This window comes from Myripristis murdjan, chromosome 17, assembly GCF_902150065.1.
Source record: "Myripristis murdjan chromosome 17, fMyrMur1.1, whole genome shotgun sequence".
Lineage (NCBI taxonomy): Eukaryota > Metazoa > Chordata > Actinopteri > Holocentriformes > Holocentridae > Myripristis > Myripristis murdjan.
Genome location: NC_043996.1, coordinates 34,121,431 through 34,193,519, shown reverse-complemented (window position 1 = coordinate 34,193,519; position 72,089 = coordinate 34,121,431). Strand labels below are relative to the sequence as shown.

The 72,089-nt window shown below is 41.5% G+C and overlaps 2 gene segments (V, D, J or C); both read left to right on the top strand.

Annotated features, from left to right (window-relative positions):
* Positions 1-40,621: 40,621 nt before the first annotated feature.
* Positions 40,622-41,933, top strand: LOC115375401 (T cell receptor beta variable 19-like; the record flags this gene model as incomplete). The annotated part of the segment is given in 3 exon segments: positions 40,622-40,720; positions 40,922-41,211; positions 41,760-41,933. Coding segments are annotated over 3 exon segments (507 nt in total), but the record flags the coding sequence as incomplete, so codon positions are not given.
* A 2,727-nt stretch (positions 41,934-44,660) lies between these two features.
* Positions 44,661-45,229, top strand: LOC115375585 (T cell receptor alpha variable 9-1-like; the record flags this gene model as incomplete). The annotated part of the segment is given in 2 exon segments: positions 44,661-44,711; positions 44,955-45,229. Coding segments are annotated over 2 exon segments (318 nt in total), but the record flags the coding sequence as incomplete, so codon positions are not given.
* Positions 45,230-72,089: the final 26,860 nt, after the last annotated feature.

Sequence of the window (72,089 nt, the reverse complement as noted above, 5' to 3'; positions counted from 1 at the left end):
GGACTATTTGTAGATTCTTGAAGACGTTTGACTTCTCATCCAAGAGGCTTCTTCAGTTCTAACAGACTGGTGGGGAGTCCCAGGTATTTAACCTGTGTGGGGACGTTGTCCAGGTGGTTGAAACTACTGGAGCGTCAGTGCTCCTTCCTGTTGTGATGACTGGTGTTAGTGTTGGTGGAGTCACCTGACTTCAGGAGTGAATGAGGCTGGTTAGGGTCTTCCAGGAGTGAATGGTGGTCGTTGGGATCACAAGAGGTCAAGGGTGTGTGGTTGAACTTCCTGTGAAGGGTGACAGTACAGCGTTGAAGGTTGGAGGCAGATGGTGTCTGAGACCTCCTCCTCTGTTGACAGATGGTTTCTCTATCTTGACAGAGATCGCTTCCTTCTCTCCTCTGTCCAACCATCTGTCCTCTCTATCCAAGATGTGGATGTTGTGGTCCTCCAAGGAGTGTCCCTTTTCTCTCTGTTCACCATTTATGCGCGTCTCCAAACGCAAGTCCTGTTCACATTCACAGACGTGGAAAATCAACACTAAATCAGAATATTCCCTGTACTGGTGAGCTCTTTTAACTTTTGAAAGGATTTTATGACTGAAACAAAAGAGTAAAACTTCAAAGAAAACATCCTTAGAAAAGTCATTAAAAGTTTTGAAACTGTTGATGTCTGAAAGAGACCCACATCTTTTCCCATCTTGTCTCCATGGAAACGGCTTCAGGTCCAGGATGAGTGGATGTGTAGCTCCTCCTACTGACTGCAGAGGAGGCTGCATGGCAGAGAGCTGTTTTATTCCCAGCTGTGAACATCAGACCAACCACAGCTCATAAAAGCAGACACACCTCATTGAACAGAAACATATTCCACATTCTGCTCTCTAACCATGGCAATACACTTTGCACTTTTACTCCTGTCAGCTCTTGTAGGTACGTAAAGGTTTTCACAAGACAAACTGGAACACAACAAGGTCAATTAAAAACTATATTCTGGATTCAGTTTTTCATTTAATCTGGAATTCACTATTCAGTGTCTTTTGTATGTACAAGCTCAAGACAAAGAAATCAGCAGCAAGTCATCAATGAATGATTTTGAAACTAAACTCTCCATGTATGTTTTTCCTTCAACAGGTGACACATTTGCAGATGATATTACTGCCATCAGAACTGAAGTGTATTCATCTCAGGACCGCAGCGTCACTCTATCCTGTAACTATTCAATTAAAGCTAATAATCTCCAGTGGTATCGACAGTATCCTGGATCAGCTCCTCAGTTCCTTCTCCTGATCACAGACACAACAACTCCTAATGTAGTGGAAGCAAAACCTCCAATCCCTCGACTGTCTGTTCAGCTGAACCAGAAGAGAAATCGAGTGGATCTGGAGATCTCCTCTGCTGAAGTGACAGACTCTGCTCTGTACTACTGTGCTGTGCAGCCCACAGTGACAGGAAACACACAGTCTCTGTACAAAAACCTCTGGAGAAGTTTAAAAACGCCCATGACAGCAGCAATGGCATTTGAAGGGGAGGAACCATCAGGAAACACAAGGGGCTGAATAGTGAAAGGAAGCTACAGAAAGACCAGGGAACTAGCAGCTCTTCATTTTACACTTTGTTCTTCTGTCATTCAGCATGTTGTTATTTTACTTTCTGTTGTTCATGTGGATCATTGAAGGTAAGCCGTGTTTTAAATAATTTAGTGTACAAGTAAATGTAGTATGAAAAAAATTCCCATGAATGAACCTCACAGTCTGGTTGTGTTGAAGTCGTTCAACCCAGTGTGTCAAATGTATTCTGGATTATTGTTGAATTCCATTAATGTGAGTCACATCTATGTTGGCAGATGTTCATTGTCAAGATCTCACTCCAATCAAGACTGAAGAGTTCAGTTTGGAAGGCAGCAAAGTTACTCTGTCATACAACTACTCCAAAACTACTGTTGGTGATTACTTCTTCTGGTATCGACAATATCCTGGAAAACCACCAGAATTCCTCCTGATGATCATAGGAACTGAAAAGTCAGCAGTGATTCTCAAATCAGACCCAAGGATTTCTACTAAAATGTCTCAAGACAAGCGTGGTGTGGATCTGGAGATCTCCTCTGCTGCAGTGACACACTCTGCTCTGTACTACTGTGCTGTGAGGCCCACAGTGACAGGAAACACACAGTCTCTGTACAAAAACCTGACAGCCAACAGCAGAAGCTGCACTTCACTGCAAACACAGAGCCCTAGGAGACATTTTCTTGTGTTATCAACTTGTTTCAAAATGCATTCATTCAGGATTCTTGTCTGAGTGAAACCCTCAGTTTTAAAAGGTAATCTTACTTATTTACTGATCAAATCCACCACAGAAAATGACTTGCAGAGGCGTTGCTGCTCCACAAATGAATTCCTCCTCCACTAGAGGGCGACATGACCCAGCAGGCGTTGCTCTGCTGTTGCCCTGTTGGACCATTCTGTCATTAAAAACTGCTGCCATGAAGAGAACAACTCTCACACTGAATGCTGAACATCAGCTAGTTTCTCCTGTTGCTTTAGACCTTGTTGTAGAGATGGAACACTGGCTGTGGATTATTCTTGCTGCACTTCTCTTTGGTATGATAGACAGCATCACACTTTGATCCACCTGTTTCTAGCAATATAGAAAGCTTTCTCCAGCTCATCAAGCTCTATTTGTTGTTGATGTGCAGATTCCACAGGAGCAGAACATGGCATATCTGCTGTCATTTGTTAGCTTGGAGATAACTCCCTGTATGCTACAGGCTGACATCAGACAGCAGGCAGTGAAAAGCCACACTCATCTACATGTCTGTGTCAAGCAGTCATGCACAAACTAGTCATGTTGTGACCTCAGCTCCAGTCAACTCTCTCAACACTTGAGCTGCTGCTGGCCATAGAGGAACACTGGACACTGGACATTTTCCACTGTCTTCTCCTCTCAGCCTCATGGACAATGTTAGTCTAATGGCTTGATTTTCTCCACTTTTTCCAGGGCTAACAGCTGCAGACAACATCTCTCCTGTACAAGATGAAGTCAGTGGGACAGAGGGGCAATCTGTCACCCTCACCTGCACCTATCAAACTAGTGAAGAGAATATACTCCTTCACTGGTACAGCCATCAGTCTGATAAGACTCCTCAGTTTATACTCTGGAAAGGAGCCAAGTCATTGAGTGATTATGAACATATTCCTAATAATCGTTATGGATCCAAAACAAACGACACATCCACTGAACTCACCATAACAGGCTTAACCCTGGCAGACACAGCTCTCTACTACTGTGCTCTACAGACACACAGTGATAGAAAGTCTACAAGAGGCTGTACAAAAACCTGAACACAGATATCTCACTATTCTTCAAAGAGGAGGGAAGTGGAATTCAAACCACAGCTTCATATCAGATGGATTGTGGGAACTCATGCTTTATCAGAGCCACTGTGGTTCCAGCTGCTAATCAAACACTGTGGGAGGACTCACATGCTCAGCAAATAAACAGCAATGACTAATCAGCTGGATGATGGTACAAACACACTCTGCCATCAAAACAAGACGACAGAAGTTAGAGAACGTACAACATCAAGAAACAAATTTTGAAATCAGTGATCAAGTTGAGAGATCAGCTGCCTCACAAAACATTTCACTGAATTTTTGATGGTTTCCTCAACACTTTGAGAAATGTTTCTTCCTATTTCACATTTTCACTGATTATCATGTCTTGTCTAAGGGTCACCTGACTCACGTCTCCATTAGCTCTTGTAGCATCACTGTCATTTCCAAACCTTCCACTGACATAAGCAGCATAAGCAGAGCACAGCCAGAGGAGGTGACACAGAGTTCAATATGGATGAAGGAGCCAAAGTTCACTGAGCATAATTATTACCAGAAGAGATTATTATGGTTTGTATGCTGTCAATATTCATTGTGTTTTACATAAAGTATTGAATAAAAATAGACTTTTATTATGTGACAGATCTAGTTTACGTCTCTTTGGTATTTGAGTGATTGCACATGTCTGCTGTTCCTGTCTGAGAGAAGCTCTGGGGATTGATGTTTTCAATGGAAATACAAGACCTGGATGTTCAGGAAAGTTTGTCAAAAAGTTCAATAAACACAGTGACCCCATGTCTCTTTCCTGGTTCTGTTAGTGCAGAAAAATAAGGAATCAAAAGTGGAAATAACCAATCCTTTCTGTCTGCTTTGGGATTAAGGTTAATCTTGACACTTCAATGGAATATGGAAGGACTCTGATGAAGATGCAGTCGGCATCCAAACGTTTGTCTCCATGTTGCATCTAAACTAAAAAAAAAACTCAATCTGATCGTGTTTCAAGAAAAGACTTTCTTTCATAGAATGATTCATTGAACAAAAGAGTGACCAGATTCTTCTGCTGGATGACATGAAATTCTCACAGAACTCAAGTCAAACGTCCAAGTTCATGTTTAGAAGAAACTAGTTCATCACATGAATGATGAAAAATCTACTTTTTATCCTCTGGTCCAAAGAATCCCATTAAATTAATCAGAATCAGAATTATGTACTTACACAGAGTTAGACATACAAGCACATGAAACAAACATGTGACCGCTATGTACTGATCTAAATTTAAATATATATCTATGCAAGAATAAAAAGGAAACAAAACAACCAAAAAACTGCCAACTAATGAAAAATGTGAAGTAGTAGACAATAATATAATGGAGCAGAGTGCAAAGATGCTGGAGTGAATAGTGGATATATGGATGTATACATGGCTATATGCATGGAGGTGATATGGAGTAAAAAGAATATATACAGTATATACAGAGTGCTAAGGTACGTATTTAAAATGATGATATATTGAGAAACTGTTGAGACTACCAATACAATTAGAATAAATATTATATTGCACGGGGATTGTTCCTGATACTGTGAGTCTGATTAAGTATTTTTCAGAGTGATGGCCTGTGGGTAGAAACTGTTCCTGTGTCTGGAGGTCTTGATGTACAGTGTGCTGTAGCGCCTCCCAGAGGGGAGAAGTTGGAACAGGTTGTTTCCAGGGTGTGACGGGTCTGCAGTGATGTTTCCTGCCCGTTTCCTGGTTCTGGAAATGTTCAAGACTTCGAGTCCTGAGTGGAGGCCAGGTTGGCACCAATGATTTGTAAGGTTAAAAAAAATCACTACAACTGAAAATATCTGCAATTTAACATCAACAAGAATGAAAAAAAAATATCAATCACAATCTGCCACCATCTGGAAGTGAAGAGGTATGAAAATGTGTTTTGTGTCCAACTGCCAACAGTGACACAGGATTGGGAACGAGCCCTGTCAAGCTGAACAGGCTCCTCCTTCAAATCTGCCAACGTCGTGTTGAAGCTGAAGAGAAACCAGTGAGAAGCAGAGCTTCTCTGTAGCTGCTGCAGCTCATAATAACTCAACAGTGCAGCTATGACAGCTCTGCTCATGTCAGTGCTGCTGACTGCCATGTGCTTTGGTATGACTAAACTGTTTTCTTCATATTAATCCAACATTTGCCCTCTGGATTCTTCAACATCACACTGACACTGTTTGTTGTTTCCTACAGAGTGCAGGGCACAAAAAGACAATGTGCTGCAACCAAAAGCAGATGAGACTGCTACTGAAGGAGAGGCAGTGACTCTTGGCTGTGAATATAACACCAGTTCAGCAACTCCATATCTGTACTGGTACAAACAGGACGTCAAGGACAGGCCCAGATTCATCCTGAGTCGCTCCAAGTTTTCCTTGGAGAAAACAGAGGATGGTGTGAAGGACAGATTTAAATCCAGGCTGAATTCAACCTTAAGATCAGTTCCTCTGACCATCGTGGAGCTGCAGCCGTCTGACTCTGCTGTGTACTACTGTGCTCTGCAGCCCACAGTGACAGGAAACACCAAAACTCAGGGCAAAAACCATCACTGTGCATACTCCTCAACATCCACTAGAGGGAGCCAAATACAGTCGTCATTTGTTGAAGCAAAGTAAAAAGCACAAGAAAAATCACAAAAAGATCAAAGACAAAACAAGGAAGAGTGAACACAACACCTCAGCTGTGCAGTGTGTGATGTGTAGGATGTTCACTATGTAGGTGAAGTGTGGCCGCATTAATTAGAGAGGATCACACAGCAGGCTGCATATCGTATAGAACAAGTCCAATCTGAACAGCTGAGAGGCATCCACCAAGGGAGTCCTTTCTCTCCACTGCTGTTTGATCCCTAAAGCTGGAACATGGCTCACACAACCTGGAAACTTTGGCCAACCGAAAGATAAAAAACAAACAAACAAAAAAAACCTGTAATGTTAGCTTACAGTCTTACCTCAATTTCTGGCAAATTGAAGGAGCAGCGGCCAAGGCGGAACCTCCCTGGATGGCGGCAGTGCGGGCGGCACCAGACTGCAGGCCAACCATGAAGTCCTGCAGCGTGGACTCGGGACCGCCGGGCAGCGGCAGCGTGGACTCGGGACTGCCGGGCAGCGGCAGCGTGGACTCGGGACCGCCGGGCAGCGGCGGCACGGACTCGGGACCGCTGGGCAGCGGCGGCACGGACTCGGGACCGCCAGGCCAACCATGAAGTCCTGCAGCGTGGACTCGGGACCGCCGGGCAGCGGCAGCGTGGACGCGGGACCGCCGGGCAGCGGCGGCGTGGACGCGGGACCGCCGGGCAGCGGCGGCGTGGACGCGGGACCGCCGGGCAGCGGCGGCGTGGACTCGGGGCCGCCGGGCAGCGGCAATGTCCACTCGGGGCCGCCGGGCAGCGGCAACGTCCACTCGGGGCCGCCGGGCAGCGGCAACATCCACTCAAGGAACTTTGACAGGGACTGGGGCCGGGGCAACCAGTCGGACTCTGGGAACTGGGGCAGGGACCGGGACAGCCAGTCGGGCACGAGGAACTGGTACGGGAACAGGGACTGGTACCGGGGCAGCCGGTCCGGCTCGGGGAATTGGGACAGGAGCAGCCAGTTGGACTCTGGGAACTGGGACAGGGACTGGGACCGGGTCAGCCAGTCGAACTCGGGGAACTGGGACAGGGACTGGGACCGGGTCAGCCAGTCGAACTCGGGGAACTGGGACAGGGACTGGGACCGGGTCAGCCAGTCGAACACGGGGAACTGGGACAGGGACTGGGACCGGGTCAGCCAGTTGAACACGGGGAACTGGGCTTGATAGACTGCTGGAGTTGGTAGCTGGGCTTGCTAGGCTGCTGAGGCTGGTGGCTGGACTTACTGGGCTGCTGAGACTGGTGGCTGGGCTCGCCGGGCTGCTGGGGCTGGTAGCTGGGACTGCCAGGAAGCTGGGGCTGGTGTCGGGGTTGCGGCTAGCCTGCAAATTGCCGATACACCCGAGAAGTGCACTCGCAGGAGCAGCCGGAGCCCGTGATGCAACCATTGTCCTGACAGAGGAGGTGATCTCCGCGACCTGCTGTGAGATCTGCGCAATTTTATCTATCAGCGTCCGGTTGCAGTCGGCCAGTTCCCCAAGCTTCTGCTTATGAGAGCCCAGAAAAGTGCTTTGACCATTCTGGGCCTGAGGCATCAGATCCGCAGGGTCCAAAGTGCAGCCAGTTAGTCCAAACAAACAATATTGCTCCGCTGGGTCCTTGAGTGGTCGGTTCATTCTGTCACGGGGGAGGAAGGTGGAGGACCCAAAAGCAGGAGCCGCAGGCAAACAAATGCTCAGTGAAAAAAACAAAATTTAATTAATGACCGGGAAGACAAGAAACTCAGGCAGAACGCAGCAGGACAAAAACAAAACAGTACAATGAACCGACAAAGAACAGAACTCAAACAGGACTTAAATAGACAAGAACTAATCATCAAACAAGACACACCTGGGGAAGGGGCTGGAGCACAAGACAGGAGAACACAGAGGATAGGCTGAGGGAAACACTGGGAGGGATCAGAACAATCAGGGATGATTAACAGACACAGGACAGGTGTGGCACAGGGAGGGGCAAACAAGACACAGCTGAAATCACTGAAAGGAACTAGGCAAAAGAAACTCAGGAAACAGATACAAACAAAACCATGACAGAAACACATGAAACAGAACCAAACAAAACACAAGCAACCCAAAACCATGACAAAATGCAACACAAATGCAGTCCACTAAAAAATGTATTTACTTCATGCAGCTGATGATCATTTCACTGGTTTGTATTCCATAAAGCCGCTATTTTTTTTTTTTTTTGGCCCCGCCCGTTCAGGGTTACTTCAGCCAATAGCATTACTGCCCACAGAGCAAACATATTTTACAACTATAACTCCAAGTTGCTGGATTACAAGGGGAGGGGCTGTGCAGCAGAGAGGCTCATGACTTCCATCCTTCTGGCTTTCACACCAAAGACATGTTGCTTTATGTCTGTTTGCTTTCAGCAAACTTTATAGGTGAGTTATACACCTGTCATCAAAGTCTTATTTAACTTACAGTGTATATAGCAGACATTTTGCCTGACTTCAAATCTCTGGTGTGACTGAGATGAATCCCATTGATTTTTCAGCCATGGCTTCAGGGAACAGCATAAACCCAGAAACTCCTGAAGAACATGTTGTAGAGGGAGGAACCATCACCTTCACCTGCAAATATGATGGGAGCATCAACAATATCCAGTGGTACCGTCAATACCCGAGATCCAGACCAGAGTTCCTGCTCTACATCACAGAAGAAAGATATATCCATGAAGCTGTTCCTGGTGTCTCAGCTCACATTGACAAACATGAGAAGCGTGTTAGTATGGAGATCCCTTCCACTGCAGTGACACACTCTGCTCTGTACTACTGTGCTGTGCAGCCCACAGTGACAGGAAACACACAGTCTCTGTACAAAAACCTGACGTGTCCTCACAGAGTATTTACACACTTCAGTTCCTCCTGTTAATGAACAACAGCGCCCTCGAGTGGCGTTATCACATCAGCACACTGACGTGTTGCACTGACAAACTAAGAATGCATCACTCTGATGTGTAGTAATTACCTTGGTGCTCAGTGATAAAATATATAAAATATATATAATTCAGTTTCAACAAGTGTTTAATTATCATTATTTTTCTAGATGTTTAACTTGACAGGGATGTCCTTTATCTCCACGATTACTGAGACTACAGTTGTGGATGTGATCTAGTGGTGGAGCTCATGTCATCTCCAGGATAACTCACAGTCATTTTAATACTTGTGATGTGTCTAATTTTTCCCGTGTCTTTAATAACAAATAAAGGCAGAGGAAAAACTGAATTTTCAAAAAAAGTGTTAATGTAAACATCAGGTAGGCGAAACCTTGCGATCTTAAACAACCTTCAATATTTGGTGGAATTTGTTTTTTTCTGATGAAGTTTCCTTGATTCAAGATTAAATTTGGCAAAGATCGCTGACAGCATCAGCACAGTTTCTCCTTTGAATGAAATTTATGGATCACTTCAATTCAAATCATTCAATCCAATCTATTTCTATAATCTTTACCCTTATGGGAAATTATAGAAGCAAAGATAAAAAATAAATCAATAAACATGAGTGAGTCCATCGATCCTCAGAGAGACATCATCATATCAAGAACTCACTGCCAGATCCCCAAATCTGACAGACCATGTGAAACACGAGGGAACAAAAAACAGTAAAGTCTCCTGTTTATGAAGTTTTAATGAACTGTTAACAGTAATGTCTGTGAACATATAATTAAGGGGATGAATATTCTGATTGAATGAAAATGGCAGAGTAATCTGGTGGAGGTAGCAGTGAAAGAGATTCTCCCATAACTGAAAGGTCAGAGGTTTAAAGCCCTCATGAACTTCTCTGGAGAAGAACCAAGGTGAAATATCCACCCATCCACTTTCAACAGCCACTGATTACAATTTAAACAAGACTTCCTCAACAAATGATGAAGGTGAAGGACCAGTGATGTGAAGGCCCAGATCCATCAGAGCATCAATGCTCTTCCTCTCTCTCCTCCCCTCTCACTGCAGACATGAAACACTGGCTGACAAACATCCTGATTCTGACTCTCTGGAAAGGTAACTTGAAACCTGAGCATTTCTTCTTCTTTCATTATTCATCCTCATTCATTCATTTCTTGCTCTGCATGCTCTGTTCTTCCCCAGAGTGTAAAGGAGAAGACAGAGTGATCCAGCATGGAGGAGATGTTATTGCTACTGAAGGAGAGTCACTTACACTTGATTGTACATTTGAAACCACCAGCAACAGCCCCTATTTGTTCTGGTACAAACAAGAGGTGAATGATTTCCCCAAGTTTATGCTGCAGCGCTACACCTTTGGAGAAGGAAAAAATGCTGCAGAGTTCCCCAAAGAGAAATTTGATGCTCAAATCAACGACACATCAGTTCCTCTGAGGATCCAGAAGCTGCAGCCGTCAGACTCTGCTCTGTACTACTGTGCTGTGCAGCCCACAGTGACAGGAAACACACAGTCTCTGTACAAAAACCTCTGGAGAACTTTAAAAACGCCCATGACAGCAGCAATGGTATTTGAAGGGGAGGAACCATCAGGAAACACAAGGGGCTGAATAGTGACAGGAAGCTACAGAAAGACCAGGGAACTAGCAGATCTTCATTTTTCACTTTGTTCTTCTGTCATTCAACATGTTGTCATTTTACTTTCTGTTGTTCATGTGGATCATTGAAGGTAAGCCGTGTTTCAAATAATTTAGTGTACAAGTAAATGTAGTATCAAAAAAATTCCCATGAATGAACCTCACAGTCTGGTTGTGTAGAATTCGCTCAACCCAGTGTGTCAGATGTATTCTGGATTATTGTTTAAATCCATTAATGTGAGTCACATCTATGTTGGCAGATGTTCACTGTCAAGATCTCACTCCAATCAAGACTGAAGAGTTCAGTTTGGAAGGCAGCAAAGTTACTCTGTCATACAAATCAACTGGTGGTGATTACTTCTTCTGGTATAGACAATATCCAGGAAAACCACCAGAATTCCTCCTGATGATCATAGGGATTGAAAAGTCAGCACAGATCCTCAAATCAGACCCAAGGATTTCTACTAAACTGTATGAAGACAAGCGTGGTGTGGATCTGGAGATCTCCTCTGCTGCAGTGACACACTCTGCTCTGTACTACTGTGCTGTGAAGCCCACAGTGACAGGAAACACACAGTCTCTGTACAAAAACCCGTCGTGTCCTGACAGAGTATTTACACGCTTCAGTTCCTCCTGCTATTGAAACAACAGCGCCACCAAGTGGCGTTATCACATCAGCACAGACATGTTTCACTGACTAATTCAAGGAGTTTTATTCTGATCTAAAGTGATTACACTTCAGTCATTGACTAAACCTCTAAAGAATTATCTGTTCAAAAATATTACATTAAAATTAGTATTAAATGTCAACCTTTGTGAACAACATATAGCGTGGCTTTACAATAACTAGTTTGGTTTGTATTCCACTAATTAGATGGGAAGAGTGAGTCCACACTCCAAAATATTCCAGTGACGATTTGGCTGATAGGTGGGTGTCCTGGAAACTGCCTGAATAACAAGTGGGTATAATCCATATACCTGCATAAACCCTCTACTGCACCACTGTGACAAAGTGTTGAACCTGACCCATGATGTAAAATGCATGAACACCAAAAATCTCCTCTTATTTGATAAAGGTGCTATTCTCCCTATTAAATCATCGGGAAAATATTCATCCAATGATTCTACATAAATGCTCACTGCAATTTGAATAGGAGTTCATGAACAAACAAAAAGAGAAAGGACCAATGACGTGAAGGCCCAGATCCATCAGAGCATCAATGCTCTTCCTCTCTCTCCTCCCCTCTCACTGCAGACATGAAACACTGGCTGACAAACATCCTGATTCTGACTCTCTGGAAAGGTAACTTGAAACCTGAGCATTTCTTCTTCTTTCATTATTCATCCTCATTCATTCATTTCTTGCTCTGCATGCTCTGTTCTTCCCCAGAGTGTAAAGGAGAAGACAGAGTGATCCAGCATGGAGGAGATGTTATTGCTACTGAAGGAGAGTCACTTACACTTGCTTGTACATTTGAAACCAGCAACAACAAAAACGCCTATTTGTTCTGGTACAAACAAGAGGTGAATGATTTCCCCAAGTTTATGCTGCAGCGCAACAGCTATGATTCAGGAAATAATGCTGAAGAGTTCCCCAAAGAGAAATTTGATGCTCAAATCAACGACACATCAGTTCCTCTGAGGATCCAGAAGCTGCAGCCGTCAGACTCTGCTCTGTACTACTGTGCTGTGAGGCCCACAGTGACAGGAAACACACAGTCTCTGTACAAAAACCTCTGGAGAAGTTTAAAAACGCCCATGACAGCAGCAATGGCATTTGAAGGGGAGGAACCATCAGGAAACACAAGGGGCTGAATAGTGACAGGAAACTACAGAAAGACCAGGGAACTAGCAGCTCTTCATTTTACACTTTGTTCTTCTGTCATTCAACATGTTGTCATTTTACTTCCTGTTACTGGTGTGTATTATTAAAGGTAAGACACACTTCATATCACTTGGTAGACAAACAAAATGTCAGATGAAACTAATTCTTCATGAGTCTGGTTTGGTTGCAGCTGATTGACCCAGTATGTCAAATGTAAACTGGTTCATTGATTAAATCCATGACTGTGAGTCATATCTGTCTTTGCAGATGCTGATTGTGGAGATCTCACTCCTGTCAAGGATGAAGAGTTCAGTTTGGAAGGCAGCAACGTTACTCTGTCATACAAATATTCAGAGAAAGCAACTGGTCGTGATTCCTTCTTCTGGTATCGTCAAGATCCAGGAAAACCACCACAGCTGCTCCTCTCTCACTCAGGAACAAGTGCAGAATTATCAAAACCAGATCCAGACTCTGGACTGTCTTTTAAAGTGAATAAAGAGCAAACCCAAATGGATCTGGAGATCTCCTCTGCTGCAGTGACACACTCTGCTCTGTACTACTGTGCTGTGAGGCCCACAGTGACAGGAAACACCAAAGCTCAATACAAAAACCTTTGGTGCAGAAATCCAGAATGCAAAGGCAAACAAATACTCTGCAATAAACACTAGAGGGAGACAAATACAATGGACTTCCAACAGTCTGTTGTCTTACAGTTAATTTTCACAGCAGAAATGTACAGAAAATGTAGCACTTTGTGCTTCATTCTATATATGAAAAGTGATCAATTAATAAAGATTGATTGATTGAAATGACACAAACTCTTAAAATCAGTCAAGTTAAAATAGCAGTGTTGGGTGTACAATTTTATATGAGGAATAAAAAGGTAAAAGGGAAATATCAAATTCGTATAGAAATGTTCTATAGAAATACAGAAATGTTATCATACATATAAACCTTTGAGTACACACCACAAATCGTATGAAATATTATATTCACAAATTCCTTTTCCATATTCACAGTGAAAACGGTGATTGAATGCTTCATGTCTAACATTACTTTATGTAAATGAAATAATCCAGGAGTTTGGGTGGATTTGTTGAAAAACTCAAAACATATTTGAAAAAAGTCAGAAAGACAGGAAGGAAGAAAACATTTTTTCATTATCATCCATGGCTGCCAGTTTACTCGTGTGTATTCTATAAAAATGCTATTTTTTTTTTAGCTCCACCCATTCAGGGTTACCTCAGCCAATAGCATTACTGCCCACAGAGCAAACATATTTTACAACTACAACTCCAAGTTGCTGGATTACAAGGGGAGGGGCTGTGCAGCAGAGAGGCTCATGACTTCCATCCTTCTGGCTTTCACACCAAAGACATGTTGCTTTATGTCTGTTTGCTTTCAGCAAACTTTATAGGTGAGTTATACACCTGTCATCAAAGTCTTATTTAACTTACAGTGGATATAGCAGACATTTTGCCTGACTTCAAATCTCTGGTGTGACTGAGATGAATCCCATTGATTTTTCAGCCATGGCTTCAGGGAACAGCATAAACCCAGAAGCTCCTGAAGAACATGTTGTAGAGGGAGGAAACATCAACTTCACTTGCAAATATGATGGGAGCATCTACAATATCCAGTGGTACCGTCAATACCCGAGATCCAGACCAGAGTTCCTGCTCTACATCACAGAAGGAGAATCTGTCCATGAAGCTGTTCCTGGTTTCTCAGCTCACATTGACAAACATGAGAAGCGTGTTAGTATGGAGATCCCTTCCACTGCAGTGACACACTCTGCTCTGTACTACTGTGCTGTGCAGCCCACAGTGACAGGAAACACACAGTCTCTGTACAAAAACCTCTGGAGAACTTTAAAAACGCCCATGACAGCAGCAATGGCATCTGAAGGGGAGGAACCATCAGGAAACACAAGGGGCTGAATAGTGAGAGGAAGCTACAGAAACACCAGTGAACTAGCAGCTCTTCATTTTACACTTTGTTCTTCTGTCATTCAACATGTTGTCATTTTACTTTCTGTTACTGGTGTGTATTATTAAAGGTAAGACACACTTCAAATCACTTGGTAGACAAACAAAATGTCAGATGAAACTAATTCTTCATGAGTCTGGTTTGGTTGCAGCTGATTAACCCAGTATGTCAAATGTAACCTGGTTCATTGATTAAATCCATGACTGTGAGTCAAATCTGTTTTTGCAGATGCGGATTGTGGAGATCTCACTCCTGTCAAGGATGAAGAGTTCAGTTTGGAAGGCAGCAACGTTACTCTGTCGTACAAATATTCAGAGAAAGCAACTGGTACTGATTACTTCCTGTGGTATCGTCAAGATCCAGGAAAACCACCAGAATTCCTCCTGTCTATTGCAGGATATCAAGATTCAGAAGAGTTTCTCAAATCAGACCCAAGGATTTCTACTAAAATGTCTCAAGACAAGCGTGGTGTGGATCTGGAGATCTCCTCTGCTGCAGTGACAGACTCTGCTCTGTACTACTGTGCTGTGCAGCCCACAGTGACAGGAAACACACAGTCTCTGTACAAAAACCTCTGGAGAAGTTTAAAAACGCCCATGACAGCAGCAATGGCATTTGAAGGGGAGGAACCATCAGGAAACACAAGGGGCTGAATAGTGACAGGAAGCTACAGAAAGACCAGGGAACTAGCAGCTCTTCATTTTACACTTTGTTCTTCTGTCATTCAACATGTTTTCATTTTACTTTCTGTTGTTCATGTGTATCATTGAAGGTAAGCCATGTTTTAAATAATTTGGTGTACTAGTGAATGTAGTATGAAAAAAATTCCCATGAATGAAACTTACAGTCTGGTTGTGTTGAGTTGGTTCAACCCAGTGTGTCAAATGTATTCTTGATTATTGTTTAAATCCATTAAAGTGAGTCACATCTATGTTGGCAGATGTTCACTGTCAAGATCTCACTGCAATCAAGACTGAAGAGTTCAGTTTGGAAGGCAGCAAAATTACTCTGTCATACAACTACTCCAAAACTGCAGCATATGACGATTACTTCTTCTGGTATCGTCAAGATCCAGGAAAACCACCACAGCTGCTCCTCTCTCACTCAGGAACAAGTGCAGTATCATCAGAACCAGATCCAAACTCTGTACTGTCTTTTAAAGTGAATGAAGAGAAAACCCAAATGGATCTGGAGATCTCCTCTGCTGCAGTGACACACTCTGCTCTGTACTACTGTGCTGTGAGGCCCACAGTGACAGGAAACACACAGTCTCTGTACAAAAACCTGACAGCCAACAGCAGAAGATAACACATCTGCACAGCACACAGAGGAGACATTGCTTCTTATCACACAAACACAACCCATTCTTATATCTAACATGGTGTCTGTGCTGTTGGTCCTTTCTGCTCATACAAACGGGCTCAGTGGTCACACACAATCCAAATTTCTCCACAGCGCCATCATGTGTCCACAGAACCCACCACATTACTCCATTTATACACTGTAATTATTTCAAATTACAAAATCATGAAAGAGAGGCCAATGGTTTCGTACATCTCTCTGTGGAATTAATGAAAATTGAGATAATGATTAAAAAAAACAAAAAAAAAAACAGGTTGACGCATAAAACTGTTAAACCTCCCCTGACTTAAATAAAACAGATTCTCCTGAACATTATGGTTTTATTCTCACTGTTAATATTCAAACTCAGCACTTTCTGAATGACTGTTGCTATATCCTAACAAGTTACTTTAAATGGCAGTAACACTATAATGTAATCAGTTACTTTAAAAAGTAACATTTCCCAACACTGCTAGTGTCACATTCCATGATGTCCGAGTGTGAAATTAAAAGTTCAAAAACTCAGTTATCTCACTCTGCCACTTGGGGTCGCCAAAGTGTGAAGTTTCCTTTTGAAGCTGTGACTGCTGTTCGTCCATGAGGAACAAAGACAAGGTACCTCAGAGGAGCTCAACTTCACATTTAACTATTAATGCTGGAAAATCATTTGTTCAAAAGTTTGAGGCTTTTTCTTCATCCTCTTTTCATCCACAAAGAACCTACTCCCCATGCCTGTTCTGTTCAGTGAGCAATATTTCAGGCCAGGGTCCAAAATTTGAAGCATTTACCTGACAAATGTGGGTATATGAATTGGAGTCATCGGCCAGGTGGCTAGAAAGTGATTTGGTGTGACAGCACAGGGTCAGGTTTATATTGCTGTGTTTTTTATGTGTACCAGCTGCCATGAACCCCATACACAACCACTGAAACACCCTTAATCCTTAACAACCTCCCTAGATGACCCCTCACACCCTTTAAGTCCCCATGAAATGACCTCATATGACTTCTGCTTCTTGTAAAACAAGTGACATCATCCTGCACATGTGGGTGTACATTAAAATTTTAAAAACCTCATGAAATATACCATAGGTACGACCTCCTGAAGGATTCCTGGAGCCTCTTCAAAGACCACCACAACATTCCTTGAACACCCCTAAAAACCCTTTGTGTCTCTCCTCAAACCTCTAAGAGGAAACAAACCTGAAGAAACCATGAATCCCAACACAAACATTAAAACACTCTTGAGAGCCCCTGGCACCTAGACACAAGAAACACACAAGAAATCTTAGAGAAAACCCTAAAGAAACATCATTAAGAATCACTTGCACCTTCTCAAACCTCCAGAAATGTCCTCAAGAGCCACTGAGCTCCCTGTATGACCGTTAGCGCCCCTAAAGGAGCACTGGCACCTCCTCATGGACCCCCTGAAACACTCTTTGAATACCCTTACAAATCCTTACTACCATATCAAGCCTCAAGTACTGTCCTTAGAAAAACATGAACACGCTACAAAACAAATACAAAATCCATAAGGAGCGCCACAAACCTCTAGGAAAGTCCTCAAGAATGTCCCTGGATGACCCTTGACCCTTTGAATGTCCTCAAGAACCCCTGTTACTTCCTGAAAGACTCCAGGGGCCACCTCAAAAACACCAAAACACAAAAAAGGAGCCTCCTCCTGGATAAAATACAAAACTCAGAAGCACAGTATGTAAATAATGCATGATGCTGTTTAAAGGTTGGAAACTCATAGTTTTGGTTGGTAAAACTCCTCAGTTTACCGGCCATTAGTAGGTGAGTCAAAAAGTTCATTTTGGATCCTGCTTCAGGAAGTTCACATGAAAGGAAATTCTGTGCCAAAGTAAGTGAACAAAAACCCAAAACCTCACTCTGCTCAGTGCTGTCATGCATATAATGAAAGGAGGTACTTCTTGTACAGCTGGGAGGGGTGAGGCTGTCAGGGTCACAAACACTGCACACTTCAGAAACTTCAGGTTTAAAATCACTCTGGTTTTCCATCAAAGATGCTGCTCTCAGTGTCAGTCTGCTCACTCCTGTTTATACATACATTCACTGGTGAGTCAAAGAGTCAATGATTCTTTTAAACAAATGCCCACTAGACAAATATGATGGTATCTGGAAATGGTATTATTACACCATCTATTGACTGACTGAAACTGCCAATCAACTCTGACTGCATCAAGATAATTGGAAATGTTCTCACTAACTTCTGTATTAAATTATTTTCGTGTAGGTGTCAGCTGTGAAGAGCTCACTGCAGTCAAGAATGAAGAGTTCATTTTAGAAGGTGGCACTGTTATTCTGTCATACAAATACAACAAAACTGCAACTCGCAGTGATCAATTCTACTGGTATCGTCAAGATCCAGGAAAACCACCTAAATTCCTCCTCTTTCACACAGGATCAGTTTCAGAATTAGCGCAACCAATCAAAACAAACTCTGGACTTTCTTTTAAAGTGAATGAAGGCAAAACCCAAATGGATCTGGAGATCTCCTCTGCTGCAGTGACACACTCTGCTCTGTACTACTGTGCTGTGAAGCCCACAGTGACAGGAAACACACAGTCTCTGTACAAAAACCTGACATGTCCTGACAGAGTATTTACACACTTCAGTTCCTCCTGCTATTGAACAACAGCACCACAAAGTGGAGTTATCAAGTCAAGTCAAGTCAAGTCATGTTTATTTCATCCATTAAAATGGAAATTACAGCGCTTATACCCACCGTCATGCCCCCACAAGACCTCAGTTTAAAAGTAAATACTGCGTGCATGCCTATGGTTACAGGCCTAGCTAATACATTAACATCAAATTCGCACACACAAAAGAAAAAAAGAAGATCATAAATTAACATTAAGTACTCTCATAAAACTAAAGAAGTTCTCCAAATGTACGTTTAAAGTACTTGTTGTGCTGCCTAACCGCTTGAGGTATAAAAGAAAGAGCATACCGCTTAGTGTGTGTCACTGGTGGCCTTAACCGGCCACTATCCATAACCTTGCTGCTCAAGCAAGTATGAAGAGGGTGATGAGAGTCCTGCATAATCTTAGATGTCAGTTTTTCCAAGCGGTCATAATACACTCGATGATCGAGTGTATTATGACCGCAGACAACTACAGTGGATCGAGTCTCGATCCACTGTAGTTGTCTGCCCAACCATTCTGCCTGCCCTTTTGTTCAGTTTATCAGTCCTACTCTTGTCAGTGACCCCCACATTCCCACCCCAGCCCACAACACAATAGCTCCACACACTGCATATAACGGACATAAAAAACATTTCCAGTACATCAGGATTTACATGAAAAGACTGTAACTTCCTCATGCAGTAAAGTCGTGGACTCAGTTTGTCCAGCAGTGATGTAATATGGTCAGACCGTGTCAACTTATCATTAAAAATGACTCCCAGGTATTTGTATGTATTCACTCTTTCTACAACAGTGCCTTTAATTTCCACTGCGTCAGTTGCCCTCTTGTTTCTCCTAAAATCAATCACTAGTTCTTTTGTTTTCTTGACATTGAGCTCCAGGAAATGACTTTCACAAGAATCCACAAAACCTTTAATCTCATTTATGTAGTAACTATCATTGTCATCTTCAATTAGACCTAGTAATGCGGTATCATCCGCAAATTTCACTACTTGGCAACCTGCATGCTGTGAGCGGTAATCCGCTGTGTAAATGGTGAATAGGAATGGTGATAGGACTGTACCTTGGGGAGAACCTGTATTTGTAATGATTTTCTCTGACTTAATACTTGAATTTAACCTAACAAATTGGGTCCTATTTTCTAAAAAATTTAAAATAAAATAAATGAACACCCTTGGCACCTTCATATTTAGGAGCTTTTGTACCATAATGTGCGGTTGAATCGTATTAAATGCTGAACTAAAATCATAATATAAAATTCTCACACAGCGCCCACTGGTATCCAGGTGCGCATAAATGCTGTCCAGTTTACAAACAATAGCATCCTCTGCCCCCCTTGCTTTCTGATATGCGAACTGGCAGGGGTCGAGGTATTTCTCCACATGTGGCTTAAGATTATTTAAAAACTATTCTCTCACACACTTTCATTGCGACTGAAGTTAGGGCCACTGGTCTCAGGTCATTCATACACTCAACTGCTTTCTTTTTAGGCACTGGTATGATACAAGATTCCTTCCACAAATCAGGCAAAACATTTGTAGAGTAGCAATAATTAAAAATAGCAGAGAAGATGCTGGCTAACTGGAATGCACAGCTTTTCAACACTTTAGGTGTCAGTCCATCAGGACCTGCTGCTTTGGTGGCCTTCAGCTTTTTAAACATGCAATAAACCTCCTGCTTATTAGTTTGTAGGGTATATTCCCCGTCTTGGGTACTACGTATCTGCTCTCTAAGAGTAATTCTTTCCTCAGAAAAATCATTTTTATCGAATCTGTTGTAAAAAATATTCAGGTCATTAGCATATTTCTTAGTACCATTTAGTTGGTGCCTTTCAGGCTTCCCTTTTCCTACATTTCCACTCATTAGCCTCATTCCTTCCCACACCTTCTTCATATCATTCTCTTTAAAATAGTTTTCTACTTCACATTTATACCTGTATTTCTCCCTGTTAATTTCCTTTCTGAGTTCTTTATGGACTTTTTTCAATGTCTCTTTGTCCCCAATATTAAAGGCTTTTCTCTTTTCCCTTATTAACCTTCTAATTTCATCATTCATCCAGGGTTTACAGTTTGCATACACCTTGACCTGCTTCTCAGAGACAGTCACGTCAGTGCAAAAATTAATGTATCCACAGACAGACTCAGTAAGTTCATTAATGTCTTTAGCAGTGTTTTCAAAAACAGCCCAGTCCGTTTTTTCAAACACGTCCTGCAGTCTCTGAATCGCATCATTTGTCATCTTCTTCACTGTGATCTTTCCCGTTTTCTGTCTCTGTACCAGTGGGATGTATTTAGGGCAGAGCAGTATCAAGTTATGGTCCGCTTTGCCTAAGCTGGGCAACCTTCAGGATGAATACGCATCCTTGACTTTGATGTAGCAGCGGTCGAGGATCGTACCCCCCCTAGTGTTGCATTTGACGTGTTGATAGTAGTGTGTCCCGCTAGCCTTTACTGTGCAGTGATTGAAGTCTCCTGTTATCACAACAAACGCATCAGGCGACGCCGACTCAATCCTGTGCACGGTCCTCTGTATTTCCTCAGCCACTTCTTTAGAAGCATTTCTGTGCGGCACGTAAACTGCCACCACAACCACGTGTGAGAATTCGCGAGGGATATAATATGGGCGGATAGTGACGGTCAGTATTTCGGTATTAGGGGTACATGTATGTGACTTAATAGACATATTGTTTGGATGACAGTATTCCTCATTAACGTAAACCATCAGCCCGCCCCCTGCTTGCTTCCCCGAATCCGCTGTTCTATCCCCCCGAAAGACTTTAAATCCATCAAGCGCCACCAGTTCATCGGTGTGATTTCTCGTCAGCCAGGTTTCAGTAAAGGCCATCAAGCTTATGGATCTGAATTCATGGAGGAACGAGGCATTTGCTCTCAGTTCATCCATCTTGTTCCCGATCGACTGCACATTGCCCATAATCAAAGACGGAATATATGGCCGCCATTTCCGTGATTTGAGTTTCTTTAAAACTCCCCCAGCTTTACCCCTCCTGCGCCTTCTTATCTCTTTCGGGATCTCTTGGAAATCTGCCAACTTGACCGGCGAACTCTTTCCCTGTTCCAGGGTAGCTCCAATCTCTCTTAATTCCGCTGGTGAGTAACACACTCTCAGTGCCGAACACTCACGATTATCCGAAGACTGCAGGAGATATATGCAGAACAGCAGCAACAGGCACTTGTTGATGTCCATTGTCGCGTCTAAAAATAGCACTACAGCGTCTAAAAATAACAGATTAAGAGCATATTTACACGGGGGTTTAGCGTGGTCTGCCACAAGAGCAGCGACCGGAAGCAGCAGCACATATATCAGCACAGACATCAGCACAGACATGTTTCACTGACTAATTGTTTCACTGACTAATTCAAAGACTAATTCAAAGACTTTTATTCTGGTCTACAGTGATTTCACTTTAAGTCCCCCTCCAGTCATTGACTAAACCCCTAACAAATTACTCTGTTCAGTAATATTACATAAACATTAATATTAAATGTCGACCATTGTGAAAAACATAAAGCACTGTTTTATAATAATTGATGTGGTTCATATTCCACTAATTAGATGGGAAGAGTGAGTCCGCACTCCAAAATATTCCAGTGACGATTTGGCTGATAGGTGGGTGTCCTGGAAACTGCCTGAATAAGAAGTGGGTATAATCCATATACCTGCATAAACCCTCTACTGCACCACTGTGACCAAGTGTTGGACCTTCCAGATACCAAAACCTGACCCATCATGTAAAATGCATGATAAAGACAATAATAACGATTTGTGCAATTTCTATTCTGCCTACTCTCTCTCTCAAAGTTCTGGAAAGAGTAGCATACAATAGAATGACTAGCTACCTAGACAAGCTAAATATCATTGTGCCATCCCAGTTCGGTTTCAGGAGAAACAGTACTACCTTTTTGGCAGCAGTTGACCTAACTGAAAAGATCAAAGATGCCATCGATAAAGGCGATTGTGGTATTGGCATTTTCTTGGATTTATCTAAAGCATTTGAGACTATTGATCTTGACATCGTACTCAGTAAGTTGCATCAATGGCATTTGAGGGGCCCAAAAAATAAAGGGACAAAAAAATAAAAATAAATAAACATGAGTGAATCCATCTGTCCTCAGTGACACCAACATATCAAGAACTCACTGCCAGATCCCCAAATCTGACATACCATGTGAAACATGAAGAAAGAAAAAACAGTAAAGTTTCTTGTTTATGAAGTTTTAGTGAAATGTTAACAGCAATGTCAGTGAGCATATAATTATAGGGATGAATATTCTGACTGAATGAAAATGGCAGAGTAATCTGGTGGAGGTAGCAGTGAAAGAGATTCTCCCATAACTGAAAGGTCAGAGGTTTAAAGCCCTCATGAACTTCTCTGGAGAAGAACCAAGGTGAAATATCCACCCATCCACTTTCAACAGCCACTGATTACAATTTAAACAAGAGTTCCTCAACAAATGATGAAGGTGAAGGACCAATGATGTGAAGGCCCAGATCCATCAGAGCATCAATGCTCTTCCTCTCTCTCCTCCCCTCTCACTGCAGACATGAAACACTGGCTGACAAACATCCTGATTCTGACTCTCTGGAAAGGTAACTTGAAACCTGAGCATTTCTTCTTCTTTCATTATTCATCCTCATTCATTCATTTCTTGCTCTGCATGCTCTGTTCTTCCCCAGAGTGTAAAGGACAAGACAGAGTGATCCAGCATGGAGGAGATGTTATTGCTACTGAAGGAGAGACACTTACACTTGATTGTACATTTCAGACCAGCAACAACAAAAACGCCTATTTGTTCTGGTACAAACAAGAGGTGAATGATTTCCCCAAGTTTATGCTGCAGCGCTACACCTTTGGAACAGAAGATAATGCTGAAGAGTTCCCCAAAGAGAAATTTGATGCTCAAATCATCAACACATCAGTTCCTCTGAGGATCCAGAATCTGCAGCCGTCAGACTCTGCTCTGTACTACTGTGCTGTGAGGCCCACAGTGACAGGAAACACACAGTCTCTGTACAAAAACCTCTGGAGAACTTTAAAAACGCCCATGACAGCAGCAATGGCATTTGAAGGGGAGGAACCATCAGGAAACACAAGGGGCTGAATAGTGACAGGAAGCTACAGAAAGACCAGGGAACTAGCAGCTCTTCATTTTACACTTTGTTCTTCTGTCATTCAACATGTTGTCATTTTACTTTCTGTTGTTCATGTGGATCATTGAAGGTAAGCCGTGTTTTAAATAATTTAGTGTAGAAGTAAATGTAGTATCAAAACAATTCCCATGATTGAACCTCCCAGTCTGGTTGTGTTGAAGTCGTTCAACCAAGTGTGTCAAATGTATTCTGGATTATTGTTTAATTCCATTAATGTGAGTCACATCTATGTTGGCAGATGTTCACTGTCAAGATCTCACTGCAATCAACACTGAAGAGTTCAGTTTGGAAGGCAGCAAAGTTACTCTGTCATACAACTACTCCAAAACTGCTGATTATAGTGATTACTTCTTCTGGTATCGACAACATCCTGGAAAACCACCAGAATTCCTCCTGATGATCACAGGAATTGAAAAGTCAGCACAGATCCTCAAATCAGACCCAAGGATTTCTACTAAAGTGTCAGAAGACAAGCGTGGTGTGGATCTGGAGATCTCCTCTGCTGCAGTGACACACTCTGCTCTGTACTACTGTGCTGTGAGGCCCACAGTGACAGGAAACACCAAAGCTCAATACAAAAACCTTTGGTGCAGAAATCCAGAATGCAAAGGCAAACAAATACTCTGCAATAAACACTAGAGGGAGACAAATACTATGGACTTCCAACAGTCTGTTGTCTTACATTTCATTTTCACTGCAGAAATGACACAAACTCTTAAAATCATTCAAGTTAAAATAGTAGTGTTGGGTGTAGAATTTTATATGAACTAAAGAACATGAATTCATACGAAATATCAAATTAGTATAGACATCTTCTATAGAAATATAGAAATATTATCCCACATATAAACCAATACATACACAATATAAATAATTCACATAAATTCACAATTTCTTTTTCCATATTCACAGTGAAAACAGTGATTAAATACTTTATGTCTAACATTACTTTATGTAGATGAAATGATCCAGGAGTTTGGGTGAATTTGTTGGCACACACAAAACGTACTTGCAAAAAGTCAGAGAGACAGGAAGGAAGAAAACATTTTTTCATTACCGTCCATGCTGGCCAGTTTACTGGTTTGTTTTCCATAAAACTCCTATCTTCTTAGCTCCGCCCATTCAGGGTTACCTCAGCCAATAGCATTACTGCCCACAGAGCAAACATATTTTACAACTACAACTCCAAGTTGCTGGATTACAAGGGGAGGGGCTGTGCAGCAGAGAGGCTCATGACTTCCATCCTTCTGGCTTTCACACCAAAGACATGTTGCTTTATGTCTGTTTGCTTTCAGCAAACTTTATAGGTGAGTTATACACCTGTCATCAAAGTCTTATTTAACTTCCAGTGTATATAGCAGACATTTTGCCTGACTTCAAAGCTCTGGTGTGACTGAGATGAATCCCATTGATTTTTCAGCCATGGCTTCAGGGAACAGCATAAACCCAGAAGCTACTGAAGAACATGTTGTAGAGGGAGGAAACATCAACTTCACCTGCAAATATGATGGGAGCATCTACAGTATCCAGTGGTACCGTCAATACCCGAGATCCAGACCAGAGTTCCTGCTCTCCATCACAGAACAAAGATCTGTCCATGAAGCTGTTCCTGGTTTCTCAGCTCACATTGACAAACAAGAGAAGCGTGTTAGTATGGAGATCCCTTCCACTGCAGTGACACACTCTGCTCTGTACTACTGTGCTGTGAGGCCCACAGTGACAGGAAACACACAGTCTCTGTACAAAAACCTCTGGAGAACTTTAAAAATGCCCATGACAGCAGCAATGGCATTTGAAGGGGAGGAACCATCAGGAAACACAAGGGGCTGAATAGTGACAGGAAGCTACAGAAAGACCAGGGAACTAGCAGCTCTTCATTCATTCAACATGTTGTCAATATACGTTCTGTTGCTCTTGTGTATTGCTGAAGGTAAGACACATATGATGTAAATTCTGTCTGAAAAAAATATGAATTAATAAACATTTTTGTCTAAATATATTAAAAAACATTAAACACAGAACACAAGAAATTATTGTGTAAATCCATTGTGATAAATCTATTTTTGACAGATGTTCACTGTGGAGATCTCACTCCTGTCAAGAATGAAGAGTTCAGTTTGGAAGGCAGCAACATTACTCTGTCATACAAATACTCCAAAACTGCAACTAGCAGTGACGAATTCTACTGGTATCGTCAAGATCCAGGAAAACCACCAGAGTTCCTCTTCTTCCACTTGGGCACAGGTTCAGGAGCAAGAAAAGCTGACCCAAACTCTGGACTTTATATTAAAGTGAATGAAGAGAAAACCCAAATGGATCTGGAGATCTCCTCTGCTGCAGTGACACACTCTGCTCTGTACTACTGTGCTGTGAGGCCCACAGTGACAGGAAACACACAGTCTCTGTACAAAAACCTGTCGTGTCCTCACAGAGTATTTACACACTTCAGTTCCTCCTGCTATTGAACAACAGCGCCACCAAGTGGCGTTATCACATCAGCACACTGACATGTTGAACTGACAAACTAAAACAGCATCACTCTGATGTGTAGTAATTACCTTGGTGCTCAGTGATGAAATATATATAATTCTGTTCAAACATGTGTTTAATTCTCATTATTTTTCTAGATGGAGGCACTTGACAGGGATGTCCTTTATCTCCACGATTATTGACACTACAGTTGTGGATGTGATCTAGTGGTGGAGCTCATGTCATCTCCAGGATAACTCACAGTCACTTTAATACTTGTGTTGTGTCTAATTTTTCCTTTGTCTTTAATAACAAATAAAGGCAGAGGAAAAACTGAATTTTCAAAATAAAGTGTTAATGTAAACATCAGGTGGGCGAAACCTTGAGCTCTTACGCTACCTTCAGTATTTGGTGGAATTAGTTTTTGTCTGATAAAGTTTCCGTCATTCAAGATTAGATTTTACAGAGCCCGCTGACGATGTTTTCCCTCATCAGCACAGTTTCTCCTTTGAATGAAACTTATGGATCACTTCAATTCAAATGATTCAGTCCAATCTATTTCAATAATCTTTGCCCTTGGGGGCAATTAAAGAGGCAAAGTTAAAAAAAAAAAAATAAATAAATAAAAAAATAAACATGAGTGAGTCCATCTGTCCTCAGAGTGACATCATCATATCAAGAACTCACTGCCAGATCCCCAAATCTGACAGACCATGTGAAACATGAGGAAACAAAAAACAGTAAAGTCTCTTGTTTATGAAGTTTTAGTGAACTGTTAACAGTAATGTTAGTGAACATATAATTATAGGGATGAATATTCTGACTGAATGAAAATGGCAGAGTAATCTGGTGGAGGTAGCAGTGAAAGAGATTCTCCCATAACTGAAAGGTCAGAGGTTTAAAGCCCTCATGAACTTCTCTGGAGAAGAACCAAGGTGAAATATCCACCCATCCACTTTCAACAGCCACTGATTACAATTTAAACAAGACTTCCTCAACAAATGATGAAGGTGAAGGACCAATGATGTGAAGGCCCAGATCCATCAGAGCATCAATGCTCTTCCTCTCTCTCCTCCCCTCTCACTGCAGACATGAAACACTGGCTGACAAACATCCTGATTCTGACTCTCTGGAAAGGTAACTTGAAACCTGAGCATTTCTTCTTCTTTCATTATTGATCCTCATTCATTCATTTCTTGCTCTGCGTGCTCTGTTCTTCCCCAGAGTGTAAAGGAGAAGACAGAGTGATCCAGCATGGAGGAGATGTTATTGCTACTGAAGGAGAGACACTTACACTTGATTGTACATTTGAAACCAGTGACAACAAAAGAGCTTATTTGTTCTGGTACAAACAAGAGGTGAATGATTTCCCCAAGTTTATGCTGCAGCGCAACAGCTATGCACCAGGAAATAATGCTGAAGAGTTCCCCAAAGAGAAATTTGATGCTCAAATCAACGACACATCAGTTCCTCTGAAGATCCAGAAGCTGCAGCCGTCAGACTCTGCTCTGTACTACTGTGCTGTGCAGCCCACAGTGACAGGAAACACACAGTCTCTGTACAAAAACCTCTGGAGAAGTTTAAAAACGCCCATGACAGCAGCAATGGCATTTGAAGGGGAGGAACCATCAGGAAACACAAGGGGCTGAATAGTGACAGGAAGCTACAGAAAGACCAGGGAACTAGCAGCTCTTCATTTTACACTTTGTTCTTCTGTCATTCAACATGTTGTCATTTTACTTCCTGTTACTGGTGTGTATTATTAAAGGTAAGACACACTTCAAATCACTTGGCATACAAACAAAATATCAGATGAAACTAATTCTTCATGAGTCTGGTTTGGTTGCAGCTGATTAACCCAGTATGTCAAATGTAATCTGCTTCATTGATTAAATCCATGACTGTGAGTCAAATCTGTCTTTGCAGATGCTGATTGTGGAGATCTCACTCCTGTCGAGGATGAAGAGTTCAGTTTGGAAGGCAGCAAAGTTACTCTGTCATACAAATATTCAGAGAAAGCAACTGGTCGTGATTCCTTCTTCTGGTATCGTCAAGATCCAGGAAAACCACCAGAATTCCTCCTGTCCATTGCAGGATATCAGGATTCAGAAGAGTTTCTCAAATCAGACACAAGGATTTCTACTAAAATGTCTCAAGACAAGCGTGGTGTGGATCTGGAGATCTCCTCTGCTGCAGTGACAGACTCTGCTCTGTACTACTGTGCTCTGCAGCCCACAGTGACAGGAAACACACAGTCTCTGTACAAAAACCTCTGGAGAAGTTTAAAAACGCCCATGACAGCAGCAATGGCATTTGAAGGGGAGGAACCATCAGGAAACACAAGGGGCTGAATAGTGACAGGAAGCTACAGAAACACCAGGGAACTAGCAGCTCTTCATTTTACACTTTGTTCTTCTGTCATTCAACATGTTGTCATTTTACTTTCTGTTGTTCATGTGGATCATTGAAGGTAAGCCATGTTTTAAATAAACTAGTATATGTAGGTTGAAAAAAATTCCATGAATGAAACTTAATGTCTGGTTGTGTTGAAGTCGTTCAACCCAGTGTGTCAAATGTATTCTGGATTATTGTTTAAATCCATTAATGTGAGTCACATCTATGTTGGCAGATGTTCACTGTCAAGATCTCACTCCAATCAAGACTGAAGAGTTCAGTTTGGAAGGCAGCAAAGTTACTCTGTCATACAACTACTCCAAATCTGCAGTATCTTATGATTACATCTTCTGGTATCGACAAAATCCTGGAAAACCACCAGAGTTCCTCCTGATGATCACAGGAACTGAAACGTCAGCACAGATCCTCAAATCAGACCCAAGGATTTCTACTAAACTGTCTGAAGACAAGCGTGGTGTGGATCTGGAGATCTCCTCTGCTGCAGTGACACACTCTGCTCTGTACTACTGTGCTGTGAGGCCCACAGTGACAGGAAACACACAGTCTCTGTACAAAAACCTGACAGACACTGTAGCTACAACAGTCACAGATTCCACATCATCCTCACATTCTGGGAGTAACTTATTAAGGAAAAGCGCTGAAGAGTAAATGATGGTGTGCAACTTCACTGATTGATTATGTGATCAACTCAGTGTTTCAACAACACATTAAAATCAATATTTGGTTCATTCATTTATTGGTTGTTTTCCAAAATACAGATAAAAATCAACAGGTTTTGAAACAGTTCCTCACCCAACACATATAGGTATTTTTTAAAATCTCTATAAAGTGTTTTGTCCAAAATAATAATAATGGAAAAAAAAAAAATGCATGACAAAGGTTTCTTAATTGAAATTAATCAACTCCTTCAAGGCTTTGACACAAGGAATTCCTTCAGGTGATAAATATTTGTGTTGGAAATGAAATCATGACTAAAAGAGGTCGTTTGAAAAATCAGATATATTAAAGAATTTGAACAAAAGTAAATTATTTTGCCATCTAGTACTCAGACCTGGAATGAATAAATGCAAATGTGGTGATATCAATACTATATGAAATATTACATCAATCATCAGAATGACAAAAAGGAATATTCATATTGTTCCCTCTGAAATGTAAAATTACAAAATACAGGACACGAGGAAAAAACTGCATAAAACCAATAAAGGATCAATAAATTGTACCCTACTTACAGGCTATGCTCACTAATGATTGATTTATTGTTGTAAGCGGCAAAACCAAAGCAGGGAAACATGACGTGCCGTTGAGATGATGGGAGGGACAGACTGAAGGAGGAGCCAAACTGTCAGTGAAGAAGAGAAACGCTGAAGAAGAAGAGGAACCCATTTCCTCACTCAAATCACAGATTTCTCTCTTCAAGATGGAGTCACTGCACATTTGTGTACTGACTCATTTGTTTCTGAACATACTAACAGGTACATTACACAGGAACATTTTGAACTCCATTCACTAAGTGATGAAATCCTTTGGAGCATCAAGTAACACAGTTATCTCTTCCTTTAGGTGTCAGCTGTGAGGAACTCACTCCAGTTGAGAATGAAGAGTTCAGTTTGGAAGGCAGCAAAGTTACTCTGTCATACAAATACCACAAAGAAGCTACTGCCAGTGATTCCTTCTTCTGGTATCGACAAGATCCAGGAAAACCACCAGAATTCCTCTTGATGATCATAGGGATTGAAAAGTCAGCAGAGATTCTCAAATCAGACCCGAGAATTTCTACCAAACTGACTGAAGACAAGCGTGGTGTGGATCTGGAGATCTCCTCTGCTGCAGTGACACACTCTGCTCTGTACTACTGTGCTGTGAAGCCCACAGTGACAGGAAACACACAGTCTCTGTACAAAAACCTGACAAGCTGCTGGAGGCCTGTTTCCCACATCCTGTTCCACTTTCCTCCTCCACTAGAGGGCGACATGACCCAGCAGGCGTTGCTCTGTTGTTGCCCTGTTGGACCATTCTGTCATTAAAAACTGCTGCCATGAAGAGAACAACTCTCACACTGAATGCTGAACATCAGCTAGTTTCTCCTGTTGCTTTAGACCTTGTTGTAGAGATGGAACACTGGCTGTGGATTATTCTTGCTGCACTTCTCTTTGGTATGATAGACAGCATCACACTTTGATCCACCTGTTTCTAGCAATATAGAAAGCTTTCTCCAGCTCATCAAGCTCTATTTGTTGTTGATGTGCAGATTCCACAGGAGCAGAACATGGCATATCTGCTGTCATTTGTTAGCTTGGAGATAACTCCCTGTATGCTACAGGCTGACATCAGACAGCAGGCAGTGAAAAGCCACACTCATCTACATGTCTGTGTCAAGCAGTCATGCACAAACTAGTCATGTTGTGATCTCAGCTCCAGTCAACTCTCTCAACACTTGAGCTGCTGCTGGCCATAGAGGAACACTGGACACTGGACATTTTCCACTGTCTTCTCCTCTCAGCCTCATGGACAATGTTAGTCTAATGGCTTGATTTTCTCCACTTTTTCCAGGGCTAACAGCTGCAGACGACATCTCTCCTGTACAAGATGAAGTCAGTGGGACAGAGCGGCAATCTGTCACACTCACCTGCTCCTATCAAACAAGCTCCAGAGGAATTTCCCTTCACTGGTACAGACATCAGTCTGACCAGACTCCTCAGTTTATACTCTGGAAAGGAGCCAAAGGTTACAGTTCTGAACATATTCCTAATAATCGTTATGGATCCAGAACAAGCGACACATCCACTGAACTCACCATAACAGGCCTAACCCTGGCAGACACAGCTCTCTACTACTGTGCTCTAGACACACAGTGATAGAAAGTCTACAAGAGGCTGTACAAAAACCTGAACACAGATATCTCACTATTCTTCAAAGAGGAGGGAAGTGGAATTCAAAGCACAGCTTCATATCAGATGGATTGTGGGAAGTCATGCTTTATCAGAGCCACTGTGGTTCCAGCTGCTAATCAAACACTGTGGGAGGACTCACATGCTCAGCAAATACACAGCAATGACTAATCAGCTGGTTGATGCTACACAATATACTGCCATCATCAAGTAAAAATTACACAACATTTAAAGCCTAATTTCATTAATGTATTATTGTAGAAACATGAACAGAACGGGAAACTATTGTAGGTTATGAACAACGACAATAGGAGTGCTTATAAGTCCACCATTAGTACTTTTACCTAAAAATATTGTACCAAGCAAGCAAGCAAGAGTTTAGACTGGGAATATTACCATGACTACAAGAGCCACAAGTAAACAGCAATAAACTGAAAGACAGGCAGATCTTCTTGGTCAAAGATCAACATCGAACACCTGACGTTAATTAAACTCACTTCATGATAAACTATGACCACTAGTTACACACTACCGACTAGGATATATATAAATGATGAACTGAAACAGTAGTAAGAAGAAAAACTGTAACAAGGATTAAACAACAATACACGGATTAAATATACGGATTAAAGAGTTGTGATCCAGTGAAATGATGTCATACCAATGAATAATAGACCATCATGCACCTGGAGCATCAGCAGCGTGTGATTCTGAATGTTAAGTTAGGCAGATTTTAGAAGAGTGTGAGCCAATTACAGATTTGCGTTATGTGCTAAATAAACACCAGGAACTTAATCAAAGGTGTGCAGGAGAATCCTTTCTCATGCCTGGGGAGCTGTGGAGTGGTGATGAAGGTTGTCTGGAAGGAGAAGGCTGGATCGGAGCAGCGGAGTGCTCGGGAGGAAGATCAGGAGAATGAATTTTGGCGATAGAGTTCACGACAGAGTCTCTCTTCTTCAGATGGTCACGGCTCGTACGAATGCCGGTTCGGATGGCAAGCGGGCTGCGACAGAGTGTATGTTGGGATGGGGCTCCGGACGGTAAAAGGGCTCCAAAGTGTTTTGGGGATGTTTACTCAGAGTGATCCGGGCCGTGACTAACGAATGGCAGTCAGGCCTGGAGATGGGGATTGAGGTGTGAGAGACCACTGGGTTTAAAAAGGTGAAAGGGCACCTTTTATAGGGCTCAGCTGCTCAGGAGGAACTTGCTTGATGGGGAAAGGTCTATGAGTAAGTGCAGTCACTGGGATCTGTTGACCTCGATGAGAGACTGCTGCACCAAACCAGCCGAACCCAGGATGGAGCTGTTACTACACCTGTCCATAGGCAAATGACTGCATCTTTTGAATTATCTGACCCTATCACAGACGCCTCCCTCACTAAAGTCATCAGTAAGATGGGATCTTGTTCTTGCTGCTGTTTGAGTGTCCGTCTCTTTCCCAACAGTTTTCTGAAGGTCCTCCACCCAAAAAAATCTAAAGAACTCTGACACTCAAAATCCAATCCTGTCAATGGTCCAACAATGTTACCTCACATTCAAGAAATCTGAGTGACGTTCCTGACAGAAATTTCTGCTTGGAGCAAATTGTTAATTTTATCAGTCAGTTCAGTCTTGTTTTCATCAACTGAGGGTAATCTGTATAATTCAAGTGTTTTTAATCAGTTAAAACAATGGAGATAGTATTTTATTTATTTAACCTTTATTTAAACAGGAAATCCCTTGAGATTAAAATCTCTTTTTCGAGGGAGACCTGGCCAAGAAGAGCACACCATTCCAGACTTACAAAAATTCAAAAATAAAACACGTTAAGAACAGACAAAGGACAACAGACACATACAACAAAATCCAGCTAAGGAATACCAATGCACTCTTCAGTAAAACAGTTTTTTTATCAGAGCTTTGAACTCTCCCAGGAGACCAGATCATTAAGATGTAACGTGTTCTGAGGATTATTCCATGACCATGACGCAGAATAAGAGAAAGCTAAATAATCCAAGCCTTAATTAAATACAATCAAGATTCCTGAAATTTTCTCCATATCCGGCATTCATTATAAAGCATGAAAACCCACCACTGGGTAGGCCCTGAAAAAAAGTACCAATGTACCAATATTTGTTGTCAAATGCAAAAGCATCAAGAATTTTGAACAAAGTCATTCAAAACATTCAGTGATCTATGATTTCTTAAAAAAAAAAAAAAAAATGCATCAACCTATGTATCAAAATATTTCTGGAGAAAAGTTGCATTAATTTTTGTGGTTGATATTCAGCTTCTGTTACAAGTTTTTCTTCTTTTTATTTTCAACTATAATGCCCAATAAGCTAGCAATGTTAACTCATCAAAACAATGTCAATTACAAAAAGGAAGATCTTGAAAAAAATTCGTGATTTCACTGTTGAAAACTGCAAAACACAATATATTCAAAGCTGGAGACTCTGGCCCCGCCTACAAATGGTTAGAACAGAGCATCACATGAAACAAGTTGCTCAGAGTGAACAAGTGGTTAAAGAGCTTCATCAGTACGAGGGGAAGGACAGACTGAACAAAGACTTTAACTGTCAAAGTAGAAAAGAAGAAAAAGGAATTTCCATAGTGGTGTTTAAAACATGAAAGACTTGGTTTTTAAGATGGTGGCTCTGAGCTTCAGTGTGTTTTCACCTTTGTTTCTGACCATACTGTCAGGTATGTCAAACAACATTTTCAGAAAAACATTCACATTCCACTGACGTTATTTTACTGCTAAAAATGTCAAGAACCAAGAAGTAACAATTATCTCTTCCTTTAGGTGTCAGCTGTGAAGATCTCACTCCAGTCAAGAAAGAAGAGTTCAGTTTAGAAGGCAGCAAAGTTACTCTGTCATACAAATACAACAAAACTGCAGCATATAATGATAACTTCTTCTGGTATCGACAAGATCCAGGAAAAACACCAGAATATCTCCTGATGATCACAGGGTCAAACATTACAACAAGAGCAGAGTCTCTCAAATCTGATTCAGGAATTTCTACTAAACTGTCTGAAGACAAGCGTGGTGTGGATCTGGAGATCTCCTCTGCTGCAGTGACACACTCTGCTCTGTACTACTGTGCTGTGAAGCCCACAGTGACAGGAAACACACAGTCTCTGTACAAAAACCTGTCGTGTCCTCACAGAGTATTCACACACTTCAGTTCCTCCTGCTATTGAACAACAGCGCCCTCGAGTGGCGTTATTGCATCAGCACACTGACATGTTGCACTGACAAACTAAGACAGCATCACTCTGATGTGTAGTAATTACCTTGGTGCTCTGTGATAAAATATATATAATTCAATTTCAACATGTGTTTAATTCTCATTATTTTTCTAGATGTAGGCACTTGACAGGGATGTCCTTTATCTCCACGATTATTGAGACTACAGTTGTGGATGTGATCTAGTGGTGGAGCTCATGTCATCTCCAGGATAACTCACAGTCACTTTAATACTTGTGATGTGTCTCATTTTTCCTGTGTCTTTAAAAACAAATAAAGGCAGAGGAAAAACTGAATTTTCAAAATAAAGTGTTCATGTAAATATCAGGTGGGCGAAACCTTGAGCTCTTAATCAACCTTCAATATTTGGTGGAATTTGTTTTTTACTGATGAAGTTTCCTTTATTCAAGATTAAATTTTACAAAGACCGCTGACAGCATCAGCACAGTTTCTCCTTTGAATGAAACTTATGGATCATCTAAAATCAAATCTTTCAATCCAATCTATTTCAATAATCTTTACCCTTGGGGGCAATTATAGAGGCAAAGTTAAAAAATAAATCAATAACCATGAGTGAGTCCATCTGTCCTCAAAGTGACATCATCATATCAAGAACTCACTGCCAGATCCCCAAATCTGACAGACCATGAAAAACATGAGGAAACAAAAAACAGTAAAGTCTCCTGTTTATGAAGTTTCAGTGAAATGTTCACAGTAATGTCAGTGAACATATAATTATAAAGATGAATATTCTGACTGAATAAAAATAGCAGAGTAATCAGGTGGAGGTAGCAGTGAAAGAGATTCTCCCATAACTGAAAGGTCAGAGGTTTAAAGCCCTCATGAACTTCTCTGGAGAAGAACCAAGGTGAAATATCCACCCATCCACTTTCAACAGCCACTGATTACAATTTAAACAAGACTTCCTCAACAAATGATGAAGATGAAGGACCAATGATGTGAAGGCCCAGATCCATCAGAGCATCAATGCTCTTCCTCTCTCTCCTCCCCTCTCACTGCAGACATGAAACACTGGCTGACAAACATCCTGATTCTGACTCTCTGGAAAGGTAACTTGAAACCTGAGCATTTCTTCTTCTTTCATTATTGATCCTCATTCGTTCATTTCTTGCTCTGCATGCTCTGTTCTTCCCCAGAGTGTAAAGGAGAAGACAGAGTGATCCAGCATGGAGGAGATGTTATTGCTACTGAAGGAGACACACTTACACTTGCTTGTACATTTGAAAGCACGAACAAAAACGCCTATTTGTTCTGGTACAAACAAGAGGTGAATGATTTCCCCAAGTTTATGCTGCGGCGCGACACCTTTGGATCAGAATATAATGCTGAAGAGTTCCCGAAAGAGAAATTTGATGCTCAAGTCATCAACACATCAGTTCCTCTGAGGATCCAGAAGCTGCAGCCCTCAGACTCTGCTCTGTACTACTGTGCTGTGAGGCCCACAGTGACAGGAAACACACAGTCTCTGTACAAAAACCTCTGGAGAACTTTAAAAACGCCCATGACAGCAGCAATGGCATTTGAAGGGGAGGAACCATCAGGAAACACAAGGGGCTGAATAGTGACAGGAAGCTACAGAAAGACCAGGGAACTAGCAGCTCTTCATTTTACACTTTGTTCTTCTGTCATTCAACATGTTGTCATTTTACTTTCTGTTACTGGTGTGTATTATTAAAGGTAAGACAAACTTCAAATCACGTGGTATACAAACAAAATGTCAGATGAAACTAATTCTTCATGAGTCTGGTTTGGTTGCAGCTGATTAACCCAGCATGTCAAAGTAATCTGGTTCATTGATTAAATCCATGACTGTGAGTCAAATCTGTTTTTGCAGATGCTGATTGTGGAGATCTCACTCCTGTCAAGGATGAAGAGTTCAGTTTGGAAGGCAGCAACGTCACTCTGTCATACAAATACACAAAAATGACCACTAGTGATTACTTCTTCTGGTATCGTCAAGATCCAGAAAAACCACCAGAATTCCTCCTCTCTCACTCAGCAACAGGCTCAATATCTTTGGAAGCAGATCCAAACTCTGGGCTGACTGTTGAAGTGAATAAGGAGGAAAAACAAATTGGTCTAAAGATCTCCTCTACTGCAGTGACACACTCTGCTCTGTACTACTGTGCTGTGAAGCCCACAGTGACAGGAAAAACCAAAGCTCAATACAAAAACCTTTGGTGCAGAAATGCAGAATGCAAAGGCAAACCAATACTCCGCAGTAAACACTAGAGGGAGACAAATACTATGGACTTTCAAGGGTCTGTTGTCTTACAGTTCATCTTCACAGCAGAAATGACACAAACTCTTAAAATCATTCAAGTTAAAATAGTTGTGTTGGGTGTAGAATTTTATATGAACTAAAGAATATGAATTAATAAGAAATATCAAATTAGTACAGATATTTTTTAGCTACAGGAGGTTAGGAGAGGTTAGGAGACAGCTGGAGAGACTCCACCAGAGGAAGGCCGCAGGACCTAAGGGTATCAGCCCCAGGATCCTGAGGACCTGTGCCAGCCAGCTGTCTTCTGTCATCCAACACCTCTACAACCTGAGCCTGAGTCAGGAGAGAGTCCCGGTGCTGTGGAAGACGTCCTGCTTGGTTCCTGTCCCGAAAAAGTCGACTCCATCGGACCTCAATGACTACCGACCAGTTGCCCTCACATCTCATCTGATGAAGGTGCTGGAGAGGCTGGTCTTGGCCCACCCAAGGCCGCAGGTGAAGGAGCTGCTAGACCCTCTACAGTTTGCCTACCAGCCCCATTTGGGAGTTGATGACGCCGTCATCTACCTGCTGCAACAAGCTCATATGCATCTGGATGGTGGTGGCAGCACTGTGAGAATCACATTCTTTGATTTCTCCAGTGCTTTTAACACCGTCCAGCCACTGCTGCTGGGTGAGAAGCTGCGGGTGATGGGTGTCGACACCTCCATTGTCTCCTGGATTACTGACTACCTGACAGGCAGGCCACAGTTTGTCCGTCTGGGCAGTGTTCTGTCTGACGCGGTGGTCAGTGATACAGGAGCTCCACAGGGGACTGTACTGTCCCCTTTCCTTTTCACCTTATACACCACAGACTTTCAGTACAACTCCGAGTCATGCCACCTGCAGAAATTTTCTGATGACTCGGCTGTTGTTGGGTGTATAAGTGAGGGAAGGGAGGGGGAGTACAGAGCAGTGGTGGATAACTTTGTGGAGTGGGCTGGACGCAATCACCTGAGGCTGAATGTCAACAAGACCAGAGAGACAAATCACATCTGTCAGACAGAGACTGTCTGTATAGTTCTGTTTTAACACTCCACCACTCAGCACCTTAACTGTTTATTTATTATCCATTACCCAGCACCTTAACTGTTTATTTATTATTTATTACCTATATATTACATCCTAGGTTAATATACATTCACAGTGTTTTTCAGACTGGAGGGGAAGTGGTGATTCCTTAAGAGGTCGAATCAAGTCGGTTAGTTCCTGAATCCCAGTACCGGGCGTTGGGTTCTTGGTTTCGTGGTTTCATACTAACTCTCCTTATCTATGCAATCATGTATATACTTAATTTCATCTGTATATTTTATTTTCATATTCACTCATGTATATTTTTAGTTTTTAGTCTTTATAGTCTTTATTGTATATATTTAGCCTTTATTCTATTTTATTTAACTTTATTATATGTTTCTACTGTTGCTGCTGGAACACCAGAATTTCCCTGGTTGGGATCAATAAAGTATATCGATCTATCTATCTAACTTGGTTGGCCTCTCTGGGAGTGTTTGTCTGCTTCTGCTCCTACATATCAGAAAGAGAGTTAGTTTTGTTACTGACTCTACAAACGTTTTTCACACCATTATATATGTCCAATCATCGACTGTGGCCACACCTACAAATGATGAGGATAGACCATCAAACAAGTCATTCATAGAGAACAAGAGGTTAAAGAAACACAAAGCAACGAGGGGAGGGACAGATTGAGGGAGGAGCAAACCTGTCAAAGAAATAGGAAAGAGGAGAGGAAGTTCATGGCCACTGGTGTTAAATACTCACAACACAAGCAGTTTGTCTCTGTAAGATGGTGTTGCTGCTGATTGGTGTGTTTGGTCCTTTGTTTCTGTCCTCACTATCAGGTAAACAACATGATGCTTCACTAAACCTTTAGATTCCAGTAATCCATGAGTGTTTCATTCCTAAAATATTCTGAACAACAACACACACATTTACCTCTTCCTTCAGGTGTCAGCTGTGAGGAACTCACTCCAGTCGAGAATGAAGAGTTCAGTTTGGAAGGCAGCAAAGTTACTCTGTCATACAAATACGACAAAACTGCTGCTTCAACTGATTCCTTCTTCTGGTATCGACAATATCCAGGAAAACCACCAGAATACCTCCTGATGATCACAGGGTCAAACTTTACAACAAGAGCAGAGTCTCTCAAATCAGACTCAGGAATTTCCACTAAACTGTCTGAAGACAAGCGTGGTGTGGATCTGGAGATCTCCTCTGCTGCAGTGACACACTCTGCTCTGTACTACTGTGCTGTGAAGCCCACAGTGACAGGAAACACACAGTCTCTGTACAAAAACCTGACAGCCAACAGCAGAAGCTGCACTACACTGCAAACACAGAGCCCTAGGAGACATTTTCTTGTGTTATCAACTTATTTCAAAATGCATTCATTCAGGATTCTTGTCTGAGTGAAACCCTCAGTTTTAAAAGGTAATCTTACTTATTTAGTGATCAAATCCACCACAGAAAATGACTTGCAGAGGCGTTGCTGCTCCACAAATGAACCCAACAAGTTGTTCTGTGCACATGGAGTGTCTGCTCAATCGACGATTCCTCATCACACAAACATGGTCAGTGGTACAAAGTGTAGAAAATGACAATTTCTCCAAAGTCAACCTCTTGTCTACACAAACCCAGCAGATACCAGCATGTTTCCCCTCTAAAAACATGAGTTGAACTCTTTTCCTCCACTAGAGGGCGACATGACCCAGCAGGCGTTGCTCTCTTGTTGCCCTGTTGGACCATTCTGTCATTAAAAACTGCTGCCATGAAGAGAACAACTCTCACACTGAATGCTGAACATCAGCTAGTTTCTCCTGTTGCTTTAGACCTTGTTGTAGAGATGGAACACTGGCTGTTTGCCTCCACCTGAAAGAAAAGGGAAACTCCTAGGAGGACCACAACGTCCACATCTTGGATAGAGAGGACAGATGGTTGGACAAAGGAGAGAAGGAAGCGATCTCTGTCAAGATAGAGAAACCATCTGTCAACAGAGGAGGAGGTCTCAGACACCATCTGCCTCCAACCTACAACGCTGTACTGTCACCCTTCACAGGAAGTTCAACCACACACCCTTGACCTCTTGTGATCCCAACGACCACCATTCACTCCTGGAAGACTCTAACCAGCGTCCTTCACTCCTGAAGTCAGGTGACTCCACCAACACTAACGCCGGTCATCACAACAGGAAGGAGCACTGACGCTCCAGTAGTTTCAACCACCTGGACAACGTCCCCACACAGGTTAAATACCTGGGACTCCCCACCAGTCTGTTAGAACTGAAGAAGCCTCTTGGATGAGAAGTCAAACATCTTCAAGAATCTACAAATAGTCCAGCTGATCTCAGTTCAACCCCATGTGGATGAAAGGAAACAAGTGACAGGAATGTCCATCTCTTTGTACGTTGGCACTGTGTTCAACATTTATGGGCGTCTCCAAACGCAAGTCCTGTTCACATTCACAGACGTGGAAAATCAACACTAAATCAGAATATTGCCTGTACTGGGGTGCTCTTTTAACTTTTAGATGAATAAAAAACAAAATGTTTTGATGACGTGAAAGGATTTTATTGCAACAAAAGAGTAAAACTTCAAATAAAACATCATTAGAAAAGTCATTAAAAGTTTTGAAACTGACAATGTCTGAAACAGACCTCCATCTTTTCCCATCTTGTCACCATGGAAACGGCTTCAGGTCCAGGATGAGTGGATGTGTAGCTCCTCCTACTGACTGCAGAGGAGGCTGCATGGCAGAGAGCTGTTTTATTCCCAGCTGTGAACATCAGACCAACCACAGCTCATAAAAGCAGACACACCTCATTGAACAGAAACATATTCCACATTCTGCTCTCTAACCATGGCAATACACTTTGCACTTTTACTCCTGTCAGCTCTTGGAGGTACGTAAAGGTTTTCACAAGACAAACTGGAACACAACAAGGTCAATTTAAAGCTATAATCTGGATTTAGTTTTTCTTTTGAACTGGAATTCACTATTCAGTGTCTTTTGTATGTACAAGCTCAAGACCAAGGAATCAGCAGCAAGTCATCAATGAATGATTTTGAAACTAAACTCTCCATGTATGTTTTTCCTTCAACAGGTGACACATTTGCAGATGATATTACTGCCATCAGAGCTGAAGTGTATTCATCTCAGGGCCGCAGCGTCACTCTATCCTGTAACTATTCAATTAAAGCTGAAAGTCTCCAGTGGTATCGACAGTATCCTGGATCAGCTCCTCAGTTCCTTCTCCTGATCACAGACACAACAACTCCTACTGTAGTGGAAGCAAAACCTCCAATCCCTCGACTGTCTGTTCAGCTGAACCAGAAGAGAAATGGAGTGGATCTGGAGATCTCCTCAGCTGAAGTGACAGACTCTGCTCTGTACTACTGTGCTGTGCAGCCCACAGTGACAGGAAACACACAGTCTCTGTACAAAAACCTCTGGAGAACTTTAAAAACGCCCATGACAGCAGCAATGGCATTTGAAGGGGAGGAACCATCAGGAAACACAAGCGGCTGAATAGTGACAGGAAGCTACAGAAAGACCAGGGAACTAGCAGCTCTTCATTTTACACTTTGTTCTTTTTTCATTCAACATGTTGTTATTTTACTTTCTGTTGTTCATGTGTATCATTGAAGGTAAGCCGTGTTTTAAATAATTTGGTAAACAAGTAATTGTAGTATGAAAAAAAAATCCCATGAAAAACCTTACAGTCTAATTGTGTGTAATCTGTTTAACCAATTGTCAAATGTAATCACAATTATTGTTTGAATCCATTAATGTGAGTCACATCTATTTTGACAGATGTTCACTGTCAAGATCTCACTCCAATCAAGACTGAAGAGTTCAGTTTGGAAGGCAGCAAAGTTACTCTGTCATACAACTACTCCAAAGCTGCTGATACAAATGATTACTTCTTCTGGTATCGTCAGGATCCAGGAAAACCACCACAGTTCCTCCTGTCCATTTATGGATTTAAACAGTCAACAGAGATTCTCAAATCAGACCCAAGGATTTCTACTAAACTGTCTGAAGACAAGCGTGGTGTGGATCTGGAGATCTCCTCTGCTGCAGTGACACACTCTGCTCTGTACTACTGTGCTGTGAGGCCCACAGTGACAGGAAACACACAGTCTCTGTACAAAAACCTGACAGCCAACAGCAGAAGCTGCACTACACTGCAAACACAGAGCCCTAGGAGACATTTTCTTGTGTTATCAACTTATTTGAAAATGCATTCATTCAGGATTCTTGTCTTAGTGAAACCCTCAGTTTTAAAAGGTAATCTTACTTATTTACTGATCAAATCCACCACAGAAAATGACTTGCAGAGGCGTTGCTGCTCCACAAATGAACCCAACAAGTTGTTCTGTACACATGGAGTGTCTGCTCAGTCGATGATTCTTCATCACACAAACATGGTCAGTGGTACAAACTGTAGAAAATGACAGTTTCTCCAAAGTCAACCTCTTGTCTACACAAACCCAGCAGATACCAGCATGTTTCCCCTCTCAAAACATGAGTTGAACTCTTCTCCTCCACTAGAGGGCGACATGACCCAGCAGGCGTTGCTCTCTTGTTGCCCTGTTGGACCATTCTGTCATTAAAAACTGCTGCCATGAAGAGAACAACTCTCACACTGAATGCTGAACATCAGCTAGTTTCTCCTGTTGCTTTAGACCTTGTTGTAGAGATGGAACACTGGCTGTGGATTATTCTTGCTGCACTTCTCTTTGGTATGATAGACAGCATCACACTTTGATCCACCTGTTTCTAGCAATATAGAAAGCTTTCTCCAGCTCATCAAGCTCTATTTGTTGTTGATGTGCAGATTCCACAGGAGCAGAACATGGCATATCTGCTGTCATTTGTTAGCTTGGAGATAACTCCCTGTATGCTACAGGCTGACATCAGACAGCAGGCAGTGAAAAGCCACACTCATCTACATGTCTGTGTCAAGCAGTCATGCACAAACTAGTCATGTTGTGATCTCAGCTCCAGTCAACTATCTCAACACTTGAGCTGCTGCTGGCCATAGAGGAACACTGGACACTGGACATTTTCCACTGTCTTCTCCTCTCAGCCTCATGGACAATGTTAGTCTAATGGCTTGATTTTCTCCACTTTTTCCAGGGCTAACAGCTGCAGACGACATCTCTCCTGTACAAGATGAAGTCAGTGGGACAGAGGGGCAATCTGTCACACTCACCTGCTCCTATCAAACTAATGATGATAAAATTTTGCTTCACTGGTACAGACATCAGTCTGACCAGGCTCCTCAGTTTATACTCTGGAAAGGAGCCAAGTCATGGAGTGATGATGAACATATTCCTAATAATCGTTATGGATCCAAAACAAACGACTCATCCACTGAACTCACCATAACAGGCCTAACCCTGGCAGACACAGCTCTCTACTACTGTGCTCTAGACACACAGTGATAGAAAGTCTACAAGAGGCTGTACAAAAACCTGAACACAGATATCTCACTATTCTTCAAAGAGGAGGGAAGTGGAATTCAAACCACAGCTTCATATCAGATGGATTGTGGGAACTCATGCTTTATCAGAGCCACTGTGGTTCCAGCTGCTAATCAAACACTGTGGGAGGACTCACATGCTCAGCAAATACAAAGCAATGGCTAATCAGCTGACAAACAGACTGTCTAATGAAAACCACAAACAAAGTGTCAGGTCTGCTCCTCCTCCTGGATTCTTCTGGACTCTGACAACATTTCCTCACGGATCCAGAACAAAGATCCAAAATGTGTCAAGAGCAGCAAAGTCACACATCAGAACAGATGATGGAATCAACATTTCTGTCAATCCTTCCTGTTCATCATTCATACTGGAGCATACTGACTTCATGATGATCATCTGCTCCATCATTTTATTGTGTGAGCTGTGTGGTGAAAATTTATTGACAAAAAACAAACAACAGGAAACAAAGGCTGTGATTGTAGTTTTAGTCTTTCATGCTAAATATGTCTTTCAAATTTGATCATTGATTAACAGAATGATGTTAGTGAAAACACAATACTCAAAGAAACCACTTAAGTTTTAACAAATGTGGTCTTTTTTCTGTTTCAATTTATTTTTTAACTCATCACATTATCATACTTGTATGTTTTTTGTTGTTGCTGTTGCTCATTTTATTATTTCAGGCTAAAGAAATCATTGCAATTCCATTCCTGGTTGTTAAACTCAGACTAAACGAAACTCAAAATAAGTCAAACACTTGACTCCGTGTTATGGACCACCATTTGATGCTTCTTTTTTGCCTTACACCAACTTCAAGTCACAACTGAAATTCTGTCACATGTCAAACAAAATGATATCCTGTATTCATCACTTTACTGATGCCACAGTTAGAAATGAGCCAGGGTTTATTGTGCAGAGCCAGGGAGAGGCAGCATCACACAACAGGTTTCCTCTTGGAGATTTAGAAGTGCAGTCTGTTCACTGTGATCTCTGTGCTTACTGAGCATGCTCAGTAGGACAAGGACCAATGAGAGCAGTTTCTTACTCACTGAGACTTCATATCAACCATGGAGCCACAGTGGACCAGCAGAGTGTTACCTGTCCTCTTTACTGCAGTATTTGTTGGTCAACAGATTTTCTCATCATCTTCATTATAGCCCTGGCACAAATTAGGTAATTCTGCAGTTCACATTTTGCTTTGACTGTGGCGCCTCCTACTGGTTTCATCTATAAAACCTACAGATGCACTGTGATGGAAAACCTGTCAAGAGGAGGAGCACAGTCATGAACACATGATGAAGAGACTTTTGTGTCAGTCCCATCCAGTAAAATTATTCCTGCTCAACATCACTGAGTCAGCAATGTTGACTCTCTGGTCACTGATCTCATTCTGCATGTTATGGGGTAAGAACATATTCCACCACATTCACATATTTGGTTTGTTAACTTGTTGGAAAACATCTTGCACTGACTTTAAACCAGATTTCCACCAGACCACATGAACATCTTATGAACTAACATTATTGCAAAGTTTCACAAAATACAAATTTTCAAAACAAAGTTGCTGGCATACAGAATGAGTTGATGTAACTCTGAAAAGACTTTTAGATTGAAAATGATTGAATTCCCTCAAACATTTCATTCCAGGTCAAAGTGTTGGAGACACCATCACACCAGAGAAGGATGCTGAACAAGCCGCTGAGGGCAGTAAAGTGAAGCTCTCCTGCAGATACAGCAGCTCTCAAGTTTACAGTCTGTTATGGTACCGCCAGTATCCTGGATCAGCTCCCCAGTTCCTCATACTGGAAAACTCAGGAGTCGTAAATAATCCCATACCAGGACTGGGCATCCAACACGTCAAAGAGCAGAGTCGTGTGGATCTGGAGATCTCCTCAGCTGAAGTGACAGACTCTGCTCTGTACTACTGTGCTGTGCAGCCCACAGTGACAGGAAACACACAGTCTCTGTACAAAAACCTCTGGAGAAGTTTAAAAACGCCCATGACAGCAGCAATGGCATTTGAAGGGGAGGAACCATCAGGAAACACAAGGGGCTGAATAGTGACAGGAAGCTACAGAAAGACCAGGGAACTAGCAGCTCTTCATTTTACACTTTGTTCTTCTTTCATTCAACATGTTGTCATTTTACTTTCTGTTACTGGTGTGTATTATTAAAGGTAAGACACACTTCAAATCACTTGGTAGACAAACAAAATGTCAGATGAAACTAATTATTCATGAGTCTGGTTTGGTTGCAGCTGATTAACCCAGTATGTCAAATGTAATCTGGTTCATTGATTAAATCCATGACTGTGAGTCAAATCTGTTTTTGCAGATGCTGATTGTGGAGATCTCACTCCTGTCAAGGATGAAGAGTTCAGTTTGGAAGGCAGCAACGTTACTCTGTCATACAAATATTCAGAGAAAGCTACTGGTAATGATTACTTCTTCTGGTTTCGTCAAGATCCAGGAAAACCACCACAGTTCCTCCTCTACCACTTGGGAACAGGTTCAGGAGCTGATCCAAACTCTGGACTGTCTTTTAAAGTGAATGAAGAGAAAACCCAAATGGATCTGGAGATCTCCTCTGCTGCAGTGACACACTCTGCTCTGTACTACTGTGCTGTGAAGCCCACAGTGACAGGAAACACACAGTCTCTGTACAAAAACCTGACAGCCACCAGCAGAAGCTGCACTACACTGCAAACACAGAGCCCTAGGAGACATTTTCTTGTGTTATCAACTTGTTTCAGGATTCTTGTCTGAGTGAAACCCTCAGTTTTAAAAGGTAATCTTCCTCATTTACTGATCAAATCCACCACAGAAAATGACTTGCAGAGGCGTTGCTGCTCCACAAATGAACCCAACAAGTTGTTCTGTACACATGGAGTGTCTGCTCAATCGACGATTCCTCATCACACAAACATGGTCAGTGGTACAAAGTGTAGAAAATGACAATTTCTCCAAAGTCAACCAAGTCTACACAAACCAAGCAGATACCAGTATGTTTCCCCTCTCAAAACATGAGTTGAACTCTTCTCCTCCACTAGAGAGCGACATGACCCAGCAGGCGTTGCTCTGTTGTTGCCCTGTTGGACCATTCTGTCATTAAAAACTGCTGCCATGAAGAGAACAACTCTCACACTGAATGCTGAACATCAGCTAGTTTCTCCTGTTGCTTTAGACCTTGTTGTAGAGATGGAACACTGGCTGTGGATTATTCTTGCTGCACTTCTCTTTGGTATGATAGACAGCATCACACTTTGATCCACCTGTTTCTAGCAATATAGAAAGCTTTCTCCAGCTCATCAAGCTCTATTTGTTGTTGATGTGCAGATTCCACAGGAGCAGAACATGGCATATCTGCTGTCATTTGTTAGCTTGGAGATAACTCCCTGTATGCTACAGGCTGACATCAGACAGCAGGCAGTGAAAAGCCACACTCATCTACATGTCTGTGTCAAGCAGTCATGCACAAACTAGTCATGTTGTGATCTCAGCTCCAGTCAACTCTCTCAACACTTGAGCTGCTGCTGGCCATAGAGTAACACTGGACACTGGACATTTTCCACTGTCTTCTCCTCTCAGCCTCATGGACAATGTTAGTCTAATGGCTTGATTTTCTCCACTTTTTCCAGGGCTAACAGCTGCAGACGACATCTCTCCTGTACAAGATGAAGTCAGTGGGACAGAGGGGCAATCTGTCACACTCACCTGCTCCTATCAAACCAGTGAAGAATATATTTGGCTTCACTGGTACAAACATCAGTCTGGCCTCGCTCCTCAGTTTATACTCTTGAAAGGAGCCAAGTCAAGGAGCAGTGCTAAATATATTCCTAATAATCGTTATGGATCCAAAACAAGCGACACATCCACTGAACTCACCATAACAGGCCTAACCCTGGCAGACACAGCTCTCTACTACTGTGCTCTAGACACACAGTGATAGAAAGTCTACAAGAGGCTGTACAAAAACCTGAACACAGATATCTCACTATTCTTCAAAGAAGAGGGAAGTGGAATTCAAAGCACAACTTCATATCAGATGGATTGTGGGAACTCATGCTTTATCAGAGCCACTGTGGTTCCAGCTGCTAATCAAACACTGTGGGAGGACTCACATGCTCAGCAAATACACAGCAATGACTAATCAACTGGATGAGGCTACAAACACACTGTCTAATGAAAAACACACCAATCAAGCTACAGTATACTGTATGCTAGTAGTTTATTATCTTTTTACACTCATATGTTAAAATATAAATATGTATGTGCAAAAATATATGTGCAATATGTATGTACAGAACAGTCGTAATAAATAGATAAATGGAGGTAAACAGTGTGGCTGAGGTCTGCTCAGCATATTGCACAGGAAAGTGTGCGTGTTTTTATGTGGTGTTAGAGTCCGAGGTTTTTGCAGGTGTTCAGAGGTCTGATGGCGGTTGGGTAGAAGCTGTCACAGAGCCTCGCAGTTCTGCATGGCATATAGGCATATAGGTTATATTCTAATCAACAGATATTTTCCACATACATTTCACTATATCATCGATGCAATAGTTCAATGGCGAAAAATCTCTAGATATTGTATAGATATATTTTAGTATATCTCAATTTTTATTTCTTTTATTGGGTATTCATCATTGTTTTCTTTTTTAATTGATCCACTTCATTTATTTTGTTACTTGTGTTTTTCTAATTTCTCTAAAGACACAGAAGAACTATTGTTCAGAGGTATATTTTGTGTCTGGACAACCTGCTGCTGGAACACAAGAATTTACCTGTTTGGGGTCCATCCATTCATCCATTCATAAGTATTTGACCTGGACACTTTAATGTACATTTACTTACTTCATAAGAATAAAACCTCACTTTCAAATAAATTTCACTCCATCAATCCTTTAAATGTTGTTCTGTTTTGTGCATTCTGCAGTTTGTTATCCTGTTTGTTTTGATTCATTTTTCATGTTATTTGTTGTTCATGATTTCTTTAAACAAAAAAAAAAAGTTTGTTTGAGTTAGATTTCATGCTGCTCATCCTACATATTATATTAATGGGTGTAAAATGTATTGATTGGACTGTATGCTCATTGTTATGAAGTCAAATTCTTGTACATTGGTTTAACTTTCTGGAAAACATTCAGTGTGCCTGCTGTTGTGTTTTTCGGAAAAAATAACTGCAGAAACAATTTCCAGTAGCGTGGCATCAAAACAACACCAACAACTGAATTCTGCTTCAAATCATCAGATAACAAACTGCTGTCATCCTGCCCGGTATCTATTTCTCCACAGAAACATTAAATGCAACGTCTGTGTAGGATCTCAGTCATCCAGGTCACGGTTATCCACGTGGGGTTGAACTGAGATCAGCTGGACTATTTGTAGATTCTTGAAGACGTTTGACTTCTCATCCAAGAGGCTTCTTCAGTTCTAACAGACTGGTGGGGAGTCCCAGGTATTTAACCTGTGTGGGGACGTTGTCCAGGTGGTTGAAACTACTGGAGCGTCAGTGCTCCTTCCTGTTGTGATGACCGGCGTTAGTGTTGGTGGAGTCACCTGACTTCAGGAGTGAAGGACTCTGGTTAGGGTCTTCCAGGAGTGAATGGTGGTCGTTGGGATCACAAGAGGTCAAGGGTGTGTGGTTGGACTTCCTGTGAAGGGTGACAGTACAGCGTTGTAGGTTGGAGGCAGATGGTGTCTGAGACCTCCTCCTCTGTTGACAGATGGTTTCTCTATCTTGACAGAGATCGCTTCCTTCTCTCCTCTGTCCAACCATCTGTCCTCTCTATCCAAGATGTGGACATTGTGGTCCTCCATGGAGTGTCCCTTTTCTCTCTGTTCAACATTTATGGGCGTCTCCAAACGCAAGTCCTGTTCACATTCACAGACGTGGAAAATCGACACTAAATTAGAATATTGCTTGTACTGGTGTGCTCTTTTAACTTTTACATGAATAAAAACATGTTCTGATGAGGTGAAAGGATTTTATGACTGAAACAAAAGAGTAAAACTTCAAAGAAAACATCCTTAGAAAAGTCATTAAAAGTTTTGAAACTGTTGATGTCTGAAACAGACCTCCATCTTTTCCCATCTTGTCTCCATGGAAACGGCTTCAGGTCCAGGATGAGTGGATGTGTAGCTCCTCCTACTGACTGCAGAGGAGGCTGCATGGCAGAGAGCTGTTTTATTCCCAGCTGTGAACATCAGACCAACCACAGCTCATAAAAGCAGACACACCTCATTGAACAGAAACATATTCCACATTCTGCTCTCTAACCATGGCAATACACTTTGCACTTTTACTCCTGTCAGCTCTTGTAGGTACGTAAAGGTTTTCATAAGAGAAACTGGAACACAACAAGGTCAATTAAAAACTATATTCTGGATTTAGTTTTTCATTTAATCTGGAATTCACTATTCAGTGTCTTTTGTATATAAAAGCTCAAGACAAAGAAATCAGCAGCAAGTCATCAATGAATGATTTTGAAACTAAACTCTCCATGTATGTTTTTCCTTCAACAGGTGATACATTTGCAGATGATATTACTGCCATCAGAGCTGAAGTGTATTCATCTCAGGGCCGCAGCGTCACTCTATCCTGTAACTATTCAATTAAAGCTCAAAGTCTCCAGTGGTATCGACAGTATCCTGGATCAGCACCTCAGTTCCTTCTCCTGATCACAGACACAACAACTCCTGATGTAGTGGAAGCAAAACCTCCAATCCCTCGACTGTCTGTTCAGCTGAACCAGAAGAGAAATCGAGTGGATCTGGAGATCTCCTCAGCTGAAGTGACAGACTCTGCTCTGTACTACTGTGCTGTGAGGCCCACAGTGACAGGAAACACACAGTCTCTGTACAAAAACCTCTGGAGAAGTTTAAAAACGCCCATGACAGCAGCAATGGCATTTGAAGGGGAGGAACCATCAGGAAACACAAGGGGCTGAATAGTGACAGGAAGCTACAGAAAGACCAGGGAACTAGCAGCTCTTCATTTTACACTTTGTTCTTCTTTCATTCAACATGTTGTCATTTTACTTTCTGTTACTGGTGTGTATTATTAAAGGTAAGACACACTTCAAATCACTTGGTATACAAACAAAATGTCAGATGAAACTAATTCTTCATGAGTCTGGTTTGGCTGCAGCTGATTAACCCAGTATGTCAAATGTAATCTGGTTCTTTGATTAAATCCATGACTGTGAGTCAAATCTGTTTTTGCAGATGCTGATTGTGGAGATCTCACTCCTGTCAAGGATGAAGAGTTCAGTTTGAAAGGCAGCAAAGTTACTCTGTCATACAAATATTCAGAGAAAGCAGCTGGTGGTGATTACTTCTTCTGGTATCGTCAAGATCCAGGAAAACCACCAGAATTTCTTCTGTCCACTGCAGGATTTAAAGAGTCAGCAGACCCAAGGATTTCTACTAAACTGTCTGAAGACAAGCGTGGTGTGGATCTAGAGATCTCCTCTGCTGCAGTGACACACTCTGCTCTGTACTACTGTGCTGTGAAGCCCACAGTGACAGGAAACATCAAAGCTCAATACAAAAACCTTTGGTGCAGAAATCCAGAATGCAAAGGCAAACAAATACTCTGCAATAAACACTAGAGGGAGACAAATACTATGGACTTCCAACAGTCTGTTGTCTTACATTTCATTTTCACTGCAGAAATGACACAAACTCTTAAAATCATTCAAGTTAAAATAGTAGTGTTGGGTGTAGAATTTAATATGAACTAAAAAACATGAATTCATACGAAATTTCAAATTAGTATAGACATCTTCTATAGAAATACAGAAATATTATCCCACATATAAACCAATACATACACAGTATAAATAATCCACATAAATTCACAATTTCTTTTTCCATATTCACAGTGAAAACAGTGATTAAATACTTTATGTCAAACATTACTTTATGTAGATGAAATGATCCAGGAGTTTGGGTGAATTTGTTGGCACACACAAAACGTATTTGCAAAAAGTCAGAGAGACAGGAAGGAAGAAAACATTTTTTCATTATCATCCATGCTGTCCAGTTTACTGGTTTGTTTTCCATAAAACTCCTATCTTTTTAGCTCCGCCCATTCAGGGTTACCTCAGCCAATAGCATTACTGCCCACAGAGCAAACATATTTTACAACTACAACTCCAAGTTGCTGGATTACAAGGGGAGGGGCTGTGCAGCAGAGAGGCTCATGACTTCCATCCTTCTGGCTTTCACACCAAAGACATGTTGCTTTATGTCTGTTTGCTTTCAGCAAACTTTATAGGTGAGTTATACACCTGTCATCAAAGTCTTATTGAACTTACAGTGTATATAGCAGACATTTTGCCTGACTTCAAAGCTCTGGTGTGACTGAGATGAATCCCATTGATTTTTCAGCCATGGCCTCAGGGAACAGCATAAACCCAGAAGCTCCTGAAGAACATGTTGTAGAGGGAGGAAACATCAACTTCACCTGCAAATATGATGGGAGCATCAGCAATATCCAGTGGTACCGTCAATACCCGAGATCCAGACCAGAGTTCCTGCTCTACATCACAGAAGGAGAATCTGTCCATGAAGCTGTTCCTGGTTTCTCAGCTCACATTGACAAACATGAGAAGCGTGTTAGTATGGAGATCCCTTCCACTGCAGTGACACACTCTGCTCTCTACTACTGTGCTGTGCAGCCCACAGTGACAGGAAACACACAGTCTCTTTACAAAAACCTGACAGACACTGAAGCTACAACAGTCACAGATTCACATCATCCTCACGTTCTGGGAGCAACTTATTAAGGAAATGTGCTGAAGAGTAAATGATGGTGTGCAACTTCACTGACTGATTAAAATCATTATTTGGTTCATTCATTTATGGGTTGTTTTCCAAAATACAGATAAAAATCAACAGGTTTTGAAGCAGTTCCTCAACCTGCTCACCCAACACATACAGGTATTTTTAATCCTTTGTAAAGTGTTTTGACCAAGACAATACTACTACTACTACTACTACTACTACTAATAAGTAAGTAAGTAAGTAAGTAAGTAAATTTTATTTATAGAGCGCTTTTCACAGCCAGAGGCACAAAGTGCTGTACAATACACAATACAATGGTTAAAAATACCAGTAAAATAATAAATATAATAAATATAAAATACAAAATACCAAGTACCATTACGACAATAAAGCAAGAAGAAGAAAAAGCAATCAGTACAATCAGTGCAAATGCAATCAGGACATAAAGTGCAGTCAGTGTCTAAATATGAAATACAAAATACCAAGTACCATTACAACAATAAAAAAGAAAATATGCAATCAGTACATAAGGTGCGGTCAGTGCATAACAGCCCTGGGTCAGTTAGGAATAAAATGCCTGTTTAAATAATAATAATAATAATAATAATAATAATAATAAAACACCTGCATGACAAAGGTTTCTTAATTGAAATTAATCAACTCCTTAAAGGTTTTGACACAAGGAATTCCTTGAAGTGATAAATATTTGTTTTGGAAATGAAATCATGACTAAATATATATAAAGTGATATTTGAAAAATCTGATATATTAAAGAATTTGACCGAAAGTAAATTATTTTACCATCTAGTACTCAGACCTGGAATGAATAAATGCAAATGTGGTGATATCAATACTATAATGAAATATTACATCAATCATCAGAATGACAAAAAGGAATATTCATATTGTTCCATCTGAAATGTAAAATTACAAAATACAGGACATGAGGAAAAAACTGTGTAAAACCAATAAAGGATCAATAAATTGTACCCTACTCTCAGGCTATGCTCACTAATGATTGATTTATTGATTTATTGTTGTAAGAGACACAACCAAAGCAGGGAAACATGACGTGCCGTTGAGATGATGGGAGGGACAGACTGAAGGAGGAGCCAAACTGTCAGTGAAGAAGAGAAACGCTGAAGATGAAGAGGAACCCATTTCCTCACTCAAATCACAGATTTCTCTCTTCAACATGGAGTCACTGCACATTTGTGTACTGACTCATTTGTTTCTGACCATACTAACAGGTACATGACACAGGAACATTTTGAACTCCATTCACTCAGTGATGAAATCCTTTAGAGCATCAAGTAACACAGTTATCTCTTCCTTTAGGTGTCAGCTGTGAGGAACTCACTCCAGTCGTGATTGAACATTTCAGTTTGGAAGGCAGCAAAGTTACTCTGTCATATAAATACCACAAAGAAGCTACTGCCAGTGATTATTTCTTCTGGTATCGACAAGATCCAGGAAAACCACCAGAATTCCTCCTGATGATCATGGGATATCAAAAGTCAGCAGAGATTCTCAAATCAGACCCAAGGATTTCTACTAAACTGTCTGAAGACAAGCGTGGTGTGGATCTGGAGATCTCCTCTGCTGCAGTGACACACTCTGCTCTGTACTACTGTGCTGTGAGGCCCACAGTGACAGGAAACACACAGTCTCTGTACAAAAACCTGAAAAGCTGCTGGAAGCCTGTTTCCCACATCCTGTTCCACGTTCCTCCTCCACTAGAGGGCGACATGACCCAGCAGGCGTTGCTCTGTTGTTGCCCTGTTGGACCATTCTGTCATTAAAAACTGCTGCCATGAAGAGAACAACTCTCACACTGAATGCTGAACATCAGCTAGTTTCTCCTGTTGCTTTAGACCTTGTTGTAGAGATGGAACACTGGCTGTGGATTATTCTTGCTGCACTTCTCTTTGGTATGATAGACAGCATCACACTTTGATCCACCTGTTTCTAGCAATATAGAAAGCTTTCTCAAGCTCATCAAGCTCTATTTGTTGTTGGTGTGCAGATTCCACAGGAGCAGAACATGGCATATCTGCTGTCATTTGTTAGCTTGGAGATAACTCCCTGTATGCTACAGGCTGACATCAGACAGCAGGCAGTGAAAAGCCACACTCATCTACATGTCTGTGTCAAGCAGTCATGCACAAACTAGTCATGTTGTGATCTCAGCTCCAGTCAACTCTCTCAACACTTGAGCTGCTGCTGGCCATAGAGGAACACTGGACACTGGACATTTTCCACTGTCTTCTCCTCTCAGCCTCATGGACAATGTTAGTCTAATGGCTTGATTTTCTCCACTTTTTCCAGGGCTAACAGCTGCAGACGACATCTCTCCTGAACAAGATGAAGTCAGTGGGACAGAGGGGCAATCTGTCACCCTCACCTGCTCCTATCAAACTAATAGTGACTATCCTGCCCTTCACTGGTACAGACATCAGTCTGACCAGGCTCCTCAGTTTATACTCTGGAAAGGAGCCAAATCAAGGAGTGGTGTTGAACATATTCCTAATAATCGTTATGGATCCAAAACAAGCGACTCATCCACTGAACTCACCATAACAGGCCTAACCCTGGCAGACACAGCTCTCTACTACTGTGCTCTAGACACACAGTGATAGAAAGTCTACAAGAGGCTGTACAAAAACCTGAACACAGATATCTCACTATTCTTCAAAGAGGAGGGAAGTGGAATTCAAAGCACAGCTTCATATCAGATGGATTGTGGGAACTCATGCTTTATCAGAGCCACTGTGGTTCCAGCTGCTAATCAAACACTGTGGGAGGACTCACATGCTCAGCAAATACACAGCAATGACTAATCAGCTGGATGATGGTACAAACACACTATCTAATGAAAACCACAAAGTGTCAGGTTTGCTCCTCCTCCTGGATTCTTCTGGACTCTGACAACATTTCCTCCGGATCCAGAACGAAGATCCAAAATGTGCCAAGAGCAGCAAAGTCACACATCAGAACAGATGATGGAATCAACATTTCTGTCAATCCTTCCTGTTCATCATTCATACTGGAGCATACTGACTTCATGATGATCATCTGCTCCATCATTTTATTGTGTGAGCTGTGTGGTGAAAATTTATTTACAAAAAACAAACAACAGTAAACAAAGGCTGTGATTGTAGTTTTAGTGTTTCATGCTAAATATGTCTTTGAAATTTTGATCAGTGATTAACAGAATGATGTTAGTGAAAACACAATACTCAAAGAAACCACTTAAAAAGTTTTAACAAATGTGGTATTTTTTCTATCTCAATTTATTTATTTATAACTCATCACATCGTCATACTTGTACGTTTTTTGTTGTTGCTGTTGCTCATTTTATTATTTCAGGCTAAAGAAATCATTGCAATTCCATTCCTGGTTGTTAAACTCAGACCAAACGAAACTCAAAATAAATCAAACACTTGACTCTGTGTTATGGACCACCATTTGATCCTTCTTTTTTGCCAGGTGCCTTACACCAACTTCAAGTCACAACTGAAATTCTGTCACATGTCAAACAAAATGATATCCTGTATTCATCACTTTACTGATGCCACAGTTAGAAATGAGCCAGGGTTTATTGTGCAGAGCCAGGGAGAGGCAGCATCACACAACAGGTTTCCTCTTGGAGATTTAGAAGTGCAGTCTGTTCACTGTGATCTCTGCTTACTGAGCATGCTCAGTAGGACAAGGACCAATGAGAGCAGTTTCTAACTCACTGAGACTTCATGTCAACCATGGAGCCACAGTGGACCAGCAGAGTTTTACCTGTCCTCTTTACTGCAGTATTTGTTGGTCAGTACATTTTCTCATCATCTTCATTAGTGTATTAAAGTAGTACTGCTATCAAAAAAAGTATTCTTTATAAAAGACGCTCAATAAATCATACCTTTTTTTAAAACATAAATTTCTTTTAGATGTCACCAGTTTTTCAAAGCATGTTGATTTCTTTCCACCCATTGCCACCATTTTCTTGTGAGTGTTTTCCTCATGTTAACAACTCATGAACTGAAAGTCATTCCAGTGTATCAGGCTTTGTAAGTCGGTCTGGATGAAGAACTGAACTGTAAACGTATGTTGGGATGTACCCAGGATGCAGAGGTGCTTGGGTGGACCAGCAGCCTGGAGCGGTGGCTGCTGTGGAGGGAAGCCTGGTGACGCTCAGCTGTAAGTACAGCAGCAGCAGCAGCAGCCCTGACCTGTTCTGGTTCATCCAGAGCAGCAGACGCCCTCCTGTCTTTGTCCTCAGGACAGATCGTTATACCACCGGGACTGACCAACAAGCTTTTGGAGGCAGGTTTCAGTCCCAGTTGAACTTCACCGCTGGATCGGCTCCTCTGAGGATCCAGAAGCTGCAGCCGTCAGACTCTGCTCTGTACTACTGTGCTGTGAAGCCCACAGTGACAGGAAACACACAGTCTCTGTACAAAAACCTCTGGAGAAGTTTAAAAACGCCCATGACAGCAGCAATGGCATTGAAGGGGAGGAACCATCAGGAAACACAAGGGGCTGAATAGTGACAGGAAGCTACAGAAAGACCAGGGAACTAGCAGCTCTTCATTCATTCATTCAACATGTTGTCAATATACGTTCTGTTGCTCTTGTGTATTGTTGAAGGTAAGGCGTGTTTACAATCATTTCAAGTATGAAAATTGTAAATGAAAAATTATGATCGAATAAACAATACAGTGTATCTGTATTAACAATATTAAATCATATATATCAAATATCAAATATAATCAGAACTGTTCAATTATCCATTAATGTGAGTCACATCTATGTTGGCAGATGTTCACTGTCAAGATCTCACTGCATTCAAGACTGAAGAGTTCAGTTTGGAAGGCAGCAAAGTTACTCTGTCATACAACTACTCCAAAACTGCTGATTATACTGATTACTTCTTCTGGTATCGACAATATCCAGGAAAACCACCAGAATTCCTCCTGATGATCACAGGAATTGAAAAGTCAGCAGTGATTCTCAAATCAGACCCAAGGATTTCCACTAAACTGTCTGAAGACAAGCGTGGTGTGGATCTGGAGATCTCCTCTGCTGCAGTGACACACTCTGCTCTGTACTACTGTGCTGTGAGGCCCACAGTGACAGGAAACACACAGTCTCTGTACAAAAACCTCTGGAGAACTTTAAAAATGCCCATGACAGCAGCAATGGCATCTGAAGGGGAGGAACCATCAGGAAACACAAGGGGCTGAATAGTGAGAGGAAGCTACAGAAAGACCAGGGAACTAGCAGCTCTTCATTTTACACTTTGTTCTTCTGTCATTCAACATGTTGTCATTTTACTTTATTTTGTTCATGTGGATCATTGAAGGTAAGCCGTGTTTTAAATAATTTCATTGCAAGTAAATGTAGTATGAAAAAAATTCCCATGAATGAACCTTACAGTCTGGTTGTGTTGAAGTCGTTCAACCCAGTGTGTCAAATATATTCTGGATTATTGTTGAATTCCATTAATGTGAGTCACATCTATGTTGGCAGATGTTCACTGTCAAGATCTCAGTCCTGTCAAGAATGAAGAGTTCAGTTTGGAAGGCAGCAAAGTTACTCTGTCATACAACTACTCCAAATCTGCAGCATCTTATGATTACATCTTCTGGTATCGAAAATATCCTGGAAAACCACCAGACTTCCTCCTGATGATCACAGGAACTGAAAAGTCAGCACAGATCCTCAAGTCAGACCCAAGGATTTCTACTAAACTGTCTGAAGACAAGCGTGGTGTGGATCTGGAGATCTCCTCTGCTGCAGTGACACACTCTGCTCTGTACTACTGTGCTGTGAGGCCCACAGTGACAGGAAACACACAGTCTCTGTACAAAAACCTGACAAGCTGCTGGAAGCCTGTTTCCCACATCCTGTTCCACTTTCCTCCTCCACTAGAGGGCGACATGACCCAGCAGGCGTTGCTCTGTTGTTGCCCTGTTGGACCATTCTGTCATTTAAAACTGCTGCCATTAAGACTGTGACTCTGCACTGTGTCCGGTAAGAGCAAAGTTTTTTCCAACTGACTTTCTATCTAAAACCAGCTGGTAAGAGCGAGTAGATGGTAAAAAAAAAAAAAAAAATCCTGAGCGGTGTGTCAGCAGTGAGAGACATGACGCAAGTCGCATTCAGCCCTAACCCCTAACCCCTAACCCCCGAACCATTTTGAGTTGTTTCCATCAGGGAGGCATTTTTTCTTTTCTGCCCAGAAGCCATTTTTGGCTCTTTTCCACTAGTACCTACTCAGCTCGACTCTACTCAACTCGACTCTTCTCGCCTTGGCACGGTTTGGGTGGTTTTCCATTACAGTTGAGTCCCACCTCGCCGTGGGTGGAGTCGTCACAGCAAGGCGGCGCACCGTCCAGCTCCCTCTGGGTTCTTTGGGCCACCAAGCACAGAAAAGTCTCCACCTCTTCATTGGACCACAGTACCGGTTTGCTTGCCATTTTCCGACTTTGCTAACTTCAGTGATGATCAGTGCGCACGGTCACTGTTGTGTTTTTTTTTTTTTTTTTTTTTTCCCTGTCCAATCAGTGGCCTGCATGGCGTTTATGTCACATTTCGGCTCACCGACTATCCGGCTCAATGCTAATAGGTCCTGAAAAAAAATACCAATGTACCAATATTTTCTTTTCATGAATAGTTACAACTGGCAAATGGAAATGCATCAACAGTTTTACATAAAGTCATTCAAAACATTCAGTGATCTATAATTTCTTTAAAAAAATACATCAAAATATGTATCAAAATATTTCTAGGGAAAAGTTGTATTAATTTTTGTGGTCGATATTCAGCTTCTGTTACAAATTTTTGTTCTTTCTGTTGTCAACTATTATGCCAAATAACCTAGTGATGTCAATTCATCAACACCATGTCAATTACAGAAAGGAAAATCTTGAAAAATTCATGATTTCACTGTTGAAAACTGTCTGTGCAAAACACAATATCTACAAAGCTGGAGCCTCTGGCCCCGCCTACAAATGGTGAGAACAGAGCATCACATGAAACAAGTTGCTCAGAGTGAACAAGTGGTTAAAGAGCTTCATCAGTACGAGGGGAAGGACAGACTGAACAAAGACTTTAACTGTCAAAGTAGAAAAGAAGAAAAAGGAATTTCCATAGTGGTGTTTAAAACATGAAAGACTTGGTTTTTAAGATGGTGGCTCTGAGCTTCAGTGTGTTTTCACCTTTGTTTCTGACCATACTGTCAGGTATGTCAAACAACATTTTCAGAAAAACATTCACATTCCACTGACGTTATTTTACTGCTAAAAATGTCAAGAACCAAGAAGTAACAGTTATCTCTTCCTTCAGGTGTCAGCTGTGAAGATCTCACTCCAGTCAAGAATGAAGAGTTCAGTTTAGAAGGCAGCAAAGTTACTCTGTCATACAAATACAACAAAACTGCAGCATATAATGATAACTTCTTCTGGTATCGACAATATCCAGGAAAACCACCAGAATTCCTCCTGATGATCACAGGGTCAAACTTTACAACAAGAGCAGAGTCTCTCAAATCTGATTCAGGAATTTCTACTAAACTGTATGAAGACAAGCGTGGTGTGGATCTGGAGAGCTCCTCTGCTGCAGTGACACACTCTGCTCTGTACTACTGTGCTGTGAAGCCCACAGTGGCAGGAAACACACAGTCTCTGTACAAAAACCTCTGGAGAAGTTTAAAAACGCCCATGACAGCAGCAATGGCATTTGAAGGGGAGGAACCATCAGGAAACACAAGGGGCTGAATAGTGAGAGGAAGCTACAGAAACACCAGGGAACTAGCAGCTCTTCATTTTACACTTTGTTCTTCTGTCATTCAACATGTTGTCATTTTACTTTCTGTTACTGGTGTGTATTATTAAAGGTAAGACACACTTCAAATCACTTGGTATACAAACAAAATGTCAGATGAAACTAATTCTTCATGAGTCTGGTTTGGTTGCAGCTGATTAACCCAGTATGTCAAATGTAATCTGGTTCATTGATTAAATCCATGACTGTGAGTCAAATCTGTTTTTGCAGATGCTGATTGTGGAGATCTCACTCCTGTCAAGGATGAAGAGTTCAGTTTGGAAGGCAGCAAAGTTACTCTGTCATACAAATATTCAGAGAAAGCAACTGGTCGTGATTACTTCTACTGGTATCATCAAGATCCAGGAAAACCACCACAGTTCCTCCTCTCTCACTCAGGATCAGGTTCAAAATTAGTGCCACCAAAACCAAACTCTGGACTGTCTTTTAAAGTGAATAAAGAGCAAACCCAAATGGATCTGGAGATCTCCTCTGCTGCAGTGACACACTCTGCTCTGTACTACTGTGCTGTGAGGCCCACAGTGACAGGAAACACCAAAGCTCAATACAAAAACCTTTGGTGCAGAAATCCAGAATGCAAAGGCAAACAAATACTCTGCAATAAACACTAGAGGGAGACAAATACTATGGACTTCCAACAGTCTGTTGTCTTACAGTTCATTTTCACAGCAGAAGTGACACAAATTTTTAAAATCAGTCACGTTAAAATAGCAGGTTGGGTCTAGCATTTAATATGAAGAACAAAAAGGAAAAAGAGAAATATCAAATTAGTATGGAAATGTTCTATAGAAATACAGAAATATTATCATACATATAAATCTTTGAATACACAACATAAATTATATGAAATATTATATTCACAAATTCCTTTTCCATATTCACAGTGGAAACGGTGATTAAATACTTTATGTCTAACATTACTTTATGTAAATGAAATAATCCAGGAGTTTGGGTGGATTTGTTGGCACACACAAAACGTATTTGCAAAAAGTCAGAGAGACAGGAATGAAGAATTTTTTTTTTTTAAATTCTTTCTAATGAACATGATTTTGAAAAGGTAAAATGGGATTACTTCACTTTTTTTTGATAAAGTAACAAAATCACAAAAAATGTTTAGATTCCTTCATTATCGTCCATGGTGGTCATTTTACTGGTTTGTTTTCCATAAAACTGCTATTTTCTTGACTCCGCCCATTCAGGGTTACCTCAGCCAATAGCATTACTGCCCACAGAGCAAACATATTTGGACAACTACAACTCCAAGTTGCTGGATTACAAGGGGAGGGGCTGTGCAGCAGAGAGGCTCATGACTTCCATCCTTCTGACTTTCACACCAAAGACATGCTGCTTTATGTCTGTTTGCTTTCAGCAAACTTTATAGGTGAGTTATACACCTGTCATCAAAGTCTTATTGAACTTACAGTGGATATAGCAGACATTTTGCCTGACTTCAAAGCTCTGGTGTGACTGAGATGAATCCCATTGATTTTTCAGCCATGGCTTCAGGGAACAGCATAAACCCAGAAGCTACTGAAGAACATGTTGTAGAGGGAGGAAACATCAACTTCACCTGCAAATATGATGGGAACATCTACAATATCCAGTGGTACCGTCAATACCCGAGATCCAGACCAGAGTTCCTGCTCTACATCACAGAAGAAGGATCTATCCATGAAGCTGTTCCTGGTTTCTCAGCTCACATTGACAAACAAGAGAAGCGTGTTAGTATGGAGATCCCTTCCACTGCAGTGACACACTCTGCTCTGTACTACTGTGCTGTGCAGCCCACAGTGACAGGAAACACACAGTCTCTGTACAAAAACCTGACAGACACTGAAGCTACAACAGTCACAGATTCAACATCATCCTCACGTTCTGGGAGCAACTTATTAAGGAAAAGCGCTGAAGAGTAAATGATGGTGTGCAACTTCACTGACTGATTATGTGATCAACTCAGTGTTTCAACAACACATTAAAATCATTATTTGCTTCATTCGTTTATTGGTTGTTTTCCAAAATAAAGATAAAAATCAACAGGTTTTGAAGCAGCTCCTCAACCTGCTCACCCAACACATACAAGTATTTTTAATCCTTTGTAAAGTGTTTTGACCAAGACAATACTACTACTACTACTACTACTACTACTATAATAATAATAATAAAACACCTGCATGACAAAGGTTTCTTAATTGAAATTAATCAACTCCTTCAAGGCTTTGATACAAGGAATTCCTTGAAGTGATAAATATTTGTTTTGGAAATGAAATCATGACTAAAAGATATTTGAAAAATCTGATATATTAAAGAATTTGACCGAAAGTAAATTATTTTGCCATCTAGTACTCAGACCTGGAATGAATAAATGCAAATGTGGTGATATCAATGCTATAATGAAATATTACATCAATCATCAGAATGACAAAAGGAATATTCATATTGTTCCATCTGAAATGTAAAATTACAAAATACAGGACACGAGGAAAAAACTGCATAAAACCAATAAAGGATCAATAAATTGTGCCCTACTCACAGGCTATGCTCACTAATGATTGATTTATTGATTTATTGTTGTAAGAGACACAACCAAAGCAGGGAAACATGACGTGCCGTTGAGATGATGGGAGGGACAGACTGAAGGAGGAGCCAAACTGTCAGTGAAGAAGAGAAACGCTGAAGATGAAGAGGAACCCATTTCCTCACTCAAATCACAGATTTCTCTCTTCAACATGGAGTCACTGCACATTTGTGTACTGACTCATTTGTTTCTGACCATACTAACAGGTACATGACACAGGAACATTTTGAACTCCATTCACTCAGTGATGAAATCCTTTGGAGCATCAAGTAACACAGTTATCTCTTCCTTTAGGTGTCAGCTGTGAGGAACTCGCTCCAGTCGAGAATGAACATTTCAGTTTGGAAGGCAGCAAAGTTACTCTGTCATATAAATACCACAAAGAAGCTACTGCCAGTGATTCCTTCTTCTGGTATCGACAAGATCCAGGAAAACCACCAGAATTCCTCTTGAAAATCCTGGGATATCAAAAGTCAGCAGAGATTCTCCAATCAGACCCAAGGATTTCTATTAAACTGTCTGAAGACAAGCGTGGTGTGGATCTGGAGATCTCCTCTGCTGCAGTGACACACTCTGCTCTGTACTACTGTGCTGTGAGGCCCACAGTGACAGGAAACACACAGTCTCTGTACAAAAACCTGACAAGCTGCTGGAGGCCTGTTTCCCACATCCTGTTCCACTTTCCTCCTCCACTAGAGGGCGACATGACCCAGCAGGCGTTGCTCTGTTGTTGCCCTGTTGGACCATTCTGTCATTAAAAACTGCTGCCATTCAGACTGTGACTCTGCACTGTGTCCGGTATGAGCAAAGTTTTTTCCAACTGACTTTATATCTAAAACCAGCTGGTAAGAGCGAGTAGATGGTAAAAATAAAAATAAAAAAATCCTGAGCGGTGTGTCAGCAGTGAGAGACATGACGTGAGTTGCATTCAGCCCTAACCCCTAACCCTAACCATTTTGAGTTGTTTCCATCAGGGAGGCATTTTGTCTTTTCTGCCAGGAAGTCATTTTTGGCTCTTTTCCACAAGTACCTACTCGGCTAGACTCGGCTCAACATGGTTTGGGTGGTTTTCCTTTACAGTTGAGTCCCACCCAGGGGCGGACTGGCCATCTGGATGTTCTGGAGAATACCAGAACGGCCGGTGCTGCCAGTTGACTGGTGGCCGGCCGGTCTTTTTTTTTTTTTTTTTTTCCTCCCCTTTTAGCTTGTAATCTACTGTTGTTCCATGTCCAGACTGATAGGTGGCAACAATGTGCCGGTAGGCCCTTAGATGCGCAGGCTTACTCGCCACTCAGCCGTGTCAAAGATACTCGTGGTAGTGTGTGCAAGTTGAGATGACTAGAGAGAGACTATGGACACCACTCGTGTTGCTAATCGCGGAATTAGCCAAATAAAACGGAATCTATTTTTAACGCAGAATTTGACATAATAACAGCTGCACCAGCATCGAACGAGCCAAAAGGCAGAGAAACTCTCCAGCTACAGCAGCGCACTGACATAGATTGTCTAACAAGCGAAGAGTTGCCACTCTGCTCTATTTTCACTGGCTAACAGCAGCACAGTGGCTTAGCTTGTCTATTCAGAGAAGAGGTATCACTTCATCTTATTTTTCAATCTATGTTATCACAGGCACACTACTGCTCATTCATTGGTAGCTGAATTGTTAGGTCTGTTTGATAAGTAATTCACATTTTGAAAACAAATAATAATTTAACATATTGTTAAATTATTGGAGTCAAGCTTACTAGTAAACATCTACTCCTTCAAGATAATTTATTATGTTAAACAACTCATAAACATACACTAACACTACATACCGAGTGTTTGACCAACATCCTCTGTGCTACAAAAGTTTTTGTTTTCTTAGCCACTGATCCTTTATTTTTCTGTTGCGTTATGGTTTTGAGTGGTGGCCTATATGTAAATGTGTTTTAAGCAGGTAAGTTTAGGGTAGCCCAGGTAGGCTCTTTTTGTTTACGTCTTCAGCTGTTTTCAAGAAAAGCTGAACGGCGGACCAGGTAGGTTAGCATTTCTTTTGTTATAGAGCAGGCTAGTGTTGTGTCTTTTGTGTGTATCCATTGCCCTGTATTTCCCTCTTGTGCCTTTTTATTTGCCCTGAGTTACTACAAATAAACGGCTGTATATGCCTGTACAACCACTTTTGTTGCTTCCCTTAATTCCCTAGACAATTCCCATCCTTAGGGTTGTATCAGGGAGTCTGTGCATGTATATGTGTGTGTGGGTGAGTGAGTTTGAGAGTGTGTGTATGAATGTAACAGTGTGTTTGTGTGTGTGTGTTAGGAGGAGGCAACTCCTCCGTACTTTGAATCAAAAAACCCTAAATAATTAACAGTTACCGGACCCTTGCAATAGCATGGGGAATGCGGGGGGGTGGGGGCCCGTAACAACAGGCCCCATCCTCCTGCAAACCCCATAATGAAGAAGCGCTGTCAGACGTAGCTTTAGTAACAGGACCAGGGCCTTAATTTGGTGCAACACGTAAAGACTGGAGGGGAAGGGGTGACTCCATAAGGCTGGATCAAGTCTGACAGGTCCTGAATCCCAGTGCCGGGCGTCGGGTTCTGCCACATGGTTCCACACTAAAGGTCCTTACACACCAACGGCGTTATTTTCGTGCAAATATTTTGTATTTTTCCAAACTCATAACATGCAATAAATACTTGCACATAGAATGAGAAATACGAAAAGTCGAAATGCGAGAGATTTATTTTTCGCAACAAGCTTGATTTTTCTAGGCGAACAAACTGCAGCAGCCAATCAGCAGCCTCCATTCCCAACAACAACATGAGGTCAGTGCCTGCAGGAGAGGCAGCGTCTCTCCTCAGGAGCTGCCCACTAAAATATTCTGACAGCCTGCCTCACACAGACAGCCAGGCTCTGCTCTGGGTCAATGGGATCCTGATAGTTGGTTCTCTGTCTCTCTGGATGTGGTGCCAGCAAACCCAGGAGAGTCTCGGATTGTCCCACGGACATCCGAAAATAAGTTCGGAAACGGTCATGATACAATTTTAATTCCTGTATCAGCAGGTGGGATTCTTCTCTATCCCTGCTCTGTAAAAACGGGTGTACCCAAAATCTCCTCTTTGGACGGGTAAACAGTTCAGTAATGACAAGGTCCTCATCGGAGGACGAAGTTGACTCCATGTTTTATTCCTGTCAGAACGCTCTCCTGCTCGCTGTGGGATTCATATTTCGCAATATGCACATTCACATCGCTGACTGGTGTGAATAGTTAAAGGTGAAATTGTCGCCAGTGAGTTGTTTCCCACTTTCGTTCCACTATTTCGCCCCGCATACCGGTGTGGAACAACCTTAACTCTGGAGCTCTGTCGAGGCGGGTTGTTCTTCAGGGTTTTGGCAGCTCAGTAACGGACGTGGGTCAGTGCCTTTTCACAGGAAAACTCACGTTCAAAGGCGCTCGTACTACTGACACTGGAGATGGGGTCGGTGTGAGATATCGAGTGTATTATTTCCTAACCTAACTCTGCTCCATAGCAGTGCGTCTGTTACCAAGCAAGTTTAGCAGAAACTTTACTGTCTATCAGTGACTACAGACCGAGAGAAGAGCGAGCTGAAAAAAACCTGAAGCTACTGAAGAGAGACGCAACGTGAGCTGTCACACCTGAGAGGGTGACAGAGAGGCGGTCACTGTGTGTGTGTGTGTGTGTGTGTGTGTGTAGGGGATGGGCGCTGTGTGTGACAGGCCCATCACACAACGTGGACACAGTCAGCAGTTTCATTCATCATGAGCACGAATATTGACTCAGATTACTCGTATAACACTCGTACTCGTCAAAAGTGCTTTATCCGTAGTGGATACTCGTTTCAGCCGAGTATCAGGCTCAACGCTTGTAGGTCCTGAAGAAAAAGTACCAATGTACCAATACTTGTTGTCATGAGTAGTTACAACTGGCCAATGGAAATGCATCAAGAATTTTACACAAAGTCATTCAAAACATTCAGTGATCTATAATATCTTTAAAAAAAAAAAAAAAAAAAAAAAAAAAAAAAAATCATCAGAATATGTATCAAAATATTTCTGGAAAAAAGTTGCATCAATTTTCGTGGTCGATATTCAGCTTCTGTTACAAGTTTTGTTCTTTCTGTTGTCAACTATTATGCCAAATAACCTAGTGATGTCAATTCATCAACACCATGTCAATTACAAAAAGGAAGATCTTGAAAAAAAATCGTGATTTCACTGTTGAAAACTGTCTATGCAAAACACAATATATTCAAAGCTAGAGACTCTGGCCCCGCCTACAAATGGTGAGAATAGAGCATCACATGAAACAAGTTGCTCAGAGTGAACAAGTGGTTAAAGAGCTTCATCAGTACGAGGGGAAGGACAGACTGAACAAAGACTTTAACTGTCAAAGTAGAAAAGAAGAAAAAGGAATTTCCATAGTGGTGTTTAAAACATGAAAGACTTGGTTTTTAAGATGGTGGCTCTGAGCTTCAGTGTGTTTTCACCTTTGTTTCTGACCATACTGTCAGGTATGTCAAACAACATTTTCAAAAAAACATTCACATTCCACTGACGTTATTTTACTGCTAAAAATGTCAAGAACCAAGAAGTAACAGTTATCTCTTCCTCCAGGTGTCAGCTGTGAAGATCTCACTCCAGTCAAGAAAGAAGAGTTCAGTTTAGAAGGCAGCAAAGTTACTCTGTCATACAAATACAACAAAACTGCAGGATATAATGATAACTTCTTCTGGTATCGACAATATCCAGGAAAACCACCAGAATATCTCCTGATGATCATAGGAACTGAAAAGTCAGCACAGATCCTCAAATCAGACCCACGGATTTCTACTAAACTGACTGAAGACAAGCGTGGTGTGGATCTGGAGATCTCCTCTGCTGCAGTGACACACTCTGCTCTGTACTACTGTGCTGTGAGGCCCACAGTGACAGGAAACACCAAAGCTCAATACAAAAACCTTTGGTGCAGAAATCCAGAATGCAAAGGCAAACAAATACTCTGCAATAAACACTAGAGGGAGACAAATACTATGGACTTCCAACAGTCTGTTGTCTTACAGTTAATTTTCACTGCAGAAGTGACACAAATTTTTAAAATCAGTCACGTTAAAATAGCAGTGTTGAGTGAAGCATTTAATATGAAGAACAAAAAGGAAAAAGAAATATCAAATTAGTATGGAAATTTTCTATAGAAATACAGAAATATTATCATACATATAAATCTTTGAATACACAACATAAATGAAATGAAATATTATATTCACAAATTCCTTTTCCATATTCACAGTGAAAACAGTGATTAAATACTTTATGTCTAACATTGCTTTATGTAAATGAAATAATCCAGGAGTTTGGGTGAATTTGTTGGCACACACAAAACGTATTTGCAAAAAGTCAGAGAGACAGGAATGAAGAAAACAATATTTCAAATTCTCTCTAATGAACGTGATTTTGAAAAGGTAAAATGGGATTTCTTAATTGGTTTTTGAGAAAGTAAAAAAAATCACAAAAATGTTTAGATTCCTTCTTTATTGTCCATGCCGGCCAGTTTACTGGTTTGTATTCCATAAAGCTGCTATTTTTTTTTTTTTTTTTTTTTTTGCTCCGCCCATTCAGAGTTACTTCAGCCAATAGCATTACTGCTCACAGAGCAAACATATTTGGACAACTACAACTCCAAGTTGCTGGATTACAAGGGGAGGGGCTGTGCAGCAGAGAGGCTCATGACTTCCATCCTTCTGGCTTTCACACCAAAGACATGTTGCTTTATGTCTGTTTGCTTTCAGCAAACTTTATAGGTGAGTTATACACCTGTCATCAAAGTCTTATTGAACTTACAGTGTATATAGCAGACATTTTGCCTGACTTCAAATCTCTGGTGTGGCTGAGATGAATCCCATTGATTTTTCAGCCATGGCTTCAGGGAACAGCATAAACCCAGAAGCTCCTGAAGAACATGTTGTAGAGGGAGGAAACATCAACTTCACCTGCAAATATGATGGGAGCATCTACAATATCCAGTGGTACCGTCAATACCCGAGATCCAGACCAGAGTTCCTGCTCTCCATCACAGAAGAAAGATCTGTCCATGAAGCTGTTCCTGGTTTCTCGGCTCACATTGACAAACATGAGAAGCGTGTTAGTATGGAGATCCCTTCCACTGCAGTGACAGACTCTGCTCTGTACTACTGTGCTGTGCAGCCCACAGTGACAGGAAACACACAGTCTCTGTACAAAAACCTGACAGACACTGAAGCTACAACAGTCACAGATTCCACATCATCCTCACGTTCTGGGAGCAACTTATTAAGGAAAAGCGCTGAAGAGTAAATGATGGTGTGCAACTTCACTGACTGATTATGTGATCAACTCAGTGTTTCAACAACACATTAAAATCCATACTTAGTTGATTCATTCATTGGTTGTTTTCCAAAATACAGATAAAAATCAACAGGATTTGATGCAGCTCCTCAACCTGCTCACTCAACACATACAGGTATTTTTAATCCTTTGTAAAGTGTTTTGACCAAGACAATACTACTACTACTACTACTACTAATAATAATAAAACACCTGCATGACAAAGGTTTCTTAATTGAAAATAATCAACTCCTTCAAGGTTTTGACACAAGGAATTCCTTGAGGTGATAAATATTTGTTTTGGAAATGAAATCATGACTAAAAGATATTTGAAAAATCTGATATATTAAAGAATTTGACCGAAAGTAAATTATTTTGTTATCTAGTACTCAGACCTGTAATGAATAAATGCAAATGTGGTGATATCAATACTATAATGAAATATTACATCAATCATCAGGATGACAAAAAAGAATATTCATATTGTTCCATCTGAAATGTAAAATTACAAAATACAGGACACGAGGAAAAAACTGCATAAAACCAATAAAGCATCAATAAATTGTACCCTACTCTCAGGCTATGTTCACTAATGATTGATTTATTGATTTATTGTTGTAAGAGGCAAAACCAAAGCAGGGAAACATGACGTGCCGTTGAGATGATGGGAGGGACAGACTGAAGGAGGAGCCAAACTGTCAGTGAAGAAGAGAAACACTGAAGATGAAGAGGAACCCATTTCCTCACTCAAATCACAGATTTCTCTCTTCAACATGGAGTCACTGCACATTTGTGTACTGACTCATTTGTTTCTGACCATACTAACAGGTACATGACACAGGAACATTTTGAACTCCATTCACTCAGTGATGAAATCCTTTGGAGCATCAAGTAACACAGTTATCTCTTCCTTTAGGTGTCAGCTGTGAGGAACTCACTCCAGTCAAGGATGAAGAGTTCAGTTTGGAAGGCAGCAAAGTTACTCTGTCATACAAATACCACAAAGAAGCTACTGCCACTGATTATTTCTTCTGGTATCGACAATATCCAGGAAAACCACCAGAATTCCTCTTGATGATCATAGGGATTGAAAAGTCAGCACAGATTTCTACTAAACTGTCTGAAGACAAGCGTGGTGTGGATCTGGAGATCTCCTCTGCTGCAGTGACACACTCTGCTCTGTACTACTGTGCTGTGAGGCCCACAGTGACAGGAAACACACAGTCTCTGTACAAAAACCTGACAGCCAACAGCAGAAGCTGCACTACACTGCAAACACAACACAGAGCCCTAGGAGATATTTTCTTGTGTTTTCAAGTTATTTCAAAATGCATTCATTCAGGATTCTTGTCTGAGTGAAACCCTCAGTTTTAAAAGGTAATCTTACTTATTTACTGATCAAATCCACCACAGAAAATGACTTGCAGAGGCGTTGCTGCTCCACAAATGAACCCAACAAGTTGTTCTGTACACATGGAGTGTCTGCTCAATCGACGATTCCTCATCACACAAACATGGGCAGTGGTACAAACTGTAGAAAATGACAATTTCTCCAAAGTCAACCTCTTGTCTACACAAACCCAGCAGATACCAGCATGTTTCCCCTCTCAAAACATGAGTTGAACTATCCTCCTCCACTAGAGGGCGACATGACCCAGCAGGCGTTGCTCTGTTGTTGCCCTGTTGGACCATTCTGTCATTAAAAACTGCTGCCATGAAGAGAACAACTCTCACACTGAATGCTGAACATCAGCTAGTTTCTCCTGTTGCTTTAGACCTTGTTGTAGAGATGGAACACTGGCTGTGGATTATTCTTGCTGCACTTCTCTTTGGTATGATAGACAGCATCACACTTTGATCCACCTGTTTCTAGCAATATAGAAAGCTTTCTCCAGCTCATCAAGCTCTATTTGTTGTTGATGTGCAGATTCCACAGGAGCAGAACATGGCATATCTGCTGTCATTTGTTAGCTTGGAGATAACTCCCTGTATGCTACAGGCTGACATCAGACAGCAGGCAGTGAAAAGCCACACTCATCTACATGTCTGTGTCAAGCAGTCATGCACAAACTAGTCATGTTGTGATCTCAGCTCCAGTCAACTCTCTCAACACTTGAGCTGCTGCTGGCCATAGAGGAACACTGGACACTGGACATTTTCCACTGTCTTCTCCTCTCAGCCTCATGGACAATGTTAGTCTAATGGCTTGATTTTCTCCACTTTTTCCAGGGCTAACAGCTGCAGACGACATCTCTCCTGTACGAGATGAAGTCAGTGGGACAGAGGGGCAATCTGTCACACTCACCTGCTCCTATCAAACAAGCTCTACTTATATTTCCCTTCACTGGTACAGACATCAGTCTGACCAGGCTCCTCAGTTTATACTGAAGAAAGGAGCCAAAGGCAACAATAATAAATATATCCCTAATAATCGTTATGGATCCAAAACAAGCGACACATCCACTGAACTCACCATAACAGGCCTAACCCTGGCAGACACAGCTCTCTACTACTGTGCTCTAGACACACAGTGATAGAAAGTCTACAAGAGGCTGTACAAAAACCTGAACACAGATATCTCACTATTCTTCAAAGAGGAGGGAAGTGGGATTCAATGCACAGCTTCATATCAGATGGATTGTGGGAACTCATGCTTTATCAGAGCCACTGTGGTTCCAGCTGCTAATCAAACACTGTGGGAGGACTCACATGCTCAGCAAATACACAGCAATGACTAATCAGCTGGATGATGGTACACAATACACTGCCACCAGAAAGTAAAAATCACATAACATTTATGGTGTAAGCACACTCCATTGTGGTAATCTAAATTGTCTACCATATAGTATCTCAGTATACAATTTTACTAAATCCAAACAATAAATCCAGTTTTTTTTCCTGATTCAGCCATACATTTCCTAAGTTAATTTTTTATTGTTCCATTATCTCTCTCTACCAGCCCTGCAATTTGAGGATGGTAGGCACAATGATTCTTTAAATCTATTTGTAGTCTTGTTCCCACATGTTCTATGATTTTGTTTACAAAGTGTGCTCCATTGTCACTATATAGCGTTCTGGGGATGCCATATCTAGGAATAATTTCTCTACACTATGCTTTGGCTACTGTCAGGGCATCTGGATTTTTTGTGGGGAATATCTCTACCCATTTACTAAACATATCTATCATTACAAGGCAATATTCTTTCCCTTCACATTTATTA